Genomic DNA, 72,089 nt, shown 5'->3' with positions numbered 1-72,089 from the left:
TATGGAACACAAAAGATACGGATCTGGATCATGATCTAGGTCAAACAAAAAAGAAGGAACAAACTAAAACAAAGAACAAAACCCACAGTGCGGTGATGACTCTGAGGCCCTTGAACCTCAGAAACTTAATTTTTCAAAGTGTATTTGAAAAGACATATATTCCATTTGTGTAGGCTGACAACGGTGGAATGCTAATAACCTTTAATTTCCTTGACTTCTAACCTTCCTAACCTGCTGTGCTGTTAGAACAGCACTGTAAATCAAAATATGCCGAATTGTATGGTGAACATGTGTATCGAGTCATTCCAAACTGCCTGGTGGTTTTTTAAAAACACCGCTCACAATAGTCTTTAGGTTGTTTTTATTTTTCATCTGTCTTTCTTCTCACTCATGCCACAACTGATTAGTATAGGCATCAAAAACAACACACATTAAAGAAGGAAGCAAAAAAAAGACTCAGAAAATAGTGAGGGAGGCCAAAATACCCCTGACATCTCTCCCTACTCCGACTGTTCTAAATGTTCTTCCATTTAAAAAAAAAAAAATTGGAATATTGCCTTGGGTCTACTAAATCATTAGCAAATTAAGAACCTGTTTTTAATAACATTTAACTTGTAAATAATGCATTAATTGACTAGCCTGAATGTTAGCTTGCGCATTTGAAACTCTGCTACTAAATTTGTAATGAAAGAAATGTGCTGTAACAGTAGGCTATATGGTGAATATAACAGATTAAATATGACAGTTGATATTTGTGAAAATGGGGTTATAATTAGAGGACACCTGCAGCTGTTTTCCAACCAAAACAACAGAAATTAAACATGCATAAAGTGTGCGCGTGTGTCACATTTTCTGTTGGCGCGTTTCTTTTGTTCTCCCAGAGTCTGGTGTTGGGCTGTTTCCCTATCATTTTGTCAGGTCATATCTCTAAGCAAGCAACAAGTGGCTATTTGTTAATGCACTTTATTGGATCTCTAAGTGATACTTCCTGGGGAGGAAAGAAAAAGAACATGAATCTTTTTTCCTAACAGGGGTTACTAAAAACCATGACTGATGACTGGGCATATTGAAAATGCTCAGAATTAGAGAGAGCCATGTAAAAAGGAACCAGCAGCCTCCTTGGTTGTACCTGCCTTGCCCCCAGTGACCTAGTAGGATTTCTGAGATGGAAACATGAAGAATATAACTTACAGAAGGGTATGTGTTGTTGAAAATGTGTATGCTGGCCCCTGGGTAGAGAAGTTGCTGGAAGTGCAGACTAAGTTGATTTATTGGCAATAACTAATAATTAACTAAAAAATGATTTCATTAATTCATGCTTTCATTTATTCAACAAAGATCGATAAGTGCCTCTCGTGACCATAGTAGACTAGACACTAGGACACACAGTGAATGACAACAGAGAGACCATTGAAAGTCAGGGAGAGAGATGAAATATTAAGAAGCAAATCTTGGCCCATCTTGTCAAATGCCAACAGGAAAGTTGAGTAAGATAAAGACAGAAAAGCTTCCCTTGAATTTGTCAATCAAAGGGCATTAGAGACCCCGGCAAAAATAGTTTTAGTGGAGTGTTGGGGACAGAAACCAGATTACGGTGTGTTACACAGTGAATTAGAGCAAGAATGTGGAGAAAGTGAGTGTAGACTGCTCTTTCCAGAAGTCGACCATGAAAGGCCCGGGAGGGAGGGTGGATGAGAAAGAAGGAGAACACACGAAGGATCACTTTTCCAAAGACCTGAACAAGCTGCTCTTGCCGAGCAGTGGTCACAGCCATTGCGCACAAAGTCTTGGCACACTGCATATATGTGCGCACCTCAGTTACATGCTTTTTTTTTCTGTTAAAAGATGAAATTCGCTTCCAAATTAAAATTCTCTCTTAACATGCTAATTAGCTTTCCTTTTACAAAGAATAATGAAGCTTAGATACGCATTCAACTCTACTACATATTATCAATGAGTTGCCATCAACTTGGTCAATAATCTGCAGTATTCTGCGTGGAAGTTTTCACAATTTGCTAACCCGTGCTGATTGGGTTAGGCCAAAAGACAAATGAAATTGCCACATGTGTGGGTCAAAAAGCTGAATGTTAGAAATTTTATATGGTTCAACCTGACAATAAACAGAGGGTGATGGAGCTCATAGCATTTTGATACCATTTTGAATGTGACATAAGGTAGGAAGAAAGAAACAAGAAAACTGAGACAAAGGGTATCGAGTGAATTAAAAAAAAAAAAAACAGTAATCTTTTTTCTGGGTGAGGTGTGTGTTCCCAAGGGAAATAATTTTTGAGGATGTAGCTTTATAGTAATAATAACACTTTTAAGGAGTATGGATGGCCCAGGGGATCAATTGGGATTTAGGGAGTGAGGATTTTTACCTGCAATCTGTCCAATTTAGTCAGTGGAACTTAACATTTTATACAGTTAAACATCTTACAGACCTGACACCAACAGACCAAAGAGAAACACTCTTGGATGTGTGCATAACTCTTGGCAAATCTTTTATCCTCACTGTAAGGTGATTGGTCCACCTTTAAGATGAAGGCATGGGTTACCTGCTCAGCCTCAGCCCAATGTGAGAAGTCCAGAATTCTAAAGTCAGAGTGAAGACAGTGCTGGTACAGTCAGCAAGGGAAAATAATTTTTCCAATCTGTCCGCACTAAAAATAAACCTAAGGTAATCTCCAGGGATGACTACCCAGTCCCCTTCACGGACACTAAAATCGCTGTGGTGGGAGGTTGAGAGGAACTAGGGGAAAAAAGCAAATATGTAAAAAAATATAGCCTAAAGAAAGAAAAACACCCTAATGAGGGCACCAGCGGTGAGTTGATGGGAGCTCAGCCACCACTGGGAATGCGTTACCTGAGTGTTTTCTCCAGAGCAGGGTCATTGGCCAAATCTGTGAGGAGACGCTCCCACAACAGTGCACAATTTGGGCCCTGGCTAAGTTCTCGGAATGTCCTTTGTCAGCTGTCAGAATCACATATTCATAAACAAAGAAGAAAAGATTTGCTAAAATGAAACTAAAGAAGCAACAGCAGCAGACTCTGGTTCCTTCTGTGTTAACAGCCAAACATGGAAGTGTTTAAACCAATATACCAGGCAGCGTCCACGTCAACCCTGATACCTTCACGGCTGGTCTCAAGTGTCTCATCTCTAGGCTAGGATGGCTAGGCAGGGACTCAGAACAACCCACTGTGTCATTCAGGGCACCATACTTGGCATGGGACGTCTTGAATCATTGGCCTTGGTTACACAATGTTTTAAAGCAATACACTAGCTCTTTATCAAGCTATAAAATTCTTCCTTCTAGACAAGGAATACATATGGAATTCTCTATCTGGATTTTTATTTTATTAAGTTGCAGGTGGGGATGTTTCCTATATTATATTTATATTATTATAAAATTGGTCATGGAACTTAAGAAGGTCTCAAAAGACAGGTCTGGATGGAACTCTCATTTCTAGCTTATAAGATACATTTTGTAAAACTTGGCATGATTGATTGTAATATTATAATACCTATAACGTATGTGACAAAATATCTGACCTGCATCCCTGAAGGTGAAATATTTCCTAAATTTTAAAGCTAAATAGCTAAATAATCTCACTCACAGTGCCAGACATAAAATTGCACCCAGAAATGTATACCAATTGTCTAATCACCCCGAGGTTACTCCTGAGGATTAAATGCCAATTCTGTCTGGGAAGAAGCAATTTGACCCATTGTGTTGCCTGAGAAGGACTTCTCTTGTCACACATGGAAAAGGTTGTGGCTAATTATATGATTATTCCAAATTATTTGTTCCTCCCTAAAAGCAGTTTATGCTTTCCCATCCCATTGACATCAGGCTTAGCCATATGACTTGCTTTGACCAATGAAAAGTGAGCAAACCTGGCAATTACCACTCTGATGCAGAAGCTTTGGGAGCCATCAGATTAATTCCACCACTGCTCTTTTCTCTCTACCAGACCTACATATGCTCTCATTCCAGAATGAAGATATGTGGAACAGAACTGCAACTGACCTACAGCCAACACGTAACAAGAAAGAAAAAAAAATCCCTGATTGCCGTAAGCTTCTGAGAACTGGGGATCATTTGTTACCAGAGAATAACAGAAAAATCTGACCAATACAAAAGTAAAACAAACACATCAGATAAAGGAAGTGGTTCTGCTCCCTGAAACCCGTATGTGACTGATCTAGCTACATCTCAATTTGTGCTGAGGAAACTCAGGAAGGGGACCCTGGGGGAGAGGAATGAAGAAAGGGGTTATGGTAAGAAATCCCAGGGAAATATAGGTGGTGTTCTAGAAGATGAAGTATGTTCTCTTAACTCCATCTTAAGACATTTATGAACTTCCAGGTGTCCTCTCTTCCTGTCTTCTCCTCTCCATTGGTACTCCAAGGAATATCTTATTCTGAGAAGACCAGTTTGAAAAGGACCAATCATATATGACCTCAGGAAACCAGAAGGTTCTATATTCACCTCAGAAGGTACCCTGAATGTCTCCAACAAATATAGTATATTCCCCAGTCCTATAACTCTCCTATTCCCCTACACAACTGGTTCATACTCACTCTTCATTTTTCAAACCTCTTAACACCTTTGTCATCCTCGCTTGAGGCTGATGACTCTGCTTCCTCCTTCACGAGAAAATGACAATACTCAAGGGAACGTCATCCAGCTTCCACCACCACATCTACCCTCCTCCTTGCATTTGTGCCCATTTACTCAACCTTCTCTCCTCCCCATGTTCCTAGTCAAGACCAACCTCTCCACTTGCCACAGGATCCCAGAACACTCACCTACTCAGACATAGCTCCAGCAATTGTCTCTTTTCTTTCTTTGATAACTCTCTTCAAAGTTTGAATGTGTCATTGTCTCAGATATTTTGTAAAAGCTCTCTTTACTACAGTTCCCCTGTAGCTATTTACCTTTCTCACGTTTCCTTTAGAGCAAAACCCTTTGAAAGAGTGCCCATATTCTCTTCTCCAATTTCCCTCCTCCCATTATTTCTTGAAGCTACTCCAATCAGGCTTTCACCTGCACCTCTTTGGTGACATCCTTCTTATCAGGGTCCTAAAGACCTCTTCTCTGTTAAGTCAGTGGTCATTTCCCTATCCTCATCTCACTCAATCAATCATTAGCATTGGACACAATCACTGTCTTCTCTTTGAAACACTTTCCACCCACTCCCCACCCCCACCGCTGGGCCTCTAAGACTCTCTGCTTGTTTGGTTTTATCCTTACTTCTCTGGTCATTCCTCTTTGTTTATTCTTGATGTTTGTCCGCATTTCTGCAGTGGAGTTTCTGCAGTTGAGTTTAGGCTCAATCCTTGGACCCTGTCTCTTTTCGATCTATGCTTGGTCTGTTGGAAAGCTGATCCAACCTCATGGCTCAAATGCATTTATACTTCCAACCTGCCTCACCGCTGAAATCCACTCGTGTATCCACAACACATGCCTGAATGGATTGGATACTTACTAGGCACCTAACAGGTGACACATCTAAAACTAAACTCCAGTCGCTCCCTCCCACCACCACCACCACCAAGACTGTTCTTCCCATAATCTTTCTTACCTGACAATTGCAACTCTTAGCTCAAGTCAAAAACCCTTGAGGTTTCCTTGAATCATCTTTTCTCATACCACACATCCCAACCATCAGCAAACCCTATTCCTTCTAACCTTCAAATATATCCAGAAATCTCATCACTTCTCATTGCTCCTACTGCTACCATTCTAGTCTGAGCTACCATCATCTCTTGCCTGGGGTAGTGCAGTAACCTCCTAACTCTTCCTCCCTTTTCTGTCCTTCTTTTTTTTTTTAGTCTAGTCTCTACATGTCAATAATGGTATCACACCAAAACCTGCCAGATGGTACTCTGCTCAAAATCTTCTCAGCATCTCTCCTCTGCTTTGCCTCCTACTGCCCTCTCCTTCATTTACTCCACTCCAGCTTTACTGGCTTCCTCGTTATTCTTTTTTTTTTTTTCCTCATTATTCTTTAAACATATGGCTTGCTCCATCTCAGCACCTCTGCACTTGCTGTTCCCTCTGTCCACAATGCTCTTATGAGTGTTCTCATTTTATCCATGAAATAGGAAGCAAAGTCACCACAGCTTGTTTGCTGACTCCCATCAAATCTTTACCCAGTGAGGTCTCCCTGGGTCTCACTATCTAATGTCGCAAACCCACAACACGGGTTTGTGACATGTTCAACCTCCTTCTCCACTGCACTCTTCTGCTGAGGACTTGTGATTATCTACCAGACTGCATATTTTACTTATTTAATTTGCTTATCACCTGTATCCCTCAACCTAGAATATAAGTTTCATGAGGGCAGAGATTTTTTTATTACCTACTACATCTTAAGTACCTAAAATAGGGCCTGGCACATCAGAGGCTCAATAAACATTTGCTGAAAGAATAAATAAAATTTTCTACCTTTTTTTTTAAATTTTACAAATTACCTTCTGGTGGCTGGGTTGGGTATGTGTGTGTGTGTGTGTGTGTGTGTGTGTGTGCATGTATATGCTCAATTTCCCTCCTTGTTGGCTGGTTTGTTTTTCAGTCACTATGGTCATTCTACTACTTACAATTTGCCAGGTCAAGATCCCATACATTCTCTGTCTCTCTCTTTCTTTTCACTTCCCAAACCTATCTTATAATCCACATCTTTACTTCCTTGATAAGAGGATATATTTATGTTTATTTAGTGTTTCATCCCTTTTCTTGGTGTGATAAAAGAATGTTCAAGTTAATATGGGCTTTAGAATTCATCTTGTCCCACCCTCTCATTTGACACAAAAAGCAATTCTGGTCTAGAGGAGAGAACAAACTTTTCAAGGTTGCACACCTAGCTCCTAGTTAATAGCATAGCAGAGCCAGGAGCCCTGGCCTCCAGCCCATCACCCTCCCACAGCACCAACTGCCTCAGCTTCCTTCTGGCTTCTGTAAGTAAAACTAGCTTCTGCTAATTCTTCTGCAGCTTTTATTTTTTCTCTCCCCTTAGTTATATCATTTTGATATCTTCATAAATCTGCTTTTATCTCATTTTGCAAGAATATTTGTATAAAATAAAAAGGGAAGATTTCCATAGAATTTAAACAAAACCCCTACAGACTCTACTAAAGTTTTCATTAGATTCTTTTAAGATGTATTATGTATAAATATGCAAAAGATGTGTTAGAATTTAAACTCCAGAACAAAAATGTTTCAGAAAACATGATTAAGATGTTACTAATGGCACCTACTCAAAGGGGTGTTGCAAAGATTCAGTGAGAAAATGCATGTTGCCTGGTGCTCAGGAACAGCAGAAATGCATGCAATGGTGTGGAATTATGTGTTTGAAGTGTGAGTGTCAGAGAACCCAGTTCTTATGTGGTTCTGTTAATCCTACGCAATTCTAAGACCCAATTTTTTCTCTTAAAAGAGAAATATGGTAAATTTATTATGGCCCAATTAGTTATAATAATTTATTATTCTACTTCCTAGAGCACTTTAGAGAGTACTTTTTTGAATTCTGATTTTTAAATAAAGATTTTTATTTATTTACTTGAGGGGGAGGAGGAGCAGAAGGAGAGGGAAAGGGAGCAGACTTCCTGCTGTGGAGCCCGATGCAGGGCTCCATCTCAGGACCCCAAGATCATGACCTGAGCCGAGGTCAGATGCTTAATGCCTGAGCCACCCAGGCGCCCTCAATTTTTTTTTCAAACAGGCACAACTTGCCCTTGGGCTAGTGGGTAGCAGCAGTTATCTTCATCTTTATTTTGTCGATGATGGAAGTTGAAACCCAAAGATCCTTTACCTCAGCTCAAGCACAGCCAAGTAATGGGAGAAATGGAACCAGGACCTTGAATGTCTAATTCCTAATCATGAGTTAGTCCATTGAATCAGGCAGCCCTATAAGTATTAGTAAATAATTCAAAATGAAAAGCTAAACATCATTTTTCTGTACTACTAAAATTCTTTGACATCCCTCTCATGGAGAACTGGGATCTATACCCCATGCCCTTGAATGTGGGTGGGCTCTGTGACTACAGAACATAGAATAGAATACAGCAAAAGTGAGGCTGAGCCAGATTCCAAGCCTAAGGCTTATGAAATTGGCAATTTCCATATCCTATCTCTTGGAACGCTCTTTCTGGAAACCCTGTGTCATTATATGAGAAGGCCTATTACCTAGAAATCTCCATGCTAGAAAGGTCATGTATAGACACTCCAGTCAACAATCCCAGCTGAGCCCCACCTTCCAGGCAAAGCGGCTATGGTGGTAGTCATGTGAGTGAAGCCATTCTGAACCCTCCAGACAAGCTCATTCACCAGTTGAAGACTATTTAGGGAACTCACTCAATTCAGGATGGATCAGAAGTATCACTGAACGGAGCCATACCTCAATGCCTGAGCAATAAAATCCCAGTATAATAAAAATGGTTGTTACTAAGTTTAGAGATAATTTGTTATTCAGCAGTAGGTAATGGGGACAGAATTTGATACCCGGAAGTAGAGTGCCACCATAATAAAAACAAAAAGCATGTAGCAGTGGTTTTGGAACCAGACAGTGGGAAGAAACTAGAAAGATGTCAAGGACACTGGTAGTGAAAGCCTAAGGTACCTGCAAGGGACTGTTGGTGATACTCAGAAGGTATGGCAGTAACTGCTATTGGAGTTACGGTTGAAGAGTCTCATCCACCCCTGTACCTGATTTGGATGAGAAGATCTTGGATCTTGAGCCTGACCTTCATGCTGCCTGGGTCCAAGTGCTGAGAATTTGGGGGTTCTTTGGAGAGGGTGGACATATTTTTACATAGGGAAGGAATGTGAATAATCAATGGCCAAATAATGGACTGTGGCAGATTAAAGATGGCCACAAATTCTCTCATACCTCTTCACTGAGAATAGGGTGTACATTCCCTCTCCTTAAATCTGGGTGTGCTTCATGATCTTCTTTGATTAACAGAATATGGAAGAAGTGATGAGAAGCCAGTGGTTGAACCCAACCAGGCCTTAAGATACTGACAACCTCCTCTTATACTCTCTTGAAATGACATCTTTGGGAGCCCTGAGTCCCCAACTACCCCAATACCATGTTGGGGAGCCTATATATAAGCATTCTGATTGATAGTCTCAACCAAAATCAATCTTCCAGTCAAGGCACTAAATTTGGGAATGAAGCCATCTTAGAATCTCCAGACCAGCTCATCTGCCAGCTGAGAATCTCAAGTGATCTCAGTTGACTCCATACAGAACAGAGGAATCACCCAGCTGAGCCCTATTCAAACTATTAACCAAAAAAAATAGTGAGATAGAACAAAATGGTATTTTAAGCCACTAAGTCTGGGAGTAATCTCTTACATAGCAAGAGATAACCAGGGCATTAACTCTCCATACATATGAGCAAATGCAGGTAGGCAGCATTTTCACAATGGATTATACATCTTAACATGATGATGAGTTGACTTTTTGTAAAGGTAATTATATTTCAAATGTGCTAAGGATGCTTTGTATTTTTCTTACCCATAAAGCATGCAGATAATAGTCACTATCCCATTTAGTTCACCGGAATGTTGAGAGGAGCAAATGAGATAATGTATGTGAAAGACGTCTGCAAAACCTTTCCCGCTATGCAAATGTGAAGACATTATTATTACTTTTAAAGAAATATTTGAATAAACTGAAGGGTTCCTTTACAATTCATATGACTGCCCAGTATTTATCAATTTTGTAAGTTCAGCTCATCACATATCTGATTTTCCTATGCACCCCAGTATTTATAGGCCTGTAAAATCGCAGCCCTATAAGTGTAGATATCACGTACTACTAAATTAAAGTAATGCTTGTTAATAGAAGTGAACAGATACATTTTAGTAAAATGTTGGCATATAGCAGATATATTTAAACTCAGGTAAGTAAAGCACAACTGGTATTAGTTAATTCCATCAAGCATATAAGTCTTGGGAGAGGTGGGTAGATGCAGGAAACAGCTGGGTTGAGATGGAAACCCTAACAGGGGTGTGGTGCTGCTGCACCTTGGCACCAGATAAGGAGCACAGTATGCAAAGGAGGAAGATAAAGGAGCGTTAGAATTTTTTCTCCCATGACAAAGAACAAAGCTTTATGAAGGCTTCCAAGCAGACCTGTGTGGTGCTTCTGTTGGAAAGGCTAAGAGTGGGGGAAATTTGTCCAACTTCAGGTTACTGAAATGAAATACTGTCAGTGATTTCATGCCTTTAATGACAGTTCTCCTCCGAGAGCTAAAATATATAAAGATGGTGTTTAAAAGGTCATTCCTTAGATTTAGTATCAAAAAGAAAGCTAAAAGCATGCGAACACACACATGTGCACAGACACATATTGCTGGGCATCACTAGCAGCATCTGCTTTTACATGCCAAAACCTTTCATTGGAATGAATAGTGCACAGGCCTGCCCAGTGCCTCAGCCACTGCATCCCGGCAGCCCTCTCTGCATTGGCTTCCATTATAACTGTCTCATTAGAGCTGGGCTCCATCCACAGAGCCATCAGAACTCCAGAAAGCTGAGCCCCTTCTCTGTAAGCATGCTCACCAAGCACATCACAAGGGAGGTGATAAGATGCTGTTCAGATACTGGCCCATCTTCCCCTGCAAGCTATGAAGCTCCAGAGGTGTTCAGGGTCACAGACCTTGAGTAGCGTCTCCTCTCTGCAAGAGGAAAGACCAGATCTGGCCAGGGGAATCTTGAAGATGCAACCAGTCTTTGTTTCCATTGCCTTGCAGCAAACATCTCTACTGGGATGGCACCTGGAACGCAGGAAATGTACTGAACGCTTGTTGTACCATCTTCCAAAATATGGCCAAGACAAGACCCACTCTTACTTAGAATAGTAGACTGACTGGTGCGTAAAAAGCAATAGAAATATTGAGACTTATAGGGTAGCCTCACAACCACCCTATAAACTAGATTATCATCCTCATTTCACAAATGAGGAAACCAATGGAGCAATTAAAGAGCTCACCCAAGGTCATGTAGTTATTATTTATTGAAAGGGAATGAACTGGATTAAACCATGAGCTGAGGGCTTGACCACTAATTATATCAACTTACGAGGGAGGATGGGGGCAACATTGATAGCTATCACTTATTGAAAGACAGGATAGTAGACTCATGAAACGGGGGCTTTTAAGACAGGTAGAACTCCAACCTCAGCCTCTTAATACTTCCATGAGCCCAGGAAGGTTAGGGAACATTTCTGAGCTTTAGATTCTCATCTTTAAGATAGCATTAGTGTGAGTTCTAATAGTTATATAGTCTGTCCAGTGGCTAAAATTTAATAAGCACTTAAGAAATGAGAAATTATCTCCAGAGGCAAGGGAAACAAAGGAATTATTGGGATTTCATCAACATAAACAGCTTCTGCACAGCAAAGGAAATAATCAACAAAATTAAAAAGCAACCTTCAGAATGGGAGAAGATATTTGGAAATGACTTATCTGATAAAGAGTTAGTATCCAAAATCTATAAAGAACTTATCAAACTCAACACCCAAAAAATAAATAATCCAGTTAAGAAATAAGCAGAAGACATGAATAGACATTTTTCCAAAAAAGACATATACATGGCTAACAGACACATGAAAAGATGCTCAACATCACTCACCATCAGGGAAATACAAATCAAAACCAAAATGAGATACCACCTCAGACCTGTCAGAATGGCTAAAATTAACAATACAGGAAACAACAGATGTCGGCGAGGATGTGGAGAAAGAAGAACCCCCTTAAACTGTTAGTGGGAATGCAAACTGGCACAGTCACTCTGGAAAACAGTATGGAGGTGCCTCAAAAACTTAAAAATAGAACTACCTTATGATCCAGCAATTGCACTAGTAGGTATTTACCCAAAGGATACAAAAATACTGATTTGAAGGGGCACATACACCCTGATGTTTATAGCAGCATTATCAACAATAGCCAAATTACAGCAAGAGCCCAAATGTCCACTAACTGATGAATGGATAAAGAAGGCATGGTGTATACATATATAGGGGGATATTACTCAGCCATAAAAAAAAAAAGAATGAAATCTGACCATTTGCAACAATGTGGATGGAGCTAGAGTGTATTATGCTAAGTGCAATAAGTTAGAGAAAGACAAATACCATATGATTTCACTCACATGTGGAATTTAAGAAACAAAATAGATGAACGTAGGGGGAAGAGAGAGGTAAACCATAAAATAGACTCTTAATGATAGAGAACAAACTCAGGGTTGCTGAAGGGGAGGTGGGCTGGTGGAGAGTTAAATGGGTGATGGGGACTAAGCAGGGCACTTGTTGTGATGAGCGCTGGGTGTTACATATTAGTGATGAGTCACTGGATTCTCTTCCTGAAACTTTTATATTGTATGTTAACTAACTGGAATTTAAACAAAAACTTGAAACAAAAGAAAAAAAAAAGAAGAAACAATTAGAAATTATTATCTTTTGTTACTATGTACCAGGCACCATTTATACATTATTTTATTTAACCTAACAACAACCATAAAAGGAAAGTATCATACCTAGTTTATAGATCCAAAACTGAAGCCTACAGCTGCCCAGAACCACAGAGTTGAGTCAGGATTTGACCCTAAGTCTATATGACAACAAAGGCTGTGCTAGTTCCATACTATTCTCTACCTCTCTTAGTATAACTATCAGCCTATGCTGATTTCAACCTATACCAGAAATGACTTTTGAACACTCAGTTAATATTTGCCAGCTACTAATGAAGTGAAGCTACATTGTTCAATTAACTCATTGCCTCCCAAATTCTATTTTTGTTCTAATGCTCAGGGTAGGGGAAGGTATTTAGCTTATATTTAAATTATCTCTCCTAGTGTAAATATTGAACTTATAAATGGAAACCCTTTATGAAAATATTCAAAGATAGTTTAATTTAGAGAAAATGAGTTTAGATTAAGAATCGGGAATCTTGGTTTTTGTTTTGCTTTGCTTTTCACATTTCTCCATTGAGCAGCTGTGTGTACTTAGACATGTAATTTAACTGGCCAAGTTTCCCCCCACCCCATACAATGAGACATGAGCTAGGAGGGTTCCTTCGAATTCTAAGATGCTACTATTTTAGTACCACTCATACAGATGCATACACACCTGCAGCACTCAAGAGCCTCTAGACAGGTGGTCCTTCCCATTAGGGATCCAGCAATACTGTTATTACTTAAGCTGCTGTTCCAAAATACAGAGCTTAGGACTCCTGAGATTCTGATTCAGTGGATTTGGTTGAAGTTCAAGGATCTGTATTTTTTGAACACTCATCAGCTTGTCATACCTCTTTGCAGGGTTGGCAAAATCACCATGCCCTGAGAGCATAGAGGAGACCAAAGCTTGAACTCAGGTCTCTGCTCAATAGGCAATTTCATTGGCAATGTAGAGCTCTCGTGCATCAAATTTGACTATATTGACATATTATCACATGGAGAATAGATGGGGGAAAAGCTATTACAAATGATTTTCCTGTAGAAAGTAGGCATACTGTCATCATGGCATCAAATTTAAAATGAAAGTTCTAGAAAGCAGTAGAACTGACCCACCTAGTAGTGGTGTGGTGTCACATTCAAGTTAAGAATCACTCAAAGTCAAGAAAAAGTATGGTCAAGATATGGTCAGTACATGAACATCAAGCCTATTTCCCAGTAGATAGGTTTGCTGAGCTGAGATCATGACATGATTCCCAAATAATTCATAAAATTGAACATGAACAGGATGGATTGAAAAGATTCCAAAGACAAACACAGTGACACCCAATATCAAGAAATGAGTTCTAGCGGGATCCCTGGGTGGCGCAGCGGTTTGGCACCTGCCTTTGGCCCAGGGCGGGATCCTGGAGACCCGGGATCGAGTCCCATGTCGGGCTCCCGGTGCATGGAGCCTGCTTCTCCCTCTGCCTGTGTCTCTGCCTCTCTCTCTCTCTCTCTCCCTCTCTCTCTCTCTCTGTGTGACTATCATAAATAAATAAAAATTTATTAAAAAAAAAAAAAAGAAATGAGTTCTAGCTATTTACATTGTTAAACCCAACTAAAGTCTTGCTGGAAATGATGTCACCAGTCAGCCAAAAAAGAATGGGTCATTTTTAAAGCATAAATACCACACAGACCATCATAGTAAACACAAACATTTACCCAAAGACCAGTGATTCTGTATGAAAAAGGCTGTCATGTAGGCACCTATCTTGTGTTACCATCTCTAAAAATTAAGAATCATGAACGCCAGCAGGTAAATGTATGTGGATCATTTGCTAATTTAAAGAGATAGTTTGTGTGTGATCTTGATTAGTGCTTTTTTGAGTATTTTCTTCAAAATGGGGCTAACACTGTCCATAGAAAGTTTGACTATTATTTCATTACAACCTACAAAATGCACTAAACTCCTTAGCAGAAAGAGGTCTATGAAGAAATGGAGAGCTGAATAAGGACAATATAGTCCTTAAAAACACCCTAATACCCTCCTCTATAAGCTTCAGAAATTCTAGGAACCAGGCCATATCTGTCTTCTACATCTTCAAATCTAGAATATTTCATCAGGTATTTATTGGATACTATACCAAAAAAACAAAAAAAAAAAATAATTTGCTGATAAACTGCAGGTCATCTGTAGATGGCCAATGGCCTCATTGCTCTGCCTAGAGATTTGCATGAAAGCATAAAGATCTGTGGTATAACAATAAAAAAAATTTTTTTTAAGATTTCATTTGTTTATTTATTCATGAGATGCACAGAGAGGGAGGCAGAGACATAGGAAGAGGGAGAAGTAGGCTCCTTGTGGAGAGCCTGATGCAGGACTTGATCCCCAGGACCCTGGGATCATGACCTGAGTCAAAGGCAGATGCTCAACTACTGAGCCAACCAGGTGCCCCAGTTAAAAAGAAAAAAAAAAACTGATTATACATTTGGACTAGATAATATTGGAGAGCTGAGATTCCCTAGTAACATTTCCATAATTTTAGCAACATTAACTAGCTCCTAAAATAAAGCCAAGGTCTCAGAGCTGTCCCATAGTTAATACTTAAAAGTAAAATTCTGTTTTCATGATAACAAGAAAATGGTTGATTCATGCTAATTTCATTATCTAACAAAGTAAAAGGTCAATAGATTGCTTCATTCTTGGCATGATTAAAGAAATATAGGATTAAATATGTTAATTAAAATTTCAAGGAACAGGCAAACATTCTAATCATAAGAGGAAAAGAGCAAAGTAAACCTAGTGTCCATATATCAAACAAAAGAAACAAGACAGCAGTGAAGAAGCAGAGAGAGGAAAAGCATAAAACAAGATGAAACAAATAAAAGCAAAAATGTCTGTTATGAAAATAAATGTAAACAAATTAAAGTTCTTTATTAAAAGATCAAGACTCTCAGTTTGGGCTAAGAAACAAAATTCAACTATCTATATGCTGGATTAAAAATGTACATATGAATTCAAAGTAAAAAAGATAAGTAAAGATCTATGAGGTTTGTATAAACAAAAAGATTAATAGAACACACACACACAAAGAAAGCAACAGGCACTGGACAAAACAAAAATTGTAAATTTAGAGTACGTAAAAAAGATAGACTTCACAACAAAAGTAGAATAAGTAGGAGCCATCATGTACCTAGTAACTGCTGTCAGACTATATCAGCACACAACTCTGATTTCCTGGAGAAACAGGCACTCAGCTGAGATTTTGAGACTCATTTCCTTCCCTGATAAATCAAGTAGGCCTAATATAGAGATTTAACTAATAATTGTCAATGTAATTGTTATGAGTTAAAGTTTATGCCCTTGCATGAATAAATATACTTTCAAAACACCTGCAGGATATTTTTCGAAGTTAATAATTTCATTGAACACAAATAAAACTTTAATAAAACCCAGCAAGTTTGAAAAGCATGCAGTCTACATTCCACAACTATGAAGAAACACACTAGGGAAAAAAAAAAAGAAAGAAAGAAACACACTAGGAAATAGTTTGTTAGGAAATAGTAACAAGAAACTGTTTACTTGTAAATTAAGTAACTCTTGGAAAAGATAAAAATTGTGATTACAAATCATAACTATTGGAACATTATATATCAGATCTTACAAGACTGAGCTGCCATTATCAGGAGGAAAGAGCAGATTTCTAAGCTTGTTTGACTAGATCAGAAGTAACACAAAATAATTAGGCTTAGTTAAAATTAAGAAGTTAGAAAATGAAAAATATCTTTTGAAAGCAGAAGGAAACAAATAACAAAAATAAAAGCAAAGAGTAATGAAAGCCAACGTTAAAAATATAATAGTCTGGCATGTTCTGACAAGTCTAGAAAAAAAAGTCAATAAGAAGAGCGTAAAACAACACATAAAATGAGAAAAGGAGATAAAGCTATGGATGTGAGACACTTCAAAATTAGTGCCATAGACTGTTAAATTTTTTAAATTCACTGATTGGGGGAAAATATAAATGGCTACAATTAATTAAGAATGAGTAAACTGAATAAAGCTTTGTCAAGGGAAAACAAATTGCAAAAGAAGTTAATTCCGACAAGGTTTCTAAGTCAGAACCATTTCACCAGCCTTTGCAAGTTCTAATCTGCATGTGATCGCGATATATGCCATTTTGGCACAGAAAGAAATAGAAAACTTTCAAATTGCTTTTAAAGTTAACATAGCCGTAAGAATCTAAAAAAGATAGTATGAAGAAAACAATTACAGACTAATAGGACTCCTGAATAGAGATGCAAATTCCTAAGTAAACTTCTAGAAATTGGAAACTCTTAAACAGTAAGAATTGGGAAAGGTTGGAGTTTTCAGCCTCCTTGCAAGCTGACAAGTTAGCCTGCTACAGCTTCATGTGGCAGAAAAATGTGACTTTAGGGTCAGAGACAAAGGATTTTATTACAAGGAAGCAGCCTGCCATCCGTAGGAATGTCCATGGCCCTCAGCCCCGCCCCCCCACATTCTCGGGCGGATGATGTAATGTGGGCTCAGGTAGGTGCAAGCAGTCAGTGGGCTGCATTACAGGAAAGGAACTCTGAGCTTAGGAAACTTGGATATTTAGAAATGGGCCATAAGTATCTGCCCATTACCCCAAAGGGAGACATTATCTTTGTTATAGTGGACAGTAAGCTTGCCTGCAGTTTGCCCCAGGGGGAGACACTATATCTTCAAGGCTATAAGCAAACCTGACCTCTGTTCTGGAGGGAACAACCATCTCTGTCCTTGAAAATATATTTTGAAATAACGAACAGTCAGTGCCTCTACTTACAAGATACATAGAAATGTGAAAAATCCGTGAAGAATTGCCTCCCATCACATTGTTAAGTAGATACTATTCCCCAAATGCAAGGATGGTTTAATGTTTGAAAATATAAATAGACCAAAGAAAAATTGCATAATAAAATTCAATATGGAGGGGTGCCTGGGTGGCTCAGTAGGTCAAGTGACTGCCTTTGGTTCAGGTCATGAGCCCAGGGTCCTGGGATTAAGTCCCACATTGGGCTCCCTGCACAAGGGGGCGCCTGCTTCTCTCTCTCCCTCCACCTACTGCTCCCCCTACTTGTACTTTCTCTCTGTCAAATAAATAAATAAAATATTTTTTTAAATAAATTAATTTAATTTAATTAAATATCTAGCCTTCATATTTATAAATAGAAATATTATTTCTTGTCAGGTCTGATTTAAATCTACCTATTCAAAACTATGAAAATCTATCTATTTAAGCCTATTAAATGTCTATCCTACAGCAACAAACTACATCATATTTTACAGGGAAATCTTATAGGATTCCCGTTAGAGTCAGAAACAAAATAAGGAGGCCCACTACACCTGCTATTATTTCCAATAATTCAGAAGCTTCAGTCAATGAAATAGTAAATAAAACAAGTAAGAATTGTAAGTGCCAAAAATCATCATTGTTTTAAGTGACATAGTTATATATAGACAACTCAAAAGGATGGAAGGATAAACGTCAAAAGTAATGAGTTTAACAAAGAAGTCACAAACAAAATAAGTATTTTTAAAATGTCTGTATACAGCAATAACAAGTTAGTTTAATCAATGTTAAATCATAATAATTATTTATGAAAGATTCCACTCCCAATAGTCTCAAAAAATATAAAGTAATAGAAATAACTTGAACAAAAAAAGAATACCACCTACATAAAGAGAAATTTGGCACTTTTGAGACACTCAAAAGAAAATATTAAAAATAAATAAATTGCATGTTCCTAGATGGAAAGAAGGAACTTTAAAAAGATACTAAATATTTCCAAGTTGAGTCACAAATATTACTATCTTCTGACTAAATTCATGGTAAGATTTTAGGGTAGAAACTTGATAAAGTAATTTTTAAATATATGTAGAAGAGTATCACATAATAATAACAAAAAAAATTCTAAAAATAAGAGTAATTAGGAGGAACTAATCCTTCTAAATATTAAAATATACCATAAAGCTACAGTAAAAACTTTTACAAGCAAACAAAAACAGACTGAAAGTAAGGTAAAGCAGTGTATAGTGCAATGGAAAAAAACAGAGACCAAAAACATATATATACATCACAAATTAGCAAAGAAAGGATGGTACTGATGATCTTAAAAAAGGGGGGGGGGAAGCAGAAAAAAAAAAGCATTTTGAATGACTTTATTATACCAAATAATTTCTAGAGGTAAAGTTATAATATTAAAACCATAGGAATTCAGAATAAAATATAGATGAAAATCTATTGGGGTAGGCAAGGAAAAAGCCAAGATGGAAAAGTCATGAGGGAAAATAAGAATAGATTTAGCTGCATAAAAATAGAAGTCTGTTCACCAAAAAAGTCACTGTAAATAGTATTAAAAGAAATTCAATAAATATAATAAAATATTATAAAAGTATAAAAGTACTGACAGACATATTCAATAATGAGAGACAGCATTTGGGTAGTTTACAAGCTCAAGCTACAATTTATATATAAAAAAGTTCACATGTTAATTATGATACAGAATAGATGAAAAGTGAGACAATAAAGTGATTAAGTGGATGGAAGCAAACCTCAGCTGGCGGGGAGGTGTCACCATGCCTCTACCATCCATAAAATGGAAATAATCATAACGCCATCTCACAGGGTTGTTGGAAGTTACATGAGAACATGCAGCCTGGCACAGAGTCAATACTAAGTAAATGTTACATATAGTAATATTATTTGGGGTTTAGGGGTATAATCAATTACACTTTTTCTCTCAATTCACTGTCTCTCCCCATTAGTGTTTGGAATGCGGTGAGAGACAAACACAAGAATCCAACAGATGAGCACCCATATGTAATCCTAATGGTTGATTAAACCAGATTAGCAAAGCAGCTCAACCTGTGGCCAGAAGCCTACCACTTTTCCTTCAGAATTAAACACCCCTGTTTAATTCAACATTCGGCAAAAACATGCCCAAATGAATGAGTCTTATTTAGACAGTAAGAGAAACAGAAGTTGGCTGAATCCTGGAGATCAGGGGTCCTAAGGAGAGGAAGGAGTGAACGTCCAGTCGTGGGACTTCATAGGATAGTCTCAGAGAATGACTGAGTTGACACCTTTGTGTCACCTGCCAGGAAAATCACTCCACCTTGGGATCCAAAGAGGTGGCCAAGCAAGTGTTCTACCTACATGTCTCCCTCTGGTCAGCGGAGGGGCAGCCCCCCCACCCCACCCGAACCATGGACACGTGACATGAGTGATAAGCAGTCCCCACCTCACCTCATCTTACTATTTGGAAACAATCTAAGATGAAGTGATTGCAAAAGAATATTTGTGAGAGCCATTCAAAAATATGATTCTTGGGATCCCTGGGTGGCGCAGCAGTTTAGCGCCTGCCTTTGGCCCAGGGCACGATCCTGGAGACCCGGGATCGAATCCCACGTCGGGCTCCCGGTGCATGGAGCCTGCTTCTCCCTCTGCCTGTGTCTCTGTCTCTCTCTCTCTATCTGTGTGACTATCATAAGTAAATAAAAACTTTTAAAAAAATTCTCTTTAAAAAAAAAATATGATTCTTTTGGAGACTGTTCCTTGACATCACAAAATTGTTAGGGGAATGGAGTACTATTGTTAATTCCTTTTTTTTTTAAGATTTTATTTATTTATTCATGAGAGACACACACAGAGAGAGAGGCAGAGACACAGGCAGAAGGAGAAGCAGGTTCCATGCAGGGAGCCCAATCTGGGACTTGATCCCAGGTCCCCAGGATCACGCCCTGGGTGAAGGCCGAAGGTGGCCCTAAACCACTGAGCCAACTGGGCTGCCCCCATTGTTTATTCCTATTTGCAGTGGAAAATCCTGCAAGAAATACACTAAAAGTCTAAAACTTTGTTATTTGGGGGTAATGGATTTAATGGGAGATTTTAATTTCTTATAGTTCACTGCATTTTTTGAAACTCTACAATTTTTTTCCATTTCTATTCTGAAGCAAAAGAGAGAAATATGACTGGTTACCAGCTTAAGACAATTTCAGTCTCTCAAACTAAGAGAACTCTAATTTACAAAGTATTTAAACTACCTTATTTACTTCTTGCTATCGGGATTTTATAAATGGATCCGGAAAGGGGGATTTTTCTCCTTTGTTTCTCTATGCACATCTGTATTTTTTTTTACAAGCATGCATTACTTTTGAAAATAAAATATAAGCTATTAAAATTTGCATCTTAAAAAGTATTTTTAAAAAATTTTTCTACAGAGACAGGAGAAACAAAGCAAAGCCAAATATATATATGTATAAACATTAAAGTTTATGGTTGGGCTTGGGTATACTACACCTAGAAGGTAGGTATTAATATCAGGGCTCTGTTTCTGTGAGGTTCAAGGGCACCAAACGGGCATTATAAATATTAATAAAAACTTCAAAAGCTAAACCACATTTTTATGGAGTCAGGAGCATAAAGTGAAAGAATTAATTTGAGAGGGAAAAGGTGGTGTTTTTCTATGGTTGTTTTGTTTTGCTTTTGCCGAGAAATCCCGTAGTTCCAATTCTGTCACAAAAAGGAAAACTATATAGCTTGTTGTTTTGAAAATGGGAGATGCTCCAGTGTATGTCAGGCCACCGACAAACATGCAGAGGGTCAAGAATATTGTCTTCAGAGGAAAATTTATATCTAAATGTCTAGTTACTGATCTGGCCCCCAGGCTGTTGCAGGAGTCGGGTCATCTATTAGGTGACCCAAGTATGCTTGTACGTATGTGCTTTCTAAAACGTGACCCCAAATCTGAAGAATGTGAAGGGCAGAAACATAACTGCATAACTGGCCTCTTGAAAATAAAAACCAAATTGAACGAGCAGAAAGGATGGGCACTTCTAAGACGTGGCTGCCCGACGGCAGGCGAGCTCACGGGGGCAATGATGACAGGGGGGAGCCTTGCAGTCCCGCCTCCCAGCCAGGCTGTGCTCCCTTTATGGGCCTGAGAGCTGCTGCATTAAAGTTTAATCATGGTAAAACTGTGTTCTATTTACATAGCGCCTTTCATCCCAAGAATTTGGAGGACTTTGTAGACATTCTCGCATTTATCTTCACATCACCCACTGAAAAGCAAGTTGGAGCAAGTGTTATCTTCCTCTCACAGGCCCAGGAACCAACCAACACAGGCAAACAGGTCTTCTGTGTCCCCTGGTGAGATGGGACTTAAGGAGAGGAGGGTTGTGTGTCTTTGTTGCTGCTCAGAAGGAGCCAGGCTAGGGCACCTTCACCGTTGAACTCTGCCTTCCAATTCAAGAGGAATCTTGTTGATGATTAGGGCATTGACATTAGCAGGCCCGACAAGCAAAGGGCTAAGGGGTGTGGGGAAAGTCCCATTGCCCACCGAACGTGAAGACAATGTCTCCTGGACCACCAGACACCAGAAATTCCACTAACAGAGGGTCCTCTCTTGAAGTTACAACATTGCAATCTCAAAAGTCCCCTGTAAAGTGTCAATACCTCTAGAGGTATCCTACATTTAGCCACTTGTGGACAATAGCATTGCAATATTAATTAACTTCTTCAATTTATCTCTAATTATATTGTTAGCTGAATCCTGAGTCTCGAAGGAACAAAACATGAGGTAAATATATTTTGGTAGAAGGAGTATAGGTTATGTTTTATATACTGGAGTCCGTTTTTGGAAAGAAGCTACATATTAATTACATTGATTAATTAGAGAAAATAGACCTGGACCATTTCTGATGGAAGCAGAAGCATGTAAGAGAGGAGACAGTCCTGGTTCAAGTCCCGCCTGACCAACCAGCAGCCAGCCCTTCAGCAAGCAAGCCAATCCCAGTAAGCCTGCGTGTCTCTTGTGTTAAGCGAGAACAACTGTGCAGTAGCTTGCCTCGGATCCCCTCAAAGGCAGATCTGGAGTCAAGGGTCCGAGCAAGTGTGGATGATAATCCCAGGGAGCACTACAAGGGAATGGGGAAGTGTGAGGAAGAAGTAGCTTCAGGGAGGGCTTCCCCCTGCAGCCAGGTACTTTCCGCCCCTTGGAGGATGCTCCTCGAGACTGTGAGAACCTGCCTCAGCATTGCCCCTCCAAGGGGAGAGGAAGTCGGGGGACTGATGTGGGAACTCCCATACCTCAAAGGTTGAGGGTCACAGCTGGGCCAGTGACACATGGGTACTTCCAGACTATCCCCTCACTGGGCTGAGCATCTTCCCATGAGGCCGGAGCACACCCAGACAGAGGGACACAGCTGTCATGCAGGAGAGCAACCCGCCTACAGGAGACCTCCCTGGGTAGGCCAGGAGGGAGAGGGCCACCAACGGTATCTACTACGCACCTAGAGCTGCTTCGTACAGTTGTTGAGGGAAGTCGCACAGGACGATGTGACTAAGGTCCTTACCATAAGGTTGGGCACGTAATAAAGAGCCAAAAAATGGTCATTGTGATTGTTACCATAGCCACTGTAAAAAAATTGTTTTTTATTTTTAAAGTAAGGTTACTGGACCTACTGTTACTGTCATAGTGGAGGACCCAGGGAGTCAGGGACCAGCCAGAAGCCTCGGGATCAGGCCTGGAAAGCCCTAGGAATTGAGTGAAACTCATACAAGTGTGAGGGTACAAACTGCATGTCCTCCAGAGTCCTGCCGGGTTGCTCCTGAGGAGCGCTGGGGGGTCAGCCCAGCCAGGGCCACCGAGGGAGCCACGAGGAAGAGAGGGAAGGCTACATGTCCTGGCTCCGGCCTCCCAAGACACGAGCTCACCCTTGAGGTGGAAAAACCCCAGTTCCTCCCCAGGACAAGAGCTGTCTGACTGAAAAGGAACCTGCAGGAAATCCCTCTGGTTTAGCCTGGGCTCCATGACAGCTTCCCTCAAGTTTTGCTTCGACTCGAGGCCTAACTCAACAGGCGCGAATCCCCACAAGTGGACTCCCAGGGAAGACCACGGTTGGTGAAGAGAGCGGCCGGCCTTTGCCCAGCAGCCAGGCCTGTCCGTCCAGCAGATGCTCCACGGCTCTTTTGGCGGAGGAGGAACATAATGGAGTGAGGTGAACCCCTGTCGGCAGGCGCAGCGGCTCACGCTGGCTGCATACATCACAATTCCCTTTGTGCAGCCGTGTGCTTTGACCACCCTTGGATATGGAACACGGCTTACAAAAGGAAACAGTTTTGTTTGGCAGGTGGGAAATCATTGCAATTGTGCTATTTTTCTGTTTACTCAAATAAATATAAAGATGCTTTTATTTTCCACCAAGAATTGTTACCGCTATTTGAATCTATGTTGCTTCAAAAACAAACATCTTACTTTTAGTATCAGGGCAGAGCATTCTGTTCCTCAGAGAAGTGATATTCTTTAGTAGGCCAGTGGGAAACCTGTAGAACACTGAAAGGAGAAGACAAATTCCAGAATAAACCACATGGAACCTTTGTTTTCTGAGCTCTAACGACTACGATCCGTCCCCACCATAGGATGGACCTCAAATGACTGGAACATGATGGATTGGCCCAAAGGACAAGGTCAGGTGCTCCAGCCCCTCCTTAGCCCCTCAGCTGACCTGGACAAGATCTCAAAGAGGCTCATGCATCAGGCAGTGGATTCACCTGTGGTTTCCTTCTACCATCCCCACTATGCGAGTCCCAACTCCTACGGGGTGTCGCATGTACCCGCTGTCTGTGTCCTTGCCCGGCCAAGTCTCTCTGGGATTCCTTCTACTCTGATTTTGTTTTTATCCTTCCAATCTGTAAAACTGATGCTGACATCTATCACAAAAGCAGATAAGCCAACGTGCTCTTGTTATTGGCTGGCCTGTCTCTTGTCTCTTGAGTCTGAGTCATCGTCACCATCGCCCTCACAAAGCTTGTATGTGTTATCCTGCGTCGTTCTCAAAACACAACAGGGGAGATCGCATTAGCCCCATTTTATGAAGGAGGAATCCGGCGCTTAGAAAGATGGAGTAACTGACCAAGCTATTATTGTACAGCTAGACAAGGGACAAATGGCAGAAGCAGCCCAGTCTCTGCCTCCATAGCCTGTGTTCTAACCCACCATGGAGGTGGGTCACCTGGGTGGCTCAGCGGTCGAGCGTCTGTCTTTGTTTCAGGGCGTGATCCCGGGGTTCTGGGCTCGAGTCCTGCATCGGGCTCCCTGTGAGGAGCCTGCTTCTCCCTCTGCCTCTGTTTCTCATGAATAAATAAAATCTTTTAAAAAATAATTTAAAAAAATAAACCACCATAGACTCTACTTTCTCCCATCTGATCATGTGTGGGCTCCTGGGGGCCTTCTGGGGCCAGCACCATATGAACCATATGCAGATTTTCTAGCAATAAACTCTACAATCATCACGCCTTTTGTGTGTGACACGCGACACGTTCATGAAGGCCCATCCATGTGCATTCTCTTGTTGAATTCAAATGGCAACAATCATGATAAGGATCAGTCAGGCAAAACCCTGCCTTCTCTGCTTAAAAAAGAAAACTTGAAATTCCGCATTCCCTAGCCATAAGAACAGCCAATAAACTATATTGCCTTGGCTTTATTCTTTTTTTTTCCTCTCCCTTCCAGCTACGTCTCTACCACACACCGTGCCCACCTTTTCCCCTGTTTTGCCTCTATAGAAACAGAATGTTGTTTCCTCTACAAAAACCATTCCCCTGATGGAGTTACACGCAAGTATCAATGGAGGGATAAATGTCCCATGGTTGAAACCTAGTTAGAATGTCCTCATCTGCAAAATTTATAACTCAGCAGCAAGAATTTTCCCTTTGCAGAAACTGGGGTGTAATCAAGTCTTTCAATGGAGGGCAGAAAAGGGAAATTACAGAAAATCAGTTCAATATTTTTGAGGTGTGAAATGGAGATAAAGGAAATGTTCTTGCCACTCCTTTGTGGGCAGAGATAGGATCCATTTTTTCCTCTTTAAGGCCAAGACTTTTCCGCAGTTCTTGGTGTGACCTTGCCGTGTCATTCCGTGGTCTAATCCTGTTTCCCCTGAGTAACTATAGAATCACACACTGGCCAAGAGTTCGGTGCAAGCACTGAACGACTCAGCCCACCGTCACAGTGACACTGCCACTCGCTAGCATGACCTAAAGCAAGCTCTTTAATAGGCTTCCTAAGTCCATTTCACATCTGTAAAATGGGCATAATCAATCCACCTCAAAAGATTGTTACAAGGATTAAATAAGAATGCAAAGCACTTAGTGCCTGATAGAAAGTCCTTAGCAAATTGGAGTTGCTAATATGCATGATATTATTTTTAATATCACTTTAAAGGCCCTTTTTGCTCAAGAGATTTAAATATCCTGCAATCTTGTGATAACAAATATCAATAGAGATGGTAAGTTATAGCAATCACAGTAAATAAGACTCTGTGATGTGACATAATAAAAGACACCCAGATCTCAATGTCTTCACACAATCAAGTTTTATTTCTCACTAATGGCAGATCCCTAAGGTAGGTGCTCCCGGTTCAACGCACCCCTGGGTTGTTTGTTCTTCTCCAAGTGGTGATCCAGAGATCCAGGCTTCTACTGCCCCGGGGCTTCTTGCCTCTCTCTTGGGCCTTCTAGCTATTGCCTTTCAGCCACTCAGGGGAGGAAAGAGAGAAAGAGAGAAGTCCACGTGATATGTCTAATGGCCACCCACTTTCTGGGGTCCCACGGTCGGTGACATGAGTCCATCTGGACACAGAGGGCTGCAAGTGCTGCTGATCTGTGAGCCCAGGAAGGAGAGGAGAACCAGTTATGGGTGACCATTGTCAGAAGGGATGGGCATGAGAATCACTTCATTTCTAATTTTGGTACCACTAGGACCTATATTTTGGAGGCCTGGCCACTTGATGTTAAAAACATTTAAACAGAAATCAAGAATGTGGTGCTCAGAAGCAAACCTAAAGGGAATAGAGGCTCGATTTTGATGTTCCTCTCACTTACCTCTCCTCTGCTCCCCCTTCTTAATCAGTGTCTTTCTGTCTTCTAGCCTCCCAGACCCCCAGCATAGGGCCCCCAAGCAGGGCTGTCTCTTCTAGAACTGCTTCATATTTTTCAGACAATGATGTCCATTAAAATATGCCTTATTTCCTCAGAGCCATATTGTCTGATAGGTGACAGCTAATTAATCTGATAAAGTAATTCATGCAGCTAGAATAATGGTTATTGTGGGAATTGTGTTAGTAGGCCCAAGTAACCTGTATTTTTAATAAGTTCCTTCTAGAGACAATGCCTTAACCCAAATAAATCGCTCTAATGGGGAGAACGGTTCAAACGTGAGAATCTCAGCCATCATGGGAGCTCCAAGAGGACACATGTGGGGTAGGGGCACCTCTGATAGAAACGGCGGACCTCTGAACTTTGTTCCCTTTTACTTAGCACTGTTTTAATTGGCGTGGTGAATTATACATCTGTAAAACGTTTTGATAGCACGTTGAATCATTTAGTCAGGAAGGGTTCTTAGAAAAGCACTACATATCCAGGAAAGAGTTTTATACAGCTACACAAGATTCCTGATATCATTTACTTTCCTTCCTAAATATGGAAATCCAGTTCCCAGGATGAGTAGTAAAATGCAATGACTCCATAGGGGTCATAGTAATCATGGTAATTGTGTTCACAAATTAAAGTCTCTCATTGACTATTGATTGGGAAAGAATCACGTTAGATCTACTTCTTTCCAAATCCAGGGTGTCGTGAGGTTTTTGTTTCGCGTGTTTTACTTTGTTCTGTTTGTTCCTTGGATGCCTGCAAAAGCAAAGGTTTTTGCTGTGAATGTCAAAGAACCCCAGGCCCCTTCGGTGTGAATTGTTTCCTTGTGAGTAGGTTCATAAATGAGCAATTTTTGGCTTCTGCATGCTGTGAAGAAGAGAGCTGCTCTTTCTGGTGTCATAAGGTGAGAGATAGACCTTTGCAGGCTCGTTCAGGGTACGAGGCCCACCCACAACTCCTGTAAGGAACCAGAAACAAGGAGCAGGAGAAAGAGCCAGACGCTGCAGCTGGAGTCGCTGTGCAGGGAACCACCATTCTCAGGAGTGCCCAAGGGCCCTAAGTCCTGGGACTGCCCCTGAGGTTGGCCCCCACATTCAGTGTCCTTTCCCTTCCTCCATTCTTCTTGAACCCACTGGAGGGCTGAACTATTCAGTCACCCAGTGAGTTAGGGATAACCACCCCCTTGCTAGAGATTGCAAAACTAGAAGACAGAGAAAGATACAAATTTCCCACCATACATGTAATGAGGCTCCTGAAGACCTAGTCTTTGATCTCCTTACCAAGCTGGCCTTCTTGATCCGCTCTCAGTGGGCAGCAAAAGGAAAACTCATTCCCACGACAGCATTACTGAGGAGGGGAGAAATGTGGCAGATAAATCTGAGTTCAGATCTGGCCTGGGCCCACACTGGCCACATAACTTTGCAAAGTCCTCTATGGCCTCCACCTTGGTTTCCTCTTCTTAGAATGAGAGTCACGGGAATGGCACGGGGTGATTGTGAGGAGCATGTGAGCTGACATATGCCGGACGGACATCTCGAAAGCACTAGCACTAGAACCATTAATAACTGATGATGATACTTTATATATAAATATATACACACATATATAATATTTATGTATTTTATATATGAATATATATTATATATACTTTATGCATTTATTTATACATGAGTATTTATATATTTCTTTATTCTATGTACATAAAATATATTTATATATATATAAAATATATACTTTTTAAAAAAGATTTCTTATTTATTCATTAGAGACAGAGAGAGAGGCAGAGACACAGGCAGAGAAGCAGTTTCCTCCTAGGGAGCCCGATGCAGGACTCGATCCTGGGACTCTAGGATCAAGCCCTGAGCCAAAGGCAGATGCTCAACCCCCTGAGCCACCCAGGAATCCCATATACATGTTTTCTTAAGTTTACTAGACCCCTCCTGAATATAGTGCCCTGGGCTGGGGGCTGAAATCCAAGAAATAGGATATGTCTCTGCCTTTAATAAATTTACAAATCTAGTTGGAAAGACAGGCTCTATGAAATAGCAAGAGTATATTTTCAATGCTAACTAAATGAAATATAAAATCAGTACAATCAGAAAAAAGAAGCGGCAGTAATAAGGAGGAAGTGTCCGGGTAAGTCCGTTGGCTTTGGTAGACAGTTTGGTACAGCCGCCACAAGAGAAGAACAGGGAAAGCACGTCACCCACACTAGGGAAGTGGCCTGAGCAGTGACAGTAAGGCTTGCATATTTAACAAGAAATCTCAAGTTAACACAAATGGTTGGCTCTTTGATTCCAGACTCAATTAAGAAGGACACTCAGATTGCATTTTGAAAGTCACTCTCTGATACTCTGCGAATGATGCAAAGATCTAGCACCTGACCTAAAAGCCCAGCCCTGCCGCACAAGATCAATTAATGTGTGGAACTTTGTGTGGAGAGGTGGTATGAGGGGTCAGATGACTTGGCTTGCACTTCAAAGGCCCCTACATCATCCAGATAAAACTAAGATAACTGCCCACAGTGAGGGGGTAATGTCAAGCTCTTATTTCTTTTCATAGATGTTGGCAAGACAGATTAGAACTCTCTACAATGGTATTTTCCATCCCTCTCCTCAGAGAACTATGGCCGACTCTTATCGTTCAACAGAGATTCCCAGTGGGAGAGCCGACCTCTGTGTGTGCACACACTTACACCAAAGCTCTATCTGGAGCAAGCAGTGTGTCTCCGTGGGTATGTGCATCACTGGGGCATCTTTAAAAAATGTAGCTTTCGGTTCAGTAAGTCTAAGTGAGGTCTGAGATTCTGCATTTCTAACAGGCTCCCAGGTAAGGCCAAAGCTCTTGCTCCACAAACCACATTGAGAGGTACAGTTGGATAACTTCCAGGTGATTTGGGTATTATGTTCATAGGGTTGAGACCAGGTAACCCCCCCCCCGCCCCCCTCCGCCAGGTTCCTGAGGTCCTGCTCAGATGCCCTGATGTACAGGCACTCTATTCTGCTTTCCCAGGGGAGGCTTGCCATGGCCAAGAGATGTCCCTTAGGGGTCTGTTAGCTTGTGACTAGAACACCTGAGACCCCACGGACACCTATTCCCAGACCACTTAGATGTGAAGTCATGGAAACCTCTGCCGTGTTCATAGAACGCTCTACATGTGGAGGTCAGGAGCCTCTCCCAGGCCCCATACATCTAAAACCCAAGGTGGAAACTTCCTGCTGAAGAATTCGGTAGTTCAGGGCAGAGTGAGAGATGGCAAGAGAGACAGCAGGAGCTCAGAATCCCCTCATCCTGGGGACTTTGAGTGCTGCTTGGAGTACCACTGCTTACGATATGGGGCAGATCATCGTGAGGCCTGCTAGCCATCAGGACAGAGCTCTGGGAGTGAAATGTTCCCACAGCTTCCAAGTTCTAAGAGAGTAGTACTTGCTTTTCCCACTGACACGGTGACACACTGATCTGCCAGTTGCCTGCTGCCCACCGTCAGCGTGGGTCACAGTCACCGAGGGCCTGCAGGTAGCGCTGCTTTGGTCCAGACCCCCCTCCTATGCCCATAACTCTGAAACTACATGACATCTTAACCTTTATAAGAATTTCTTCAAGACAGCATTTAAAAACACCCAAATCTTTCTTGACCTTTACATTTTAGCAGAGTTTTTTTTTTCTTAAATTGATGTTACAATAATTTTTTTAAGCTGTGGCATTTTTAAAGCTACTTCAAGAGGAACTTCACTTTCCCTTACCCATCCTATTTGAGACCAATCATTAATCATGAACGGAAGGCACCAAGGCCTCAAACCCAGCTTTATTATGTTTTCGTGTTTGTGACATTTTCTTTCTATCAGCCAGTGGGAAGTCCCTACCATTTTCATTTATTATCTACAAGTTGTAGAATTTGTTTTCCAGGTCCCATTGCTTTCCACATCCTCCTCTGACATGGCCCAAAGAGCCAGGAGAGAGCCTCCAGACTGGTGTTTGCAGAGAACGGCTTAGGGATATCATCTCTAACTCTGTGAAAGGCAAGTCTATTTTGTCTTAGGCAAAACAGACCTTTCTGCCTGTCAATGAACAACTTAAGTGTCACATTCCAATCTTTTCTTTCCTCTTCATCAGGGCAACTCTTATGGAAGGAATATGGATGATGGACCCATAATTTCATTAGGGTTTAGGTCAGAGGTCACAAAAACCTGAGCATCCACAGGCCATGGGGCCCTCAGTTCTGCATGCCTATAGTCAGAGCTGAGTAGAGCTGCTCCTTGTAAACCAGGGGTTCTTAACCTGGAGTTCATGGATGTAGGTATATGTATAGAATTCAGAAAGCTGTGAACTCAGATGGGGAAAATTTTACATTTTACAGTAAAATTTAAATTTTACTAATGTCTAACTAAAATTTAGCATTTTATTCAATTATGAATATAGGCAAGAAACTACTGTGGTATTAGCAGTGCCTAAACTGTGTCACCAACAGAAATCACAGTTTTTTGGGTTTTGGTTTTTTTAAGATTTATTAATTTATTTTAGAGAGAGAGAGTAGTAGGACAGAGGCAGAGGAGGAGAGAGAAGGAGAATCAAGCAGACACCCCACTGAGTACAGAGCCCAACATGGGGCTCTATCTCAATCCTGAGATCATGACCTGAGCTGAAATCAAGAGTCAGATGATAAACCGACTGAGCCACCCAGATGCCCCAAAAATCACAGATGTTTTTACATCACATTGCAGTAGTTGAAGATATGTTGAAAAATTACTTATACTCACTTATAGTTGAAAATATGATAGTTATTGGTCTGGCTGCTAGATAGTCTTAATGCATTAATAAAGAAGTACATATATTACCATATCACACATTTGTGTGTCTTTTTTAATACTTTGATAATTATATTTTTATGTAATTGGTTTCCTTTGCAATTCTATGTATTTTATGTTATGCATAAATCATTATTCTGAGAAGGGTCCAGAGGCTTCACCAGATGCCAAAGGCACATGCAAAGAATGGGTAAGAGCCCTCCATTAGATTTCGTAGTTTACCCAGATTCCTGAGTGTCCATGTCATTCATTTTTATAACATCCCTAATGCTTGTAGGATTTTCAGTTGACTTGCTTCAGTTGAGTGATCTTTCAGACCACTTTTTCTTTGCATTAGGAGATGTGTGCTATTATCATAGGTGATATCATGGTTATCCATTCATTTTATCATTCATTTATTTAAAATATCCCTAATGACCTTGATTAAGCTTTCTGCCAAGTACTGTAAAAGATTATCAAATGAATAACACATTGTCCTTGCCTCCAAGATCTTGAACTCTAATAATAAGTTTATAATGCCTATAAACTCCCTCTTAAATTATAAGCATCCTGTGCCGTTATTCCCATCAATAGCAAGATCTATACCTGAATAGCAAAGACACCCTACTCAAGTTTATGCTTGGTGCTGTCCAGGGACAGAAATGTTTCTTTTTCATCTTCTTCCAGAAATTACGAGGACTTTCATCCAACAGCCATTTATTAAGTACCAATGGGATGAGTAGACAAGGGAGCTCGATGACTCTAGATGACTCCAGAATTTCTAATTTGAGTCTCCAAATGGAGAATGCTACTTTTCAACAAGAAATAGAATATGTGTGAGGGGAGAGGTGAGATCAATACTGTGGGGGAAGGAAATTGTTGAGTTTTGAACTTGGTGAATTTGAAGCTATAGGATTATAATTGAATATATGGACCTAAAACGTATGAAAAAGTCTAGGTTAAAAATCTAAATATGAAAGTCATCAGTTGTATGGGTGGTAAGTAAAACCACTGGCAAGGATGAGTTTACTCTTTTAACATGAAAACTTGCATTCTTTGAGAATTTTCAAGTAGATCAAGACAATGATGCTATATAATAAATAACCTCCTAACCCTTCCCTCTACCAAACAATACAAAATAAATTCACAACTATGAAATCTCTATGCAAAAAAATCACACTCTCATATTACTTGAAGAAAATCCTGAGTGCTAAAAGTGCCAAAAAAAAAATTATGAGTAAAGAGAAAAAGAAACAAATTCCATGCCCTTCTGCCCCTTTCTTTTCCCACCAGAGAGTTTGGCTATAACCAAAGGCAGACCAATAAAAATTGCTAGGAATCCAGAGGAGGGACATAGGCAAGAGGACCTTAGGGAAAGTTGGAGAGTGCCCCAGAAAGATTAAATACAGCAGGACTTTAGGTAGGGGATTTCAAAGTATGTGCCTTTTAAAAAGGTAGACAGCTACTGAGCCAGACACACAATTTAAAGACACAGTTGAAATAGCAAGTGTGATTTAAAGCTATGTGTCTCAAACACATAGCTTCTAGGAGGGGGGTTAAAAAGAAGAAGGAAGCAGTGTCCTTTAGGAATTTAGGTGATGAAGCAGAAAAGAAGAAAAAGGTAGGGTCCTAAAAGGAAAAAAAAAAATCAACAAAATTGGTGGACTCATAACCCCTCCCCCAACACCAAAACAAACAAAAATCTGCCAAAGTACCTGAATTTTACAGGACCAACAGTAAAGAGTGTCATTTAACTAGGAACCATGAAAACCATTCCAATATCATAAAAATGAAAGACAGAACAATAAACTCCAAAAAGGACTATTGCAGAATGAATTTTCACACAAATCAACTGAGGAAAAGCCAACCTCTCCCCAAAAAAACATGAAGCAGAAGGAAACTTTAAGTTTACACTCAATACCGAATTAAATATATCCTAACAAGCATTTGAGGATATGAAAAACGACTTCAAATTAGAAATTCAAACACTGAGAACAGAAATGGACAAAAGAATAAAAAAAAAAAAAGCAGGGAGAAATTTAAAAAATAGTTGATTGAACTCAAGGAAAAAATGGAGGAAAAAAAGATGATCTTATCTCAGAAATAAAGAAGAAATTACAAAATGCACAAGAGAAAAGAGACTCATATGAAATTTTAATAAGGGGCATCAAAGAAAGGCAGGAAAACAACCAAGGGCATGAAAATGACACAAAGTAAGATACAAAATGGATCAGAGAAAAATAGTGGCAATAGAAAACTGACAAAGAAGGAATAATATTTGTATTATTGGAGTCCCTAAAGAACAAAAAGAGAAAACAAATGAAACACAACTACTGTTTAAAATTATAATCCAAGAAATTTTCCCAGAGATAGAAAAAGACCTGAATCCACACTTTGAAAAGGCTTTCTAGGCACCTGAGACAATTAACCCAGAATGGCCAAAACCAGATTCAAATTCCAGTAAAAGTATTAGATCTCAAAGATAAAGATGTATTCTTCGAGGCCTCCAGGTAAAATGAACAAACAATTTTTACAAAACTTTTTTTTCTGCAAAATTAACAACAACAAAAGAGTTTAGCATCAGTATCTATCTATCTATCTATCTATCTATCTATCTATCTATCTATTTATTTATTTATTTATTTTAGGATTGATTTATTTATTTGGGCGAGAGAGAGAGTGTGTGTGCACAAGGGAGAGGGTCGGAAGGAGAGAGAGAATCCTCAAGCCGATTTCCCGCTGAGCATGGAGCCTGAGTCAGGGCTTGATTTCAAGACCCTAAGATCATGACCTAAGCCAAAATCAAGAGTCAGACACAACTACCTGAGCCACCCAAGCATCCTGACTGGCATTAGTTTTTAAAATCAACCTACAAAGAAGGCAATAATGGAGTAACATAGTTTAAGAGTTCAGTGAAAGAAATTGTGAAAAAAGGATTTTATATATCATCAAGAGGTCCTTGACTACATCCATTAACATTAGGATATATCTAATATATCAAATTATTTTCAACATACAGGCATTTATGGAAAACTGGATCTATGAACTATCCTTGAAGAATTTACTGAAGAATAAGCTTCTTCCCACCAAATCATGACTGGGAGAACTTCAACAAAAGGACTGATAAAGAGCATTTGAAAAAATATACATGTGCATATAATACTAAAACAAAGGGGTGTGGGAGTGAAAGACTACTACATAACTGCTGCATATTGGGTCAAAGTAAAATTCTTGCAACTAAAAAAACAGGAGAAGAGATAGAAAAGTGGTTATATCTGCATTGCCATGCAGACATTCAGTGAATAGTAAAGGATCAAAATCCCGACACAGGGGAAGAAGATTTCAATAGTAGGTAAACCACTAGCTAACTTAATCCCCCCCAAAAGGGAAAATGTATGAAAATTCAATTTAAAAAAAAAGAAAGAAATGAAAGAAATGAAAAGAAGGAAATAAATCTAAACAATTTTTTTCCTAATTTTTTTTAAATCATAACAGACTTAGTTACAGACCTCTGTGCAAATAAATTCAAAAACTGAGATGAAATGGGCAACTTCCTAGGGAAATACATATTGATCTCATTAGGGTTAGAAAGCTTAAACAGAGCAATTTCCATATAAGAAATACAGACAGTTATTAAGGTGCTCCCCCACAAAAAAAATCACCAGGCACAGCTGATTTCACAAGGCATTGTACTAGCTAGTCCCGTTGCTCTATAAATTGCTTCAGAACATTGAAAATGAAAGGAGGCTTTTTAATCCTTTTTATGGTGTAAATACTCCTATCTAAACAAATAAAGACAATAGGAAGAAATAAACCCACAGAGCTCAACACACACAAATAACAATGCAAAAATTCTAAACAAAATACAGATCTTCCTCAGTTTATGATGGGGTTACATCTTGATAAAACCATTATAAGTTGAAAATACCAGAAGTCAAAAATGCATTTAAGACCCTAACTTATTGGTTATCATAGCTTAGCCCAGTCTGCTTTAAATGTACTCAGATCATTTACATTAACCTACACTTGGCCAAAATCATCTCCCAGAAAGCCCATTTTATACTGAAGTATTGAATAGCTGATGTAATTTATTGAATACTGTACGGGACGTATAAAACAGAACGTCTGTGTGGGTACATAGTGGTCAGTGTATCAGCTGTTTACCCTCCTGATCGCATCGCCGACTGGAAGCTGTGGCTCCTTGCCAAGGCCCAGCATCACAAGAGAGGATGGTACAGCATATCGCTAGCCCAGGGAAAGATCTAAATTCGAAGTGTGATTTCTCTGAATGCATATCACTTTGGCACCATCATAAAGTTGAAAAATTTTAAGTCGAACCATCCTACATGGGGGAACTGTCTGTATTTGCAAACATGATCCAAAATGCTTACATCCCTTCTACACTAACCAAAGGTTGTCCTGCCACATCCTTGGCCTTCTCTCCAGAGCAAACATTCCTAATCTCCTAAATTCCTAAATCCTCTCATTTGGGCTTCATTTGTAATCCAGATAGGCTAAGAATTTCCCAAACCATCAAGTGCTGGTTCCTTTTTTGCTTGACAATTCTTTTCTCAATTTACCTCCTTCCTCTGTCATTTTATTCTAAGCAATAAGAAGAGACCAGGCTACACCTTTAATACCTGGCTTGGAAATTTCCTTAGCTAAATATCCAGCTTCATTACTTGCAAATTCTGCTTTACACACAACTGTAGGATGCAATTCAGCTAACTTTTCTACCACTATAAAACAAAGATCATCTCTCTCCTAGTGTCTAATAACAGACCTCATTTCCTTCTGGATACTCACAAGAAGCACCTTTAACATTTATTTTTTTTTAAGATTTTATTTATTTATTCATGAGAGACACAGAGAGAGAGAGAGAGGCAGAGGGAGAAGCAGACTACGTGCAGGGAGCCCGATGTAGGACTCCATCCAAGGACTCCATCCCAGGACCCCAGGATCACGACCTGAGCCAAAGGCAGATGCTTAACTGCTGAGCCACCCAGGTGTTCCAACATTTATATTTCTACTAACATTTGGTTTAAGGCAACCCAGGCTTTTCCTATCATGTACTTCAAAATTCTTCTAACCTCTACTCATTATCCAATTGGTAAAGCCATTTCTATATTTTTAGGTATTTGTTACATCCACACCTCAGTACCAAAATCTCCATCTGTTTTTTATGGCCAGTCTTAGAAATTTCACAAACTTCATGACTTCAAACAACAGGAACTTATCCTCTCAAATTTCTGAAGGTGAGAAGTCTAAATCAAGATGTTGGGAGAATCATTCTCCTATAGGCTCTGGGAGAATGTATTCCTTGCTTCTTCCAGCTTCTGGTGGCCACCAGCATTCCTTGGCTTGTGGCATCACTGCAATCTGTCTTGCCATCTTCACATCACCTTCTCCTCCATGTATGTATCTAACCTCACCCTACCTCTCTCTCATAACCAACCACATGTTTAATGCATTCAGGGATATGCACTCGGGTATCCACTCAAATAACCCAGTATTTTTTTTTTTTTAGATAACCCAGTATTACATATAATATCCCTAAGATAATTTCCTCATCTGAAGAGCCTTAATTCACACTTGCCAAAACTTTATCATATAATGTAACCAAACAAAGGTGAATTTTACTCCTTGGTGAATCAGAAACTGCATCAGGTTGACTTGTCACACAAAGCATACTTTACTTGCAGCAAATAAGAACATGGAGAGCTGCTTCCAAAGCCATGACTTCCCAGGCAAGGGTGGATAGGTTCCTTTTATTTAGGGTTAGGATGAACATTTAGAACAGGAAGCCCTGTCATCATAGGCAGAGGTCACTCATGCACCTTAGGGAAACATGCCTTTCCACACATTGTGTGTTATGTAAATGAGGCTTGTCCTCCTCCTTGGGGAGAGATTTTAGTTTATAATGAGGTAAAGGTAGGTGTTGTTCATTCCAGGGGTCACTCCATGGTCCATCTGCACAGGCACAATTCAGGAGTTATATTCAAACTGGTCTGGGTGGTCTGGGCCAGCTGGAGGTCTTGTCAGGGCAGTTCCTATGGCTCAAGGAGTGGTTTCACTTTCCATTTTCCTGAGTTAAGAGAGAAGCTAGAAAGAACTTAAGGAAAAATGTGAAGCAAAGATTAGTGAGTACAAGCAGGTAGATAGCAGAGGTCAGGTCCTGGGGTTTAGCTAATGGCAATAACATTTACAGATTCTAGGGGTGTAGGGCCTAATGACCATTATTCAGCCTACTACACATAGCAATAAGTCTTAAAGGGAAAAATTATGTAGCAATTTCCATAGACACTGAGAAAGCAACTGACGTTTAACATCCACTCATGGTAAAACTACTCCAGTATGTAGAATGCATACTTTCTCAAATTGATGATTAGTTCTAAAGGCAATTTCTTATTTAATGGAGACACATTCAAGCCATTTCCACTATGATCAAGAACAATATACAAATGTCCACTATCTCTGCTGAATTATCCAATTAGCTAATGCAACTGGACAAGAGAAATCAGAGGCATAAGAATGATTAAAGGGGGGGGGGACTGCATTTGCAAATAAGACAGTATACCTGGAAAACTCCAGAAAATCTTAATAAAACTAACTCAAACAATAAAATAATTTATTGAAGTAATAGGATATAAAATTAAAATAAAAATCAATAGCCTTTATACAAACAAACAATAAACAGGGGAAATAATGGCAGAGAACCCCATTTACAACAGCCTCAAAATGTAGTAAATACTTACAAAGAAATTTAACAAGAAGTGTGCAAGCCTGTACAAGGAAAAAATTTTAAGCACTCCTGAAAGATACTAATAAAGGTTTGAGTAAATGGAAAGACATCCCATGTTCTTGGACAGAATTATATAGCATCATAAAAATATCAGTTCTCCCTAAGTTAATTTATAAATTTACTACAATTACAATAAAATATCAACAAGCTATATTCTGAAGTTAGACAATTTGCTACCAAAGTTCATATGGGGAAAAAATTGCAAGATTGGTAGAAAACCCCTGAAAAAGAAAAAAAAAATGTGTGTGGTACCAAGAAAATAAAACATTCTATAAAACCTTGATAATTAAAACAGTGTGGTGCAGGACCATGAATAGAAAAATAGACAGACTAATGAAATAGAATAGTCCAGAAATAGACCCAAATACAAATGGAAATTTAGTATATGGGAAAAGTGGCACCTCAAATTACTGGAGTAAAGAGGTACTGTTTAATAAATAGTCCTGGAACAACTAGGTAGTCATTTGGAAAAAGATAAAATTAAATCCATATCTCAAATCGTACGGTAGAATGAACTCGAAGTAGATTAGGAATCTAAATGTAAAAACTGAAATCATACAGTACAGAGGAAAACATAGCTAAATTATTCTTTAACCTTGGTAACTATAATTTAAAATCCAGGGATAATAAAAAAAATTGATAAATTTGACTGCATACAAATTAAATTTTTTGCATGACAAAAACACTGTAAACACAGTAAAAGGACAGCAGACAGATGGGGAGATGTTTTAACATATACTGGAGAAACCTCATATATAAAGAAATCTTAAAAATTGAGGGACAGAGGACCGAAACCCTGATAGAAAGATGAGGTAAAGACATAGATAATTCACTGAAAAAAGGGAGAGATTAAAAATGGCCCTCAAACATGTGGGGAAATGCTCATAATTAAAGAAATCCATTTCTCACCTATCAAACTGGCAAAACTCTAAAACTTCAGAGTACTTTCTGTTAGTAAAGTTCCTTGGTGAAGCTATGTGGGGACAGGCACTTCCATACACTTCCAGTGGGAATGCAAATTGGTACAAACCTCCTGTAGGGACATTTGGCAATATCTAACAAAATTGCACATACATTTTATTTTTGACCTGGCAAGCCCATTTCTAGCCCATTCTATATCTCCAATATTATGAAAATGCATATGCACAAACATATTCATTGCTGCACCATTTGTAATTGCAAAGCACTTAAATGCCCATATGTAGGAGAGAGCTTGAATAAATTGGTAGATCCACACAATGGAGAACCATACAACTATAAAAGAATGAGGAAAACCATGACATCCATTATTAAGTGAAAAAAAGGCAAAATCTCTGTTTAAAAGAAACTACAGGCCCAAAATAGAGTCACTTTTGCTAAGTGCCACCAAGACTTAATACCAAGCCTGTGAAAATTAATAAAGGGAAACTTCACTGAAATGGACTCAGGATGCTAGAAGGGAGGATGGAAGGGAGAGCTATACCATTCAATGTCATTTACAGCAAGAATTGTCAATAATGGGCCCCAAAAGGAAAAGCTGAGCGTTGCATCTTCTATAGGAAACCGACCACCCCTGCATCTTAGCCAGCGGGAAACTGTCATCACCCTTAACATTTGCTTCTCTCCGATGGACTTTTATTCAAAACAACTCCCAACTTCCTTCTTCTCTATAAAATAAGGTTCCTTTCTTTTGCTGGTTGGACTTGCCCATGGTCTTGCCATAGCTTGCTTGTCCTGGATGACAATTCTCCGCTATTCCCAAATAAACTCATTTTTGTTGGTAGAATAACTGGCAGTTTTAATTTTAAGGTTAACAAACCTAATTGCAGTTTCAACCTCTCCCAGGAGTGGAATTTTAAACCAATCAGTCTGGAATTTCCCTGATCAGCCCTGGTGAGGTAATCTGCATGATAAGACCCCCCTGCTTTCCCCTAAGGGAAAGTAACTTTGCTTGGAATAATCCACTCTTTTAACTTCCTTGTATCATTCGGCTTCTTCTTATAAAAACCTTCTTCCATTTTGTACAATTCCTGGGAGCTCCTTTCTACTTGCTAGATGGGCTGCTGCCTGGTTCCTGAATTGTTGAATAAAGCCAATTAGATCTTTAAATTTACTCAGTTGGATGGATATGTTCTTGGACAATCCAAAGAGTATCTAAGAGTGTGTGATCTTATGTGTCAGAACTGAGATTGAAGAAAATACAAAGGGGTCTGCCCCTTTATGCAAAATAAATTCAAAACAAATCAACAGGAGTTGAACAAACTCAAAGTAGCTCCCTCAAAGTACTTACCAACGCAAAGGGAAAGAGAGCAACTTTATAGTGGAGAAACCAGGAGACACCAGCCTCACCAAGTGATCAAGGTAAATATCACCCATAATAAGATATATCACATCATCAATCTATGATGTGCTGAAAAGAGACATAGTATCATTTCTGTGATATTCTTCCCAAAACTGCACTTGTGAGAAAGCATTAGACAAACCTAAATTAAACGGTATTACACGAAATCACTGATCATTACTCTTCACAAAACGCCCAAGTCATGAAGGACAAGCAAAGACTGAGGACCTGTCACAGATTAGAGGTAAGATGCAACGTGGGGTCTTGGATCGGATCCTGGAACCAAAAAATGATATTTGCAGGAAAATTAGAGGATTTCTTATCAGGTCTATAGTTTCGTTAATAATAATGTCCTAATGTTAATTTCTTATTCTTGATAACTAATATGGCGATGAGAGTTGTTAAGATGAGTGGAAGCAGGGTGAAGGATGGGAAGGAACACTTTATAGTATTTCAACATTTCTTAAGTCTGAAATTAGTTCCAAATAAAAGGTTGTTTGAAAGCCAAAAATAAATAAGAAATTAACCTCTATTCAGGCTTTTCTGGAAACCTCCACCTTTCCACAGCTCTCCTGTAAAAGTTTCAAAACATTTCTAAAACCACATACCACTAATCTTAAACTCACAATGATCAGAAGGGCAGCCTGGAGGGTTGCCAAATTAGTGAAGAAGAGGAGAAAGCTGAAAGGGGCATCAGAGGAAATGGAGCATCTGAGCGAGAGATTTTTCAATGACCTCTTTTGTGTTGCTAAATTTATTCATAACCTGGAATGGGCTACAACCATCACAAGGACACAAAACTCATCAGGTAAATTCAAGGACTTTTTAAAAATGCATCTAACCACCTCCTGTCCAAAACATTCAAGCTTAACCTTTCTTTCAAAAATGCAATCTGCTCTTTACACCCTGCCCGCATACCAGACTCTGAGACCTAGATTGTCACACGAGCAGAACCATCACCTTGTCCTGATTCAATAGGTTCTTGTTGTTACATTATCAGCTTGAGATCCTAGGGGTATGTGGAGATGTGCCTATTCATTGCTGGAAGAGTTCATGCACAATTTATGTCCTTCACATAACTTTGTCCATAAGAGCTACCTTTGGAACTCATTTCAATTATGTTTCCCTAACAACTCTATTAGGAAGTGACTGTTTTTCCTTCATGTTAAAAAAAAAAAAAAAGAAAGAAAGAAAAAATGAAACAAAGATCCCAAACAATTAATGGAGGGGCTCACGATAGAAGGTTTTGATAAAGGTAATGCTAGCTCTAGTATCTCCAGCCTCTGTACCCCCTTTTCGATCTACAAGACTGTGCTGCTGTGGCAAATGTGGACAGGGAACTAGTGACCATAGGTAATCCAGCTGACATATGCTCCATTCTCAGTATAGTGATGGACTTTGCACTGCTGAGCTCTTTACACTCTTCAAAGCCCTCTTCGCAGATATGATTTAATTTGATCTTCAAACTACATTGTAATGAAGGTAGGATAGATATTTCTTTTTAATAATGACGCTCTGGTCTGAATGTGTCCCCCCAAAATCCATATGTGGATATTCTAACCAATAAGGTGATGGTATGAGGAGGTGGGGACTTTGGTAGGTGATTAGGTCAAGAGAGCAGAGACCTCACGAATAGAATTAGTGCCCTTTAAAGAGAAGCTCCAGAGAGCAACCTTGCACCTTTTGACCACGTGGAAGCCTCTGGTATTTTGCCTCAGCCACTCAAACAGACTAAGACAAATAGATAACACCACTCAATAACCCAGTGATACCACTCAATAATACTTTAAACTGTATAAAGTCTCTTATTTGCATTCCTTTATTTAGTCCCACTAAAAGAAGTATGAATTAGCATCTCTGTTTTCTAGATAACCGAGGCTCAGAAGCGAACTGATCCAACATCAGGTAGTGAGGGGGGAAGGTGGGCCTTAAGAGCGAGTCTTTTGACCCATAATCCAATAATTTCTCTCACTATTGCCATAGCTGCATACCAAAATGAGGAGAAATTTCAAGTTTCTGACTATGACTCCAAAAATGAGTCCAGAAATGACATCATACTGGAAGGGAATCTACTGGGGTCATTCTGTTCAGCCATTGGCCACCACTGCTGTCCCAAGGGGGCTGGGCAAAAATGGAACAAGGGCACAAGTCATGCAGGTTAAGAGTTGCAACTGACCAAGCATCAGGCTAGATTCAGGCAGGTATCTGCATGGATATCTGTGATTCAGTTAGGAAACATTCCAAGGACATGAGGAGAGCCAGATAGGACGTACATTAATTCATTAATTAGAAGTTCAGAGGAATCATTAGGTATTTGAGGTAGGACACAGGCTTACGGTAAGTAGCTCCTTTTATACAAAGGATGTATTGAGTCAGTTCTCTATGCTTTACTTCTTACCCTAGTATATCTTAAAGATATGGGGCTCACCTTGCCTGACCCAGGAGCACATGGTTTCATAAATAACAGGACTCCAGAGTCATGCTTGACCCTTCGGCATGCTGCTGAGGCCCATGATGTTCCAGAGACTGACCATGGGTTTAGGATTTTAAAAACAAACAAGAAACCTTGTTGCTGCAGGCAGGCGTGAGAGGGCCAGGCGGAGAACTGCTTTTCTTCTGGTTCCTGGAAATGCTAAGGACGGTGCCCAGTGGAACATTCCGGCCACCCCTGGAATGGCCTCATAGCTCAGTTGGACAAAGCGCACTAACCTGACAGCTGTCACTTTACTTACAGTGACATCAGCAACAGGCTGGATTCTGTGGCTAGCAGCCTGGGCCCTGCGTGCACCTCTGGGCCACAGCAGGTGTCTGACCTGCACAGGTGGAGTTCACCTGCCTTCCCCAACAGTCTCAAAGCCTTTTCGTCCAGGTCTGTGGGGGTCTGTGTTCACTTCTGCTGGTTTTTATGTGATGGTATTTGGGGCAAACTTTGCCGTGTCCAAAGTGCCATCCTGATAAATGGTGGAGTGTGAAGGTGTACAGTAAGCAGTCCTGGAGCTGAAGGTCACGAGGAAGACACCCAAACCGGTAAACTCTGCGATGTTTTGTCCCCAACTTGTAAATCCGAACAATCTTAAAGTTATGAAGTGGAAAGTTTGTGGGGGAAAAACAAATGCTTTGGTTATTACAGTGTTACTACATTCATAAAATATATTTCATTAGGGGGGAGTTTACACAGGGGGTAATGAGATTTTTGCTTTATACATTATTTATAACCGCTTAATCCAGGTACTGTGGGTTATTTTTTTATTTCTTCGTTTTCACAGCTACAAAACACTTCAGTATTTCTAATTTATTTCTGCTTACAATACAGATGTTCTCAATTGTGTTTCTAACTACATTTCAACCGTTATGATCGTGTTTATTTGTGTCAGCACACAAGCAGGGGCGGAATGTGCAATACACAATAGTGAAGCTTCAAGAAGCATGTAAAAAGGCCTCTTGTTCCTTAGTTATCAACAAATTAAAGTCCGCTGCACAGCACTGTCTTTATCATCGGTGGTTTTAATCTTTGGATAATTCCCCTGCAGTTAGGCAAGCAGAGCGACAGCTCTCTCTCAGTGCAGAGAGGGTGTGCGCCTTCAAACAGCACTTTTCAAAGATGACCATTTGGAAGCAACATTTGGAGAACATTTGGGTTATGTCCTCTAACTGAATTTCCAAGCTGTTGGTAACGGACTAAGGAAAATGCAGTCTGTACCGAATCCTAAGAAAGCAAGAGTGTAAGAGCCTTGAAGGTCATGTGTAAATATTGACATTTTAATTTTGTGTAGCATACCAAAGTGGAGCCCTCGTGTTGCTTATCTTGCCATAAAAGCTCACCCACTTGCCCCGCCCGGCAGCTTGCAGGGGAAAGATGGGATCTGAGCAGCCTCGGGTGCTCTCCCCTGCTTTGCTAAGGAGGCTGAGTTTTGTTTGTGCAGAATCTGAGTCAGAGGGGCGTTCCTCCCCTCTCGTCTCCACCACGGACTGATGCACCTGATTAGATAGCAGTGCTCTGTGGGCTGCAGGTTCATGTAGTGACATGCAAACCGAGATGCAAAAACACTCAGGGAACACAGCCTCCCATTCACTCACAGAGTCAAGTCAGGTGTCTACGACTCGAATTATTTGGGGAACCAATAACTGGCTAATTTGGCCAGAACACCCTTCTGTGTCCTCAAACGCGGCAGGAGGAAGAAAGGCCTGCATGTCCCTGGGCTCTGTACCCTTCTCACGAACCAGGACTCCACCTGCGTAGCTTAATTTAATCAGGGCCAAAATCTGAAGGTGAGATGCAAGTGCCCAGTGCCCCCACCAACAGCAGTGGTTGGGGCTCCCCATGTGCTTCCCGGCTTTGCCAAGACGCTTGAGCGTCTACTGCATTACTTCCCTGCGCCCAAGTGAAGAGCCGCCTTGCCTAGCACAGCCTGGCAGCATGATAAGACGCCAGAGGTTCCTGTCCCCCTAAAGTGAGGTCCCTAAAATCATTTCCCTCTGGAGATGTGGTCGATTGAAATGTGGGTCTGGCAGAAATGGGGGACCAGTGAGTGAAACACAGAGGAACCATGGCCACATCAAATGGGCTTTGGCCTGAAAGGGTTCTTTCTAAGCGAAAGGAAGAAAATTGAAAGGGGAAACAAAATGATCTTTTAATGCTTCCTAACTCAATCTCTCTAACTTGCCTCAAAAAGGGAGAAGTAGTATAAAGGACTGACACCATTTTCTGCCCTCTGCCTTTGAGTTTTGAAAGGTGCTCCTCAAACATTAATGATCTAGCCTCTGTGTCCAAATAAATGTCGTGATTTATGGTTCACGCTACAGTCGCAGAGCTAACCACCCTTCTCTACTCTAGAAGTCCTGGCCAGTCCAGCTGTTGAAATAGTGCAATAGATGAAAGTAACTCTCAAAGTTGTTCCTGTGTTGGGTTTTGCTTTGAAGCAGTACCGAGAGGGCAGACGCAGCCCCATTCAAAATCCCCAGGTGGGCAAAGTGTGGGTCTGTCCCTCTGCCCTGCCCTCTCCTCTCTGTGCTTTCCCCCAAACCTCCTTAGCAAACCTCCCCATCATTCCCACTGATGAAACTCCAAGGTCCTTTCAGTTCTGCTAGTCCCTTTCAGCCATTGGAAAACAAAGCTGGTAACCACCTTGCTGGCATGAATTAGTTTCGTGTTTCGCAAACTAAGAGAATTTCCATTTTAAAGGAATGGGAAAAGGCCAAAGAATTGAGTCTTTAAGGGTGGAATGTCAGACACCAGGACACCTGGATAAAAATAAAATTTGGGCAGGAAATATATTCTGGGCATCCCTAAAGTAGAGAAACCAGTCAAGTCAGACGAGTTCAGGCACATTTGGTCAATTTTAGGGCAAGGCACTCCCCTCCCCACTGCCCACCCCCCAAACACACAACTTCCCACTGCGATGTCTTAGGCAGAGCCTATTAAAAGCTGTACCTACTCACCTCCTCAGAACCTACTACTAATTAATTCTAATTAACCTAACACCTGATACCTGATTACCTGAACGAAATTAACAGAGTCTGGCTGTTCTGGTTTTTCTCAAGACCCCATTGCCCTTCCCAGTTTCCCAGAAAGAATGAAGCAGTGGTTAAACAACCATGCGGAAATGAATAAAGAACATGATAGAGTTTCCTTGGAACATCTAGGTTAAAGTAGCACAGTTCACTGTTTTGTAACCAATTGGGTTACCCTGATTAGCCCTGATTTGTTTTCGCCTAAAGCCTAGGGTGCCTTCTTCCCAGTTTGGTATCCTCCTCATACGTGAACCTATAGCAGTGGGAGGGGAGACAGATAAGACTTGTTTTATTTGAGCTTGTGAAAATGATGGCTTTTATCAAGTTCAATGTCATAAGTTTTCTTCCACAAGAAGGGAGAGCATACTTCCCGACGATGAGCAGTAGTTCTTTATTACATAGAAATGGTTCCTAATTCTCAACAGATAGAACATTTGAGAAAACAGGGGTCCTCTCCCAAGTCACAAAGAATAATGGGATGGTCAATAAGATTGACTGCTGTAAGCTTTCATCGTCTGTTTCAGACTGAGATTCGGAACTATGGGAAAAGTACAGTGCCTGGTAGGCACCGGAGGCCGATGCTGGGAGGAGGGGCATAAGCACCCCACAAGGCTACCAGGACAACAACTATCCCTTTCAATATTATTATTTTTTTAAGATTTTATTTATGTAGTTGAAAGAGAGAGAGAGAGAATGAGAGCAGAAACTGGAGGAGAGGGAGGAGGAGCAGAGGGAGAGGGGAGAGGGAGAGGCAGGCTCTCTGAAGAGCAGGGACCCCAACACGGGAGCTTGATCCCAGGACCCTGAGATCATGAGCTGAGCCAAAGGCAGATGGCCAACCAACTGGGCCACTCAGGCACCCTTTTCAATATTATATTAAAAGTAATAAGGTAATAGGAATAGGAAACTTAGGCTGTGTCCCCTGGACTCATAAAACAATCCCCCCAAAAGAAGGAAATGTCAATTTTCCACGAAGTTTGAAATCTGTAATTTTCTGACATCATTTCTGGGCATGCAGAAAAAAAAAATTTTTTTTTCATCTGGGTTAGTGTAGTTCAAGTGTGCACATCGGAAACATCCGGGGAATTGCGTGTGGTTTTATTTCTTCATTTGCTTGTTTTCAAAATCTGTGGTGGAACCTCACTGCAAATTTATACTGAAATCTAATTTTCATAGTGTGGTGTCAAAGGAATGTGCACTTTCAAAAATTCACCAAGCAAATTCTGAGACTGATGCGTAATTCAATGACACTAGTGTAAACCCTTTCACTCTACCTTTGTATGTTATGATGACCAATTTTCAGACTTAAAACCCAGGTCTTGCCCTGGTGCATGGGGACAAGGAAAGGAGAGAGAGTTTAAATGCTGAAGACAACTTTGACGAAAATGGATGCAAGGTTAAGGAATTTAGGGCAGAGAACTCTCTTCCATGTTCTTCCTTAACCCCACTCTCTCTTGATTCTTCTCTTGATTGCCCCCAGGCCCTTCTCCCTATGCCTGCTCTCAAAAATAGGCCAATTTCCCATATTTTTCTCCCACGGTCCTCTTGCCCTCTCATCCTACATATTTCCCTAGATGATCCTACCCATCGCCTTGACTCTAACTAACCCCATCTACTTTTGACTCTTGAATTCGTCTGCTTGGGCTGCCATAACAGTTACACAGACTGGGTGGCTTCAACAACGGGCATTTATTTTCTTGCAGTTGTGGAGGCTCAAAATCTGAGACAAGATGTCGGTTGGGTTGGTTTCTTCTGGGGTTTCTCCCTTGACTTGCAGAGTTTGTCTTTTCTCTGTGCCTTCACATGTCCTTCCCTCTATGTGTCTCTGTGTCCTGATTTTCTCTTCTTACAAGGACACCAGCCATATTGGATTAGGGCCCACCTTAATATTCTCGTTTTAACGTACTATCTCCTTAAAGACTCTATCTCTAGTACAGCCACCTTCTGAGTTAATGGGGGCTAAGACCAATATAAGAATTTGAAGGGAATGCAATTCAGCCCATCATACCACAAATTCTATAACTCTAATCCTATATGGTTACTGGCTCATATATTTGAGCACTCTCATATGAAAACAGAAACAACATCTCTGTATTGTTTAAAAGATCAAAATAAGGGCCAGTGTGTGGAACATAAGGTTGAAATGTTCAGCTTAACACAGAGAAATGATTATGTGACAATCAGGGGGTCTAGTTATCATGGGCCGTGTCCTCTGACAGGATGTCCCCATCACAGGAAGGGCACAAGTGAGTCTGGATGGGTACCCGTTGGGCCTGTCTTGAGGAAGATCCAACATGGGCCTCCAAGGTGCCTTTTCCTTCTTTCATTTGAAGACTTTACTGAAGGAATATGAGCTTGCAAGGATTAAATCAAGATGATCAAAATAAAGCAGTAGAAAACCTGAAAAGTATATGCATAGCTGTGTCCATAAATACAGCACAATCAGATATGAGAAGCTTTGCAGTGTTCATCAACTCTAGGTTCCACGGGTAGTACCTAGGGGTGACTCGGGGCTTTCTCAGCATCTTCCTCCATTATCTCCATCTGCTCATCTCCAAAATATGCCAAAATAAGCATTCAAGCTAAGTAAAAATTTTATGCTTGCTAGGCAAAGCAGCCTCAACATAGGGCCCCCGATCCTCCCCACCTTCCAGATTGCCACCCTAAACCATGCTATCTAGGAATTTTGGATTTGCCAAGTGCCCAGAAGGATGAGAGCTACACAGTGTGCGAGTGTCAAGTCCCTGTTGAGCTATGTGAAGCTGGCATATGTAGAACTGTCTTGGCTTCTCAGGGGACCCCTCCTGGTACATTTAGCTCAGTTGGAATGAGGGACCCGTGAAGCCTCACCCACCCACCCAACCCACCACCACTTTACCGGTTTCCACGAGAAGAAGCAAAACAGCCAGAAAACAAATCTGGACTATATTTCTAAAGACCCTGAAGCCCTAAGTAAGAAACTGAGACATTTGTGGAAATCTTTAGAATTTTCATCGTTTTGTACACCCTATTAATCACTGTCGCTTAGTAAGTAGCAAGACGAGGTTTTTTTTTTTTTTTTTTTAGGTCATTATCGACTGCTCTCTTGCTAGATTCCCCTACTGCATCTCCAGATCATGCCCACTCAATCGAGTGGCCATGACCACATGCAGTTTGTGGATTTTCTACTGACAACCTGATCCATCTGAATCCAGGAAAATACCTGAGTCAGTGAGGGACAGTTAACATCAGGTGACATTTCAAGGCAAAGGCTCGTATCCTACACTATTTTTGTCTTTTCTGAGAAGTATACTTGTAATCTGATCAGTAGAGTGTATGCAGCACTCTCTTTCGTAATGTTTTTGTAGGAATCAATAGAGTATAACCAAATTGGTGTCAATAGGTTAGATTTCTTATTTGCCATTATTGAGACTTTTCATTTCTTCATTGAAAAACTATTGGTTTACATCATGCCATTTGACTTCTGTCTGGTTCAAGTACTTCCAAAGAAACTGATGTTTAAGAATGCATCCTTGAAAGCCTGACAGTCTAACAGTTGGAAAAATCTAAGTCAAAACTGAACGACAGACCAAAGATGGGTAAGCCGGGAAGGTTTCAGGGTAACTAAGGACAATAATATCAAGTATATGTTTGCCAACAAAAGCCAGAAGAGCAAATGAACAACCAGTAATAAGAAAGCAAACAAACATGTTTTGATTTAAATTTTAAAAAGTACTCAGTGCCCCTATACCTTTCCCATTAAAAAAAAAAAAAGAAGAAGCTAATAATCAAAGGGTGTGTGTGTGTGTGTGTGTGTGTGTGTTTGTGTGTGTGAGTGTGTGTGTCTAGTACATTAGGACAGGAGTTTCACGGCAGTTTCTCAGCCTCATAAGCAATTGTTCTTATCATCTTTTCATTTTTGCAAGGTTTTACAGTCTACAAAGCACTTTCTCAAATAGTATTCGTTCATCCAACAGTTATTGAGTACCTCATCTCTGCTAAGCACTGTGCTAGTGATACAAATATAAAGAGATAATACTTACCTTTACGACATCCATAGAAGCAATCTCTTACCCTGAACAAATTTAAGAAAAGTCTTTGCAAAGATCAGAATGGAACAAAAACTTTTTTTAACATGCAATTTCTCCCCCGGAATTCCAAAATCCCAGTAATGACCAAGGAGAAAGAAAGATCATCAATTTCCCAATATTTTTAAGAAAGCCATTTTCCTGCTTCTCATTCAGTAGCCTCTGTTGCTAATCATCTGAAAGTTGTCTGCAGTTTAAGGGGGCAACTATCCTGACCCTCTCTAACAGTTTCTAGGGATGTCTTAAGACCTACACATATCTGGGATCCCTGGGTGGCGCAGCGGCTTGGCGCCTGCCTTTGGCCCAGGGCACGATCCTGGAGACCCGGGATCGAATCCCACGTCGGGCTCCCGGTGTATGGAGCCTGCTTCTCCCTCTGCCTGTGTCTCTGCCTCTCTCTCTCTGTGTGACTATCATAAATAAATAAATAAAAAAAATTAAAAAAAAAAAGACCTACACATATCTTCTCTATTTGCTATATCCTAGACTGAAAGGGGGGAGGGTGTATCATTTCTCCTGAATTGTAATAGCCTAGGCATTAGTTTACAAATAAACCTTGAATATGTCAATTTGCAAAGCAATTCATGATCACTTTTAAGTAGTCATGCATTATGATAGGAAGTATGAGAGATGAGTACCAGCATACCCCCTACCAGAAGCAGCCCAGGAGGGGAAAAATCTAAGTAAAATATAAAGCAAATTTTTCACAATAAAGAAGAACAGTGCCCTAGGATAGATTTTTCCGCCTAACTAAACTTCCCGACCTTCTCACCAAACGTCCTCACTGTGCCACATGTGGTAGGGATGAACATGGACATTTGTCATGTTTTAGTCACTATGTTCTGTCTTTATTTAGATTCTTCAAAATTCTAGAAGAGGTTATGAAAATCTATCCTCTGAGCACTTTAGAAAACAAGCCAGCCTAATTTTACCTAAAAAAGAAATGACATGAGATTAGTCTTATTTTTCTGGGAATACTGAATTGGAGAACCAGACAGATCTAGTGAACTTTGACTTGAACAAGAATTCTGAGATGTCAGGATTTCTCACTGGTCAAGTTGAAAAATTATTTGTACTAAGTGATATCACAAGATGAATTCATAATGATTAGATTACGGTGTCCTAAGGATGCTGGTCAGTACTGAAGGAAGTTTCTAAAGACATTGCTTAGGCTTATGCCCTTAACTCTGTATTATCCAACATGTTATAAAATTTGGATGAAGATATAGAAGTTGTGCTCTACTGAAACTTCAGTGAATTAAAAAAAACTCAGAACATAGCAGATAACTGTGTCTGGCCCATGATACATGTATTTTTGAAAGTTTCTATAATGAATAAATAAACAAACGGATTGCACAGATTTGAAAGAGAGACCACATGTAATAGGATCAATGTGAAGTCCTGCACCAACATCTAAAACTAAACGCCAAAGTACAATAGAGATTTTACTGAACTGTTTGATTGGGTAGACATTCCTCCCCCTCCCAAAAAAAGATAAAAACAGAAAAAAAAAATCAATACTCTAATTGGTTGCGTCAACAGAAGTATTGAACCTAGAATAAAGGAGATGATAGTGTACTTTGTACTATCAGAACATATCTGGAGCATTTTGTTCAATTCTGGTTACTACACACTGAACTGACTTAAACAAAAATAGAACTGTGAGAAGGCTAAACACATCGTGTAACAAATAATTTATTATGTGTGATTATCAGCATAATCATAAAACGCATGATGTGCCAAGTGCTTTACGTGCATTTTCTTGTTTAGTTCTCACAACTTTTTGCCTCTGAGGCAAATATTATTATAGTTTCCATTTCATAAATAAGAAAATCAGGGGCACTGGGGTGGGTGGCTCAGTAGTTGAGGATCTGCCTTTGGCTCAGGTGGTGATCCCTGGGTCCTGAGATAGAGTCCCACAACAGGCTTCCTGCCTGGAGCCTGCTTCTCTCTCTGCCTATGTCTCTGCCTCTCTGTGCATCTCTCATGAATAAATAAATAAAATCTAAATAAACAGACAGACAAACAAATAAATAAATAAGAAAAATCAAGGCCGAGAGAGGTTAGGCAATTTGTGCAAAGTCAGAGAGGTGATAGATAAGGATGCCGTGAATCTCAGCAAGGCTTCTCTGGTTCGAAAGCCTGCACACTTACGAAGAGGAGAATAATATTTAAAAGACTACTACATGGACACAACATTGGAGCATATTCCTACTGGCTTCAAGACAAAGCACTAGAACCAAAGAATGGAAGCTACTGGAAAAAAATGACTCATTATATGAAAAAAACGTCTGACAATTCTTTGAGGTGACCCACACAGACCCCTCCCATGCTTTTCCACGTCATTTCAAATCAAAGGGACCATTCCCTTGAATGAGGGAGATTGTATCAATGGCAAAGAATTTTCTGTCTACGAGCGCACAGTTCAGATTCTTAAGGTGGTGAGTTTCTATCGGCCACAGTTCTATGTCTCTCTATGGTTCTGTTCCTATTAACTACTGCACAGATCTGAGTAATTCAAGTATCAAAGACGCTTACCTTTGACTTTACACGATATCCTAGCTACAGCTGCCCTGGAAAGCCAAGGATTGTGCCTCCCCTCGTTGCCACTTTGACGCCACGGTGAAAGATGTCCGAGTCACCCTGGGTTTTGAAAAGAAGCAATCCATTTCCAAGTTGCAATCTACTTGAAATAATCTCCCCAATTACATGGAAGTAATTTACTCTATATTTACTCTCTGCTTTGGACTATCAAATATCTCTTCCTCTCACCCCCAGGGGCAGCAGCTAGGATTCAAACTTCTACTACCAGCCTGGGGTTTTAGTATTTAACTCTTTTCATGTCCACTGAGGAGTGGACAAAGTTTGCACCAGGGAATGACTCAAAGTCCCCTCTAGCCCTGAGTCATATCATTGCTATATTAACCTTATTTATTTTAGATCCAATCTATTTCCAAACTTGTTTATTATTTTTAGTACAAATTCTTTCGCCAGCACTGAGCCTGACCTATATAAAGCTAAGCAGATGAAAAGAAAAACATTGAATCAAGTAACAAGTTGACCCATGCAATGCCACACGGACAAACTTATGTATTGTTTGCTTCGGGGTCAGACAAAATTTAAGTGCCGCTGAACCTAGAGTTCCCTCTCGGCTGGGCCCAGTCTCACTTTCCACCCTACCAGTGGAGGCCACCAAAGCTCAGAGGAGAGTACGTTTTTATTTCGAATTTCCTGTCCTGGGTGTAGTCCTCCAATCTCCGGGCTTCCTCTTATTCTATCTTTGATGGAGAGCTTTTCCAAATAAGCCTCGGCCCCTCACACCCAGAAGCATGGGGGAACATGACTTTTCATTCGTTTTTCATAGTAGGTATTAGATTTTAGGGCTGCTTTAGGTTCAGAGACCAACAGAGCAGAAAGCACAGAGGAGCCCCCTTCCACCCCTCCTGCCCCACCCCGACTCCCCCAGCCTCTCCCACCGTTCCCAGCTGCCACTGAGCAAGACTTTTGGATCGAGCCATCCAGGTCTGCAGTTTTTAAGCTCCCTGACTTTAGGATGACAAAGAACACGGTTAGGCCCACCCTGGTTCCAGATAGAACTCAGTCCAGAGGCCTCAGCAACTGCTCAGCCAGGCCACCCCACTCCTGAGCCCTCAGCCACGACAGCACCAACCTGGCCCAGAGGCAGCCTCCCCCACAATCAAGCAGACAGGGAGCAGGAGGCAGGAATGGGCCTGGCAAGAGCCTGAGGACAGCAAGTTTCAACAGGGTACTTTTGAAGAGATTTTTGGCGACATTATCTCATTTAATTACAGTGGGCTCATCCTTCCGTGGCTAAACTATTTATTAAAGACAATTCGGCAGACATCACGGGGCTGTTACCTGTGACAGTTGCCCCCACAAATCGCTCTGTCCCGGGGTGCTGTGCTGGTATGAACCTCTGCCCGGTGCCTGGCCCTTTTGCAGCACCAGCTTTTAATTGCTAATGAATGAAACTTTCCAAGGAGGTAAGAATAATGTTGTTTTGTTTGCACACAGACTGTATGACTAACAAGGACGATATAAATAAAACCATCCAGAGCTTTATCTGCGGGTGGACAAACAGTGCTTGTGTTCAAGTGAAGCCTGGGATGCTTCCCACACAAGATTAGGCTGTTATTGCGGAAGCCAAGGCTTGCACACTGTTAAAAGCCCAAGCTAATATGTTCACTTAAGACATTATGCCTAATTATGCTATTTGTCAGTAGGGGAACCTGTTCTCCAAACCTTAAACCATCCTGATGCACCGGTGTGGGTCTGAGCTCTGTAAATATGCCAAGTAGACTCTGTAGGGTTCTGTGCTAACTATGCTCCATGATGTTTATGAAAATTGGCAAAATCTAGTCCTTGTGCATTGTGTACCCCCAGGGTACGTATTTCTTCTTGGTCCTGTAGCTATCCTAATGAATAAATGTGCCGGGAAACGCTTGTGCTTTTATTTTTGGAAACGTGCTTTAATATCTGCAAGCACCTCCTATGGATTACAGAGTTGCCCGTCCACCTAGTTGTTTGAGGGTGTTGGTGGGGAAGCAGGTGTTTATTTATGGGTTTGTTTCAGGTTCAAAAAAGGACTGCCTTCGTGACAGGAGAAATGACTGGTATCCAGAATTCTGAGTCATGATTTGGGCATGGCTCATGACTTTGGGAGAGTTGAACATCGTGTGGTTTGTATTCCTTGTCTGTAAGCAGGTGTGGTGCGCGATGATAAGAAAACTAACCGTGGTTTTGGCTGTGTGTGGAGCGCACAGAACCCTCTGGTGATGCAAGAACATCCAATTTGTGTGTGTGTGTGTGTGTGTGTGTGTGTCTATCTTCCTCTCTGCCCCAACCCCGCTGATGTAGGGGAAGAAAGTCAAGTCAGCCAGGAAGGAAATCTGATGCACTTGTAGCCACCAGTCAAGAGGCTTCCAAAATTAATTTAGAGTAATTAGAGATGAAATCATACATCAAGGCCTTAGGAGATCTCATGTGAACTAAATCAAGAGGATCGTTTTGTACCTCAAGTCTTTCCTGTGGCTTCCAGGAAGAACCCATAATCTCTAGGAGCTTCTGAGGCAATCGCTCACCGCCAGACACATCTGGACTCTACCTCCCACGGGTAGAAGCCGAAACCCCTCCAGCCATCCACATCCATACTCCCAGCCTCTTTTCATATATATATCCAAACACCTAAAATCACTCTCAGTGTCCCTCCTGTCACGAAACATTCACCATAATTATTTATCTTTAAAAACCTTGACTTGTCTAAAAGCAGCTTATTAGTCCCTAAAACAAGATCCTTCTCCCTGCATTCCACATTTCTTCCTGGAGGACTCCTATTCTCTCTTCTCTCTTGCATCAGACTTGGAACCAAAGCCTGCTGCTGCTCACTGCTCCCCGCCTGCCAATTCTTCGTTTTCTCTATTCTCACTTTCACTGCTCCCTGCTCTCACCACCTTAGTGTTCTAGTCTCACATGATTCTAACCCACCGGTAAAGACTATTTATCTCGTCTACATACTCAACCAAGACCTGTTTTACTGCCGTATCTGGCTCAATTTTTTTCTTGCCTGTGTGTCAGTCTGGCTCCAATATTTCACCCCATTATCCAACCTTTCAGCCGGCAGCCATCTCTCTATCCATCCATTTCACAAGCACTCACTGAGCACCTAATGGGCACCAGGCACTGCTTTAGGCATTGAACCTAAGGAATGAATGGGTGTCCCATTCAGTCCCTATTCTCAGAGAGCTCCCGGAGGAAGGTGGATGTGTATATACCACATGTGTTCATTACCTCAGTGGTAAAGACAAGGGAGAAGCATAGAATGCTGTGGAGGTCCAGAGCGTGGCGGAGGGAAAGCAGGCAGGCTGTCATTGCCTCCCCTCTCCCCCCGCCCCCTGGTGACATTGACACCATGCCTTGGCTCATATGATCTCTACTCTATACCTGAAATGCCCTTCCCTTCAAATCTTGCCTGCTTGCCACCTTTCACTATCATCTCCAGACCACACTTACCCTGACCATGGCGAACTTTTAGACTTACATTCATAGGACCCAATTACGAATCGGTTTTTGCATGTGGCTTTGCCTTTCCAAATAGCTTTGAACCCCTAATTTGAGGGCCTGTAATTGTATCTCAAAACTTCTTTGCATTCTTCACGGTGTGTTCCTGGGAACACAGTAGGACCTTAATAAAAAAGACATCAGATGGATACTTAATACTCAGACTTCCCTGATAATCTTCCCCCTCCTTTTATAACACAAATAACGTCACCTCTACACATAGTAGGCACCTAACGAGAATAAGATGGCGTGAAATATAGACAGGAGTGAGGACTTGGAGGTGAAACAGATCCAAGCGTGAATCCCAATCCAACTACCCTGGCTGTGTTATCTTGGGCTGCTTTAACTTTTCTGAGCCTGAGCTTCCAAATATAGAAAGCAATGATTAATAATACAGACTTTATTTCTATTTAGGGGAAGATAAAATGAGTCTGCATATGTGAAATGACTGACACAGTGCTTGGCATATACTAAAGACAAAAAAACATGCTAGTTCCTGTCATCCCTCCTCCTCTCTCTTCTTTCTCTCTATCCCCACCCTGGCACACCAGGCGAAATTTGGCAAAAACCAGTAGAGACATTTCAGTCTTCTTACCTGCATGCTTCAGGTTGCAAAGCAGCACTAAACATTTTTTCCCAAGCACTCCACCTAAAGCCTAGTGAGTACCTACATTGTATTCATCACACTAGCTGGTCACAGGGAAAATGTTGTTTTATGTATTCTTCACTGTTATTAGGTGGTCATCAATGTAATAGGGACTCTACGATCTTTGATTTGATAGCTGTCAAAAACATGTGATACTCTACGTTTTTGACTGCCCTTCATTCAGTCGGCTTGATTGTGAGAGCCAGGGGAAATCCCTGTGCATTCTTCTACCCACAAAAAGGGTTAAACATTCCTACCACAGAAGGACTCTGTGTTCTAACTCTAAATGTCATGGGAACATGGCCTGGAAAAGCTGAAGGCCATTGCATTATACAATTACCTATTTACTGGAGACAGTATATTTAATAACTAATCATCTAATCTAATAATACTGAAGAATATCAGACTGAAAGGTCAAGTGTTTAAGATTAGGGAGAAAGTAGCCTTAAAAGTGCATCTAAAAGAGCCTCACAGATCAACAAGTCAGCCTTAGACACAGCCATGCTACCATTGCTCCCAGGCCTTTAGGGGGCTCAGAAATGTCACTATCTTGCAAACTCAGAATATTTATTATATCCGCTCTACTCATTGGAGTTTTATTCCATGAGGTCTGTTAGCAGTTTAAATGATTATTTCACCTTGTGTAATGGTATATTGGCTCTATGAAGAAAAATATTACACTAGAAGCTTTTCAGTAGACTCTTAATGAGAGCTTTTGTACACAATGTTATTTTTTCCCCTGGGACTTTCTTGTGACAAGTTCTGTTTGCTTTCACGTGTGGTTCACTCTTCCAGACCTCTTTCTCAGATACATAAGTAGTCATCATGCCTAGAGATTCTTGTGGTACAAATTCTTCATTTTGTAATTTCCTAAAAACATCCCATTAAGAAGTCACCCTCATTGCCCACTTTTGAAAGCCTAGATGGACACTCTTCCCATTCTTTAATAAAAGAAAATCTTGTCACAGTTGGAGTTGTGCAGGTGACTCCCTTGAATTGCCCTGTGCTGTTGATTCTCCAACACCTGATGATACAAATTCGCCACCAAAACATTTTTACCCCAGATATTTGTGTCCTTTTCCTAGGTGTTTTCCTAAGTTCTCTAACCTCAGTCCCCTGATGACTTCAGATCTTAGTACTTTGCTCACAATTTCTCAGAGTTCAACATTTTGGAAAAAGATCTGGATATCCTTTCCTCTTCCAGGAAAAACAAAATCATAAAAACCCTGTAACTGTCAGGGTAGAATGGTTTGTACTGAGATGGCAAATTAATCCTGAAATCCCAGTAGATTGTGAAGACAAAGGCTTATTTTGTTGTTCCAACACATATTCATTGGTGAGATGCTCTGCTCCTAAGGTTACTCAGGGACCCAGGGTGATGGACGTTACACTATCTGGTCATGTCTCCAAGGCAGAGGAAAAGGAGACAGGAAGATCTCAACAGAACCTTCTAAGCCGAGAATGGACCTCATTCCACTTCAGCTTATAGGCCATTAGCTAGAACTAGTAACAGGCCCCCTCTTTGTACCAGGAAATCTGCTCTTCTCTGTGTGCAAAAATAAGAAGAGAACAAGATATTGATAAGAACCAGAAATGTCCAACACACACGCACATCTCCACTGTCTACCTTAAGGTCTTATGCCTCAAGAAGAGTGAAGTCAACAGAAAAGTTTGAACACAAAGGAAATCTCTCAGTCCGGATACCCAGTGGATCCAGAACTACTGAAACAGAACTGAACACTATATCCTTTTGTCAAGATGAATGTAAATTCCTTTGCTGTTTTCAATTCCTGGATCTTTCTTTTCAATATTTTGTCCTAAGATGTTGCATCAAGGTTTTATATTTTTGTAATAAAAGGATTTCCAAGGAGAATGACTGATGCTCACTAATTTAAAAGTGTGGGGTCGACTACTTGGTTTGCATCAGATTCTCTAGCAAATTCCAAGTTGCTATGTGTGAGTTCTTATTTCCATCATTTCCCTTGGCTTGCTTTTCTGTTCTGAAGACAAATTCATATTCAAAATAATGCCCAGCACCAAGCCTGACATACAATGGATGCTCAGTATACATAACAATGCTTAAGGAATGACAAGTGAATGAGTATGAAATTAGAAGCATCTATACCAAGAGTATTTATACAGTTTTCTGGACTTAACACTCAAGGCCAGAACAATAAAATCCAAAATCTACATGTCCTACCTATTGCATATAAGGCCAAAGGCAACACAGATTGCAATAAAAGAATAATTAGGAAAAAAAGAGATTTTTGTTTGTTTTCCTCCAATTTTGACCCTGTCTCCCTCTTCTTCCCCATTTGCACAGACTTTTGTACTGTAATTTTCATTTCTCAAGAAAGTAATGTCACCCCGGCCTCACACCAGGGGAAACAAGTCTGCTATCTTCATTGCAGAGGGAGAAGCCACCAATCTTCCTTGGAACATGAGGCCTTGCTGAAATAATTGTGAATGTAGAGCATCTTCTAGCAGAAGAAAACGTTGACCAGAATTGAGCAGTGAGGTTCCTCTATGTTGGAAGAATCTGACTTATAACTCAACCATTCTCTGCGACTTAGATAAGAAGCAAAGTCATGTCAAAAAAGAAGCCAGTATGAGGCTGAACATTCTCCACTGCAATTGGACTTTTTCTTAGGCGTAAAAATAAATAACACCTAACATCTATATGGAGTACTGTTTTGTACCAGGCAGCGTGCTGAGTATGTTACCCACATTACGCTTCTCCAAAGTGGGGTTGTGCATCCCGGGAGCTGCGTGAGATGGGAAGAAAGTATTAAAGTATTAATTTCTGTTTGTTCTGTAGTCTCGATACTTAATTTCCACTTTTGTCTGTTGTATAATTTACATGATATACAGTACAACAGTACCTCTATAAAAAATAAATATGCATTCACGCACATACATTGAGAGTATCTGAATGGCAATTTGCTCAGTTGTTTGTTTCTTTTCTTTAACTGATGAGACAAGATGATGATGACAACGATTCCCATTTACAGAAGAGGAGATTGAGGCTTCCAGAGGTTATAACGACTTGTCCAAAGTGTCAAAGCTGGTAAATGACAAAGCAGGCAGTAAAGCATTTGATTCTGAAATCTATATTGTCTGGCATGATCATTAAAGGAATTCCTTGTGTTCAAAGACTGATGCTTGAAAATCGAGCTCGCCTGTGCCTGCAGAAATGCCAACCTCTGGAGTAGAAGAAACTCCCAACTTTGATCATCTCCCACAGTGAATTAGGAGGAAGAGAAACTAAGGCTACCAAAGCCAGACAGATGCTAGGTACTAAACGCAGAAGAATTTAAAGAAAGTTAGAATCAAAGGGAAATGTCACAATATTTGGTCCAACACCCTATTCCTCATCCATCCTTTTAATGTCTTTCTCCAGAAATGAGATTCCTGGCACAGGCGATCCATTGTTTCAACATGTGGTAATGGACACATCCAGATTCCTAGCACCAAAGAGTTGAGAGGCAATCAGCATGGATGGAGACCCCAAGAGCTTCATCTCCTGCTGACTGAGCACTAAGGGGCCATGGATCCCCATGTGGTCCCTAAAGGCTACACGCACGGGAGAAACATGTCATGTTGTTCCAAATACTTGGAGCTGTGTCAGTTTTTGTGGTTGTTATCTCCAGTTTTTTTTTCTTTTTTTTTTAAACTAGTAATGAGCGATGATCCTCGAAGTGTTAGACCAAAAAGCACAAGCAGGACTCTGCAGGATGTTCTTTACTGAGGGCTTTGAAGCTGAGAAAGAAGTTTGGAGCTTAGCAAAACAAACAAACAAACAAAAAACACAACTCTGAAATAACTCTGTATTGTACACATTTTTAAAACATAATTATTACAATGGAATTCTTTGCCGGCAACCAGGTTTCTCGGGATATCTCTGAGGCAGTGATAAGGATTTAATTTTTAAAAATCACTATCAAACCCCTTTGCAGAGCATTTGCATAAGTTCTCAAACAATGGGACTGTTTTCATGTAAATTTCTTTTCAGGGAGATTCCTGCTTTCTGAAAGCCTGTAACTGTAGCTGAGTTATATAAAGCAACATTTTATTGCCTCCCGTGGAAGATGCTTTGTACTAATGATCTGAAAACTGGCGTTTCATGCTTGGTGTTAGCAGCTCTGTGGTTCAAAATAGGAAGAGACAGAGGGGCCTTTCTTTTTGAGTTCATTACCTCTAAGATGGCAGGACACTTCTCGAAACTTCCTGGATCCCCAGAAGCCAGAAACCCTCTACTGAGGGAACCAACCTCCACCAGGCAGCTGCCCTCAGCGCAGGATGAGCCCGAGAAGAAAAGGATCCTGGTTCACTATCACATCCCTGATTTCAGTGACAGGTGTCTCTGTTTCAGACATCTGACTTTTTTTTTCTCTCTCTCTCTCTCTTTCTCTCTAACTGCCCTTGTCCCCTCCATAGCTAGAAAAAAGGACAGCCCAAACTCAGCCTGGATACCTACAAAGGTGAGGCTGGTTGGAAGGAGAGTGAACTCCAACTGGCTGCCCCCCCCCCCCAGGGACAAAGCCTGCTGTCCACTGGGACTTTACTGTGACAAAGAAAAAACTCTGCCCATTGAGTTTTTCCCCCAGATATTTCTATCTGAAAATTACAGTAAATCAATGAATCCTTGTTCCTCCTCTGCCCCGCTCCCTCTTGGTTGTTTCTGAGTTCTGGAATCCCGGAGTCCTCTGGGGCAGTTCCACTGACTACCATAGAATTTCTCCAAGTCCCTGCTAGCTCCTCTGCTCGCAGGTTCGGAGACAACATCGCTCCTTGACCGCGGGTGCGTGTCCAAGGGGAAAAGTTCAGGCCGGCCGAGGTTTCTGGAAGTCCTCAAGGCACACAGCCCGAAAGCGTCCAGCCCTGGCGGCCAGGCGCAGGAGCAGGGCCGTGTCCTCCCATGCAGTCATCCACCGTGGACACCAGTTGTCCGGAGCCCACGTGCAGTCCCTGAGTCGGCTGCCTCCTTTTTGTGTGTTCGAATCCTGGGCCCTTCCAGAAAGAATTCGAGGATTCTCGAATAAATAGGGTTAGAAATTAAATGTTTCGGGGAACCCCGGTGGCTCAGCGGTTTGGTGCCTGCCTTCGGCCCAGGGCGCGATCCTGGAGACCCGGGATCGAGTCCCGCATCGGGCTCCCTGCATGGAGCCTGCTTCTCCCTCTGCCTGTGTCTCTGCCTCTCCCCCCCCCCCCCGTGTCTCATGAATAAATAAATAAAATCTTGAAAAGAAAGTAAATGCTTCAGTTTTGCAAAAAACAAAGGCAAGAAAACATCCAGGCCCCGTGAGCTCTGTCCCAGTGCTGAGCCGCCGGCGTCCCAGCAGCTCCCGGCTGAGTGTGCCATGGCCCGGGCACTCGCGGGCACACCCTCGGTTCGCCCGGACTTCACGTGGAGCCCCGGGCAGAGCAGAAGAGCCGCGATGCAGCGAGGGCACCGCAGGGCAGCGCATCCCGGGGAGGCGGCTGTCTCGGCTTCCAGGCCCCGGAGAGTCACGGGGGAGGCGAACGGAGCGAGGCCCGACGGCCTCACTTCCCCGCCCAGCAGCCGCCGAGCAGGCCCCCGGCGCACGGGGACGGCAGGCCGGGCTCCGGGCGGCAGCGCAGGGCCCCGGCGGGGCGGCGGGAGGTGCAGGAGCCCATGGGGACACACGGGGACCCATGGGGACACACGGGGACCATGGACACGGGGACCCAGGCCGCAGCCCTGCAGCCCTGCAGTCCCCCAGCCCCGCAGCTCCCAGCCCCGCAGCCCTGCAGCCTGCAGCCCCGCAGGCCCGCAACCCAGTAGCCCCGCAACCCCGCAGCCCCTAGTCCCGCAGCCCCGCAGCTCCCAGTCCCGCAGCCCCTGCAGCCCCCCCAGTCCCGCAGCTCCCAGCCCCGCAGCCCCCCAGTCCTGCAGCTCCCAGCCCCGCAGCCCCCAGCCCGCAGCCTTGCAGCCCGCAGCCTCGCAGCCCCGCATGCCTGAGCGCAGCCCGCACAGGCCGCCCCGGGAAGCTCCAGCGGCGAGGGACACACAGATTGACTCCCGGTGACTCACTTAGCTCCTGGATTGGCCAGCGCTCTCCCCTGCTGGCAGTTTGGCTCCGCATCAATAGCTCGGATACCAGGCTGAATAGCTTAAAATAATTAGGGGGGGGGGGGGATCTGCAAAACTGCTAGCCATCCAACTCTCTGCTCTGTGCTGAAAGACACAGGACAAATGACATCTAGGTTATTAAATATGAAGTCACTGGATTTGCTGCCCATTTGGTCCAAAAGCAGAAAACTGGATAAAACTCAAATTTATAATTCAGTGTAGATGGCCTGTTTGTCCTTGAGGCAATCCATGAATTTTGGCTGGCCAGGCACTGTGACATGTGGAAATAATGTGGGGGGGAAAGGGGGATGAACAATGTTTGATTTTGCCCCCACTCAGCTTCCACCCCCTGGGAAAAAAAAATGAAAATGTCAATAAAAAGTGTGAATGTGAAGAGAAATGGAATCTGAGCCCAGAGTTTAGTAGCTGGCAGTTTAAACTTTATATACTTTAGGCTGACAGGCGGCTGGATTTCCTGTACTTTATATCCAATGTACAAAAACAGAAGCAACAGGCTCATTTGGTATCAGTAAAGGTCAGTTAAAATTATAGAGACATCCTTTGGAGCAAATCCCCAGTCTTGTATTTGCATATTTATGAACTAGAGATTATGACAGGCCATTCCATTTATTAGAGCAGTGCTGCTATAGTTAATAGTCTGTCAGCATTTCCATTATAAACCCCGTTTTTCAGTGTTTTAATATCTCAGCTGTTAGAAATCACATCAGGCTGAAAAGTGGTCCTCAGCCTCTCCACGCCACAGCAGGGTGAGCTGCTGGTGGTGGTGGCAATGGGGCTTTGAACCCAACAAAGACACTTAAATCAAGCCAATGATTTTTATACTGGACGCTGATGGTAAATACAAAATCAAGCATTTGGGGACGAGTTGTGGAATTCTTCTCCTCCTCCACCACCCCGAGTCATCTTCCCCTGTTTCAGTACCCTTGTCTGTATCAGGGCTTTCCTTCCCTATTCAAAAGGAAGACTATTGGGGATTTTAGGGCAAAGATTCAAAGTTTTAAACTTGGCGAAGTAGTCTCCTCCTACCTCACCGGAATTTGGGGGTGAGGGGAGATCACTATAGTAAAGGCCAAGATGCCAGAGGCATTCATTTGTTCATAAGGAACTGGCTCACACAGTAGTGGAGGCTGGCAGGTCCAGATTTTGTAGGGTCAACAGGCAAGCTGGACACTCAGGGTGAGTTGATTTTGCAGTTCAAGCCAGAAGCTTGTGGAACTGTGTCTTCCTGGGGGGTGGGTGTTGGGGGAGGTTGGGGTGGTGTTCTTTTTCTTAATGTCTTCAACTGGTTAGATTAGGCCCACCTACAACATGGTACATAATATTAACCATCACAGAGGGCCTCCATACTCAAAGTCTACTGATAGAAATGCTAATCTCATCTTAAAAATACCTTCATCGCAACATCCAGACATACCTGACCAGATGCCTGAGTACCATGGCCTAACCAAGTTGCCATATAAAATGAACCGTAACAGAAATGAACAACATATTTTAAGCATCTTCCATATATCACGTCCTGGGTATAACTCTGGAAATACAAAATTAGCAACACAGCCCTGGTCCTCAAGAATCTTAGGGTCTCCCATCTCGCTGTCGTCAAGAGTCCACAACAAAAATACAAGACCCAACAGAATCAATAGCTGGTTCCATCCTTTGCTTTCTCTTTTAAGTGACTCAAGAGACTTTCCAGCGGAGGCACATGGGTGGGCATGCTTTCAGCTGCATTCTTAAGAGAAGGCACTGGTATCTAGGGACTCCTTACCACACAGAAGACAGCCTACTCTTTCCAAACAAATTCTTGTCACTTTGACCTGACATGAAGCTGCCAAGTAACTCATGGATATCCAAAGTTCTCTTGGGATTTGAGGAGCTATTGAAATCAGAAGAAAGAGGGAACAGGTTGTCTTCTCATTAATAAGTCATTTATTCCAAAAAAAAGTGTGTATTGGTTCTTATTATATGGCTCCCTGATACATTTCAAGGAGGAGCCCCACAAATGTATCTAACCTGGACAACCTTCACAGGGTAAGTTGAAAACTCCCCATGACTTGATGTAGTTTTTAAGGATTCTTTCTCTACAGAATACACACCAGACCCAAAAGCTTTCCTCAGAAGACTACCTTCAGGACAGCCTGGCCCTAGGCAATCCCCTTTTGTATAACCAGTTGTGCCCGCTATCTCTGATTTTGAGAGCTGCCCTACATAACAGAAGCAATTCTTGTAGTCCTCTCCCTTATGTTTCCTTTTGGAGTCAGTGACCTTTATTTTACTTAAGATGTGTCATACTCCTGGACACGCAGAATAGGTTTGTTTTTTTAAAATTAATTATTTATTTATTCATGACAGAGGGAGAGAGCGAGAGAGAAAGAGATAGATAGATAGAGAGAGAGAGAGAGAGAGAGAGGCAGAGACATAGGCAGAGGGATAAGCAGGCTCCATGCAGGGAGCCTGATATGGGACTCGATCCTGGGGCTCCAGGATCACACCCTGGGCCAAAGGCGGTGCTAAACCTCTAGGCCACCAGGGATGCCCCAGATTAGGGTTTTGAAGTCACAAGATAGACAGTCTCACCACTGTAGCACTCAAGTTTATGAAAAACTTTAAAAAGAAATCTAAATACACAAAGGTGCTGCCATTATTACTGCTTGCTGGCTGGGGTTCATGGTTTGGGGATGAGGGGTAGGCTATAGGAGAAGAAGGCCAAAATGTGCTGATTGAATCTCCTGAGATTGTAGCCCAAAAGTCTATCAAGAGATGCAATGTTCTGTCTAAGACATGGTTGCCCTCAGTGCCTATGAGCTTGGCTCTGCTTCACTTCCACCCATTTCCTTCCTCATGAAATGAACAGGACTTACGTAATTGCTTTCAGCAGCATCTCTGAATGAGAAGAACAATTACGAAATAAGACATACACTAGGATGTGTGTAATTGTGTAATAACAGCATGCCTCACCATGCTAGGCTGGTCGCCAAGAACCACCTAGTCATGCTATTATATTGCAAGAACATATGCCCTCAAGGCACGTTGAAATTATTTTGAGGATCTCTGGTGGAAATTTTACTAATCAAAAGAGAACTTAACTTAAAAAACAATAAAATAAATAATTTTGAAAAGTCTGATCGTGATCCCAAAAAGTAATGGAAAAATTACACCTAAGCTACCAGCACCTACAGCATAAAATTAAAACATTGTGTTAAGTTTCACTCATGTCACCGCAGGAGTTAAGAATGTCAGTAAAGGAAAAAACAGAAGCTGGACTTCAGGTGACATGTTACTCTCTCCATAATTGGCCAGAATTCTGATTTAAGTGGAGCCATTTTTCAACCAAGAAAGTTTTCACTCTTCAGAGCCTACTGCCCCCCAACAGAGACATTCTAAAGGCTTTTTGACTTGTCACACTTTGAACTTCTTTCCTGTTGTTCTGATAGCTATCAAATCAGAAAACAATCTCAGAAATGTGAGAAGCTGAGACTTTATTTTGCAGTTGAACCTCCTCAATAGTGCTTTCCTTCAAGTGTGAGTATATGCTGCGATAAAGTTCCCACATCTTACTTTTCCAGTGAAACATAGAGACCTATATGTGCTAGGCAGCTTTCAACATCTTATTTTGCTGCATATACAGCTAATTACATTTCCATCTTTCCTATTCTTCTAACTCATTTAGCAGGAACAAAACCTCATGTGCCAGGGATAAATCAGTATGAGATGAGAGGAGGGATGGGAAGGACATTTCTGAAATTTGTAAGATTAGTTTGTCATTTCTTAGAGGAGATTGTATCCACTTCCTAATCGATGCAAGTTATCATACCAAGAGCAAATATAGAGGCACATTTCAGATATTCTCCAAATCTGCAACTTGTTCTTTTACTGTGCTATTAGAACCTTAAGCTATAGATTATTGTTTTGGGGTGAATTATATTGCCCCAGGATTTTTTTTTAGATTATTTATTTATTCATGAGAGACAGAGAGAGAGAAAGAGAGAGAGGCAGAGACACAGGCAGAGGGAGAAAGCAGGCTCCATGCAAGGAACCTGACGTGGGACTCGATCCTGGGTCTCTAGGATCACGACCTGGGCTGAAGGCAGGCGCTAAACCACCGAGTCACCCACGGATCCCCCTTGCCCCCAGAATTGTATGTTGAATTGCTAACCACTAGCACCTCAAAATGTAACTGTATGTGGAGACTTGGCCTTTAAAGAGGTAACCAGGTTATAACGAAGCTGTTAGGATAGGCCCTAATCCACTATCACTGGTATTCTTTTAAGAAGAGAAATTTGGACAGAGAGACACAGACAGGACAACCACACGAGGACACAGCAAGAAGGTGGCCATCTGCCAGCCAAGAAGAGAGGTTTCAGAAGAAACCAAACCTGCCAAGACCTTGATCTTGCATTTCTAGCTTCCAGAATTATGAGAAAATAAATGTTGATTAAGCCACCTACTCTGTGATATTTTGTTATGGAAACTCTAGTTAACTAATATAGTTACTGATTTATCAATGCAACAAACATTTTTTTTGACAATTCTGATTATAAGTAACAAAAATAGAATGGTGGGCAAAACAAAGTCTGTGTTGTTTCAGGGCTTACCCTGTACCAAATGAATAATTTTCACAGAGCATGCATTGGAAAAGCACCAAGTATAGGTATGGGTTTGAATCTGTTATGTGTGTGGCAGCCCAAAAATGTTTGAAAGCTGACTTTGAATACTTTCAGCGATCTTAAAGAAAGGATATAAATGGAATATTTTGGTCATCTTAATGATCAAAGGTGTTCAGTGATTCAACAAATGGCCTGCAAATAATGACTCCAATCTTGTGTTAAACCCAATCTAAATTCCCATTGAGCTAAATTTGTACCAATACCTACAGGATTATTGGTGCCTCCCTGTAGGGTGGTGGAGCTGGCTCATACCCACTCTTGAGGGCAATTATACACATCTCTTAACTGCATGTTCAGTAATATTACTGAAGAGTTCAAGAGTGGCTTGAAACTGGCCTTGGGGGTGTATTTACACCACAGAAATTGTGAAAAGGTACACCTCAGCTCCCCTCCTTCCAAGCCTATTGTTAAACATTTGGCAGCACACCACTCATCAGAGTGGGCGCCAGTCCGCAAGACAGCTGAAAGACATTCAGAAAGTGAATCCATGACTAAGAAAATGTGACAGAGTAAAGAGGAATATAAAAAATATAGGAGTTTAAAAAAATAATAGTTTTCTGACATATTAAGCTGGAGTAGTGATTCTCAAACTTTTTGGCCTGCACCCAAATCACTTGGAGACACAGGATGGGGCAAAGGATTGTGCATTTCTTTTCTTTTCTTTTCTTTTTTTAAAGATTTTATGTGTTAAAAAAAAAAGATTTTATGTGTTTATTTGACAGAGAGATCAAACCAGAGAGCACAAACAGGGGGAATGGCATAAGAAGAAGCAGGCTCCCCACTGAGCAGAGAGCCCAACATGGGGGGGTTTCATCCCTGGGCCCTGGGATCATAACCCTACCCAAAGGCAGACACCCAAATGACTGAGCCACCTAGGTGCCTGGGATTTTGCATTTCTAATGAGTTCACTAGTTCCAAGCAACACTTTGAGAACTGCTGCATGAGTTCCAGTATGGCCATTGCTCCCACTGCCAGCCCAGCTCCCCTGCTTGCCATCCTATTGAGGAAAGGATGGGGTTGCTTGACAGGTGGAGCTGAATTCCACTGGGTTGGCAGCTCTTGGTAAAGAAAATCAATGGCCACGTATAAACAATGTTTAAACTGAAGTCACTGAAATGCTCCCTGGGGATCGCAGGCTGCTTGCAGCCAGGAGGCAGCACCATCCAACATGGATTTTTTTTTTTTTTTGGCCTCCATGGATTTTTAAATTTTTTTTTAATTTTTATTTATTTATGATAGCCACACAGAGAGAGAGAGAGAGAGGCAGAGACACAGGCAGAGGGAGAAGCAGGCTCCATGAACCGGGAGCCCGACGTGGGATTCGATCCCGGGTCTCCAGGATCGCGCCCTGGGCCAAAGGCAGGTGCTAAACCTCTGCGCCACTCAGGGATCCCCCTCCATGGATTTTTAAACCACCTCCGTGGAAGGTGGTTCGATCAAAGTGTTGGATCAGCACCTATGGGAAGATACCATCTCAAAGCCACAGTGAGTTATTAGTTTGGGAGGCAGGACCCCGGTAAGACACTAGGTGTTATTATTCATACTTGGGTTACCACAGGGCAAACCATGTTCCCAGAAATAGAAAGCCAGGAGCCACAAAGAGGGGAAGAAAGCTAAATGACATGACTGGTAAGGTGGGAATCTCGTAATTTGGTCTCACAAAATAAGAATGATAGAAGATTTCCACTGTGTTCACATTTCTTACCCTTTATGATGTTGAAGATCTGAAATGTGGTTGCAGATAGATTGGCAGGGTTTTTTTCAAATTACATTTATAAGAAACAAACAAAACTGAACCCAGGTTGAAGTTGGCTCTTTTATAAATATGCAGCTGGTGATAACACTGTCAGAAATGAAAAATCTTAGATGATTAGTAAGAAATTGTTCAAAGAAATAATTCTTGCCAAACAAAACATCAATGAGATTGAAAATAATTTTCATTGACAAAGCATGTGCCTGTTAGGCATTCCAGAGGAATGTGATGGGAATAAACTTGATTGAACCTTTAAAAGAGTTTCTACTTGTTGGGTCAGATCTTCCTGCTAAATCCCTCATTGTTAGAATGCTGTTTTGCTTTTCCTAACTGCTCTGGACACACCCTCTTGAAAACTATGCTATAAGAATCTGAGGATTGCATTGTAAATGAGTTCCTGGATTGCTCAAGAAATAGTTCGGGCTATAATTTTAAAAAGGCTTCTGCTTGCCCAGGTCCCCTGCGAGAAGTTTATCCAAAACAAAAAAAGAAATTAACCTCAAAAGCAAACTTTGGAAGCACTACAAACGAGAAGCCATATGTACACCATGTTGTCAGCATTTCCTGAAGAAGCTGTGTGTGGGCTTCACTTCTCTTGGATGATAATCTGGAAATGATGAAGAATTTTATTGTAGTAAAGGCCTAATAAAAGTTAAGTATTATGAGTGTTCATAATATGTTAATTATAAATTAAAACAATAATATGATATAACTTTTCCAACCAGAAATTGGCAAAAAAAAATTTAAAGTAAGAACATAGTATTTGGTTAGGAAATGAGGAAATAAATGAACGCTCAAATTCTCAGTAGGCAGAAGTATAAATTGATACAATCTTTTTGGAAGACAAGTCGGCAGCATCAATCAAAATTCCAAATATACCTATCCTGTGGGGCAGGATTCTGGATAGCATAGACTCTGGATTCAGTGAGCCTGGGTTCTAATCCTGACTCTACCAGTTGGAGCTGTGAGATCTCCAGCAAGTCACTTTGTCTTTCTGGGCCTAAATTTCTCATCTGTAAAATGGAGATAATAATAGTATCTATGCTATTATAGAATGATATTGTAAAGTGCTTACAATTGTGCCTGGCATATGGGAAGCACCGTGTAACCTAAAACCATAATCTAGAAAAATAATCTACAAACATTCTACAAATGTCTAAGTCTTATGCAATACTGCTTCTCACCGCATATATATGGAAATTAACACTAGACGTCCATTGCTAAGAAAATACGTAAATAAATCCTGGTATAACTGTATGAATGAGTAGTTTACAGTCCTTAAAGAATGAGATAGAGCTATATGTATGTACCCCAAGTGCAATAAACTGCTAATATGAAAACAAATTGTAAAACAGTATGTTACATATAATCTCATTATTATAAAAACAAACTGTGTGTGTGTGTGTGTGTGTGTGTGTGTGTGTAAGAAAATATATGTCATACTAACTGCTTACTTCTGAGGGATGAGATTAAAGCAGGGAAGAGGAAACTTTCACTTCTTACTTTATATACTTCATTATTGGGATTTTTTATTTTATTATTTTTTTAAAGATTTTATTTATTTATACATGATAGAGCGAGAGAGAGGCAGAGACATAGGCAGAGGGAGAAGCAGGCTCTCTGCAAGAGCCCGATGTGGGACTCAATTCTGGACCCTGGGATCACTCCCCGAGTCAAAGGCAAATGCTCAACCTCTGAGCCACCCAGGCGTCCCCATTATTGGGATTTTTGACAATAAACTCAAATTACTTGTATAGTTAAAAAAATTTTTTAAATCATTAGTTTGAGCATAATTTAGATTTAAATAATTATTCTCTCTCTCTTTTCTTTAACAGATTCACTCATAGCCATGGGCGGGTGCTACTGTTATCATTGATATAGATGACCAGCCAGGAAATGAGATTGTATGAATAGTCCATTTAATTAAATGTATTGGCCACTTAGATCTATGTGAGCATAAAATGTGGAAACATTTATGAAATAAGCTTTTGTTGTAAAGTAAATAGAGGGTAATAAGATTTGGTCAGCCTTTCAGAAACTTAAGCCCACTCGATCCTATAGAAAAACAAATCTGAGATATTTCGAATGTGAGGTTATATTAAAAATCGTAGCTTCAAACTGTGAATCCAAACAAATCAATTATTTTGGTTAATTGTCTAATGGAAATCAGTGTAATACTTGAATGAGAACCAAAAGGAAGGTTCCTACTCTGAGCAGCCAGTACTTTCTTCTAAAGCTAATACTTTCATTTGCCAAATCATCTTCAAAGGTACTGCCTGATGGAAGTACTTCGGCAGTGAAGCATCTCCATGCTAGTGAATGGAATTGGGGCACGTGGAAGTTACAAGAGGCCTTAAAGATTATTGAGGTGGGTGTCCTCATTTCACAGAGAAAGACACCAAACTCGAGAAAGGTCATGGGACTTTGTCAGAGCAAAACCAAACTACAGTGTAGGTCAACTGATCATCAGCATAATATGCCTTCTAATACATTACTTTCCTAGCACTTTTTGGTTCTCTAGTGTAATGGTTTAAAAATGCATATGGCAAAAATAAACATAATATCACATGATATAATAAATATACAGAACACAAAAGTACCCTGGGAAAAGTTTTCCTACTATTCCTATGTTCCAAGCCTCAGTTCTTTTCAGAAATAACCACTTAGCAGTTCAGTGTAGAGCCTTTCAGAGACACTATAAAGTTCTACGCCCGTGTGTGTGTGAGTGTGTGTATACAGGTAGCATATTATATGTACTCTCAAGCTTCTTGTTTATTCTTTTCCACATAACTATGTCATAGATATTATTCCATATCAATACATATACATCTTCTCTCACCTTTTTAATGGCTATGTAGTATTCCATTGTTTTTTATGCCATAATATATTTAATCCCCTGTTGCTATTTAGATTGTTTCTAGTCTTTATTATAAG

General features: G+C 41.0%; 1 long non-coding RNA gene across 1 annotated transcript; it reads right to left on the bottom strand.

Annotated features, from left to right (window-relative positions):
* Window positions 1-23,757: 23,757 nt before the first annotated feature.
* Window positions 23,758-53,837, bottom strand: LOC129520172 (uncharacterized). Its single transcript, XR_008666500.1, has 3 exons — window positions 53,782-53,837; window positions 52,441-52,545; window positions 23,758-23,821 (listed from the first exon to the last, which is right to left on the bottom strand). It is a non-coding gene; the product is annotated as an uncharacterized LOC129520172 (long non-coding RNA).
* Between the last annotated feature and the right edge of the window lie 18,252 nt (window positions 53,838-72,089).

The sequence above is a fragment of the Nyctereutes procyonoides genome, unplaced genomic scaffold, assembly GCF_905146905.1.
Source record: "Nyctereutes procyonoides isolate TBG_1078 unplaced genomic scaffold, NYPRO_anot_genome, whole genome shotgun sequence".
Taxonomy (NCBI): Eukaryota; Metazoa; Chordata; class Mammalia; order Carnivora; family Canidae; genus Nyctereutes; species Nyctereutes procyonoides.
This window is presented reverse-complemented; position numbering and strand designations above follow the sequence as displayed.